The 68,910-nt window shown below is 34.3% G+C and overlaps 7 protein-coding genes and 2 long non-coding RNA genes across 14 annotated transcripts in view; 4 read left to right on the top strand and 5 right to left on the bottom strand.

The window, feature by feature from the left end:
• LOC121240408 (trans-cinnamate 4-monooxygenase) overlaps positions 1 to 802 on the bottom strand; it is a 4,073-nt gene extending 3,271 nt beyond the window's left edge. Inside the window, exon 1 of the mRNA XM_041137860.1 lies at positions 1 to 802. This exon is cut by the window's left edge and continues 139 nt beyond it. Within this exon, the coding sequence (XP_040993794.1) occupies positions 1 to 646 (646 nt within the window). The 5' untranslated portion in view covers positions 647 to 802.
• A 9,809-nt stretch (positions 803 to 10,611) lies between these two features.
• On the top strand, positions 10,612 to 11,688 carry LOC121240473. The gene is made up of 2 exons (XR_005935542.1): positions 10,612 to 11,042; positions 11,507 to 11,688. It is a non-coding gene; the product is annotated as an uncharacterized LOC121240473 (long non-coding RNA).
• A 1,835-nt stretch (positions 11,689 to 13,523) lies between these two features.
• Positions 13,524 to 21,297, top strand: LOC121240404 (DEAD-box ATP-dependent RNA helicase 52A-like). Of its 3 annotated transcripts, XM_041137853.1 has the most exons (15): positions 13,524 to 13,851; positions 14,349 to 14,441; positions 14,529 to 14,693; positions 14,846 to 14,941; positions 15,758 to 15,832; positions 16,156 to 16,317; positions 16,424 to 16,504; positions 16,787 to 16,885; positions 17,334 to 17,429; positions 18,012 to 18,143; positions 18,964 to 19,038; positions 19,890 to 19,979; positions 20,074 to 20,148; positions 20,315 to 20,569; positions 20,953 to 21,297. In XM_041137853.1, the coding sequence occupies exons 1-14, from the start codon at positions 13,639 to 13,641 to the stop codon at positions 20,489 to 20,491; spliced, it is 1,629 nt and encodes a 542-aa protein (XP_040993787.1). In that variant the 5' UTR covers positions 13,524 to 13,638; the 3' UTR covers positions 20,492 to 20,569; positions 20,953 to 21,297. The 3 variants fall into 3 exon arrangements, with proteins under 3 accessions (XP_040993787.1, XP_040993788.1, XP_040993789.1); XM_041137854.1 differs by lacking the exon at positions 18,012 to 18,143; XM_041137855.1 differs by lacking the exon at positions 20,953 to 21,297 and having other exon boundaries at positions 20,288 to 20,428.
• A 1,431-nt stretch (positions 21,298 to 22,728) lies between these two features.
• Positions 22,729 to 23,580, top strand: LOC121240474. The gene is made up of 2 exons (XR_005935543.1): positions 22,729 to 23,027; positions 23,060 to 23,580. It is a non-coding gene; the product is annotated as an uncharacterized LOC121240474 (long non-coding RNA).
• Positions 23,581 to 25,882: 2,302 nt separating this feature from the next.
• On the top strand, positions 25,883 to 27,714 carry LOC121240442 (methylesterase 17-like). The gene is made up of 4 exons (XM_041137897.1): positions 25,883 to 26,319; positions 26,456 to 26,596; positions 27,049 to 27,177; positions 27,366 to 27,714. Exons 1-4 carry the CDS (start codon positions 26,083 to 26,085, stop codon positions 27,654 to 27,656), a joined length of 798 nt encoding a protein of 265 aa, XP_040993831.1. The 5' UTR covers positions 25,883 to 26,082; the 3' UTR covers positions 27,657 to 27,714.
• A 268-nt stretch (positions 27,715 to 27,982) lies between these two features.
• On the bottom strand, positions 27,983 to 32,212 carry LOC121240440 (eukaryotic translation initiation factor 2 subunit beta-like). The gene is made up of 10 exons (XM_041137896.1): positions 32,052 to 32,212; positions 31,872 to 31,921; positions 31,451 to 31,559; positions 31,280 to 31,335; positions 31,110 to 31,164; positions 30,900 to 30,991; positions 29,697 to 29,842; positions 29,001 to 29,143; positions 28,588 to 28,673; positions 27,983 to 28,258 (listed from the first exon to the last, which is right to left on the bottom strand). Exons 2-10 carry the CDS (start codon positions 31,914 to 31,916, stop codon positions 28,181 to 28,183), a joined length of 810 nt encoding a protein of 269 aa, XP_040993830.1. The 5' UTR covers positions 31,917 to 31,921; positions 32,052 to 32,212; the 3' UTR covers positions 27,983 to 28,180.
• A 12,314-nt stretch (positions 32,213 to 44,526) lies between these two features.
• On the bottom strand, positions 44,527 to 46,570 carry LOC121240443 (pathogenesis-related genes transcriptional activator PTI6-like). The gene has a single exon (XM_041137898.1). It carries the CDS (start codon positions 45,741 to 45,743, stop codon positions 44,964 to 44,966), a length of 780 nt encoding a protein of 259 aa, XP_040993832.1. The 5' UTR covers positions 45,744 to 46,570; the 3' UTR covers positions 44,527 to 44,963.
• Positions 46,571 to 51,401: 4,831 nt separating this feature from the next.
• On the bottom strand, positions 51,402 to 54,817 carry LOC121240464 (ubiquitin-conjugating enzyme E2-17 kDa). The gene is made up of 5 exons (XM_041137930.1): positions 54,620 to 54,817; positions 54,426 to 54,498; positions 53,965 to 54,092; positions 52,179 to 52,283; positions 51,402 to 51,793 (listed from the first exon to the last, which is right to left on the bottom strand). Exons 2-5 carry the CDS (start codon positions 54,493 to 54,495, stop codon positions 51,650 to 51,652), a joined length of 447 nt encoding a protein of 148 aa, XP_040993864.1. The 5' UTR covers positions 54,496 to 54,498; positions 54,620 to 54,817; the 3' UTR covers positions 51,402 to 51,649.
• A 2,890-nt stretch (positions 54,818 to 57,707) lies between these two features.
• LOC121240396 (probable inactive receptor kinase At5g58300) lies at positions 57,708 to 62,373 on the bottom strand. 4 transcript variants are annotated; one of them, XM_041137838.1, is made up of 4 exons: positions 61,811 to 62,373; positions 60,953 to 61,112; positions 59,079 to 60,440; positions 57,708 to 58,707 (listed from the first exon to the last, which is right to left on the bottom strand). In XM_041137838.1, the coding sequence occupies exons 2-4, from the start codon at positions 61,002 to 61,004 to the stop codon at positions 58,079 to 58,081; spliced, it is 2,043 nt and encodes a 680-aa protein (XP_040993772.1). In that variant the 5' UTR covers positions 61,005 to 61,112; positions 61,811 to 62,373; the 3' UTR covers positions 57,708 to 58,078. The 4 variants fall into 4 exon arrangements, with proteins under 4 accessions (XP_040993772.1, XP_040993773.1, XP_040993771.1 ...); XM_041137839.1 differs by lacking the exon at positions 60,953 to 61,112 and having other exon boundaries at positions 61,811 to 62,371; XM_041137837.1 differs by lacking the exons at positions 60,953 to 61,112; positions 61,811 to 62,373 and adding an exon at positions 60,666 to 60,899.
• Between the last annotated feature and the right edge of the window lie 6,537 nt (positions 62,374 to 68,910).

The following is a 68,910-nucleotide window of genomic DNA, read 5'->3' as shown; positions in this document are numbered from 1 at the left end:
ATCTACTCCTCTCTCCGTTCAAAGCTCTGAGTTTCACGAACAAGGGGTCGTCCACGCTCTCAAACCGTCTGTGGAACATGATCCTGTACATGTTGTTGTACATCATCAGCTGCAACCGCCTCCTTATGACGATCCCAGTCGTCGAAGCTTCTGGAGTCTTCTTCAGCTCCTCCACCACGCTCGCCGCCTCGTCTTCCCACCCGAACCTGTGCTGCTGGACCACCTTGTTGGTGAAGAAAGGGACGGTCATGATCCGCCTCATCTTCCTCCAATGCTCGCCGTAAACCGTGAACACCATGTCCTGGCCCTTCCCGGTGAATATGTCGAACACCACGTTCCGGGTCCTGGACCCGAACTCCACCCCCTGGGTGTGCAGGACCTCTTTGGCCAGGTCCGGTGACGACACCACCACGAGGTTACGCTGGCCCATCCGGAGCAAGAATATGTCCCCGAATTTCTTGGCCATGTCGGTAAGGTTCCTATGGTTCAAGTCATCGCCGACTTGGAGCCAGTTTCCGAAAACCGGCACCGGTATGGGACCCGGAGGCAGCTTAAAACGCTTTCCACGGAGTTTAGAAATGGTTATAGCCACAACCGCGGCTAGAAACAGGGCTAACAGGGTCTTCTCCAAGAGGAAGAGATCCATTTTCGTGATGAAGAAAGAAGGGAAGTTAGAGGGCAGATAGCAGGAGTGTTGGGGTGGAGATGGTGCTGAGGCTGAAGTGTAGGTGGTTGAAGGGTGTGATTTATAAGCAGGCGAGGCGAGCAGCTCTTCTATGGAACAGGGTTTAAATTTCTGGTGAGCATGTGCGAGAAGGGGAGTGTACTAAGGATGATTGGAGTTAACGGCGTGAGTCAGATGTAACGTCGGCTCGAAACTGGTATAACTACAAACGCAGAAGGCACTTTGCGTAGTAGGTGAGTGTAGGTTGGTGAGCTGAGAAAATGTCAAATCGACCTGCTTCTCCATACATATCATATTGAGGTCAATAATTTTATTTGAATTCGTCTTTCCATCACAAAAGATCTACGAGTATTATTTAATATAAAAATTAAATTTTAAAAATTAAATCTTAAAAATTAAATTATGTTATGCAGATAGTATTTGATGTAAAAGTCTTGAGCGTTCTATTCAAATAAACAAACTCGTTCGTCCCTTCCAGCCACAGGATACATACTTAATGAGTTGAATAATGAAAAGAGTTATGTAAAATTTATCTAAATTAAATTTAAAATATAATTAGATATTAAGATAAGTTTAATACTTTTTATATTGTAGATTCTTCGTGTAAAGAGGTTTTATGTGGCCTCCTCAACCCACACATGTTATTTTTGTGGAGTTCGTGACACCGGGATGATGACTACACGGATCACGCACCCCAACGACCAGTGCTCAAAGTGTGTACAATATATATTAAATGTACAGTAATATTTGCAGCGGAGAAAATAAAAGGATCTTTCTTTATTAAGTATCAGAATTGTTCAAAAAGTAATAAAATAACTTTACAAATATTTTACAGTCTTCCGTCAGATAATTTAAAGAAAGCAAATAACATAAGGGAAACAAGTCTCAAAACGCTGAACAACATAACAGCGACTTAAGCTTCTGGCGGAGTCAGTCATTCAGGTTTATACTCGGGCTCTACGTCAAACTCTACGGCACCATAAAACGGAACCGTAGGGTAAACACCACTATGAGATTATGACATCTCAACAAGTAATTAACCAAAACAACATCCAAGAGATTTAAAACATATTTATACAAACACGTGTTCACATGCGGACAAAATAACAACTTACATTCATTTTCTCCAAAAATATCATTTTTATACTTACACCAAAAATTTCATTTTTGTTCCAATCATATTTATTATGAATTTACACATGCACCACGGTCTCCCTTATGGACCGTCCGCACACCCTGGCTCTATTCGTCACATCACGAGTAACGTTCGTGCATGAGACTTCGTAACGAGCGATGTCCAGTTTCGCGCCCAGCGCGTACATGGCCAAGCATCCTCTAACCTCACCAGCCAAAGGTCACGGAATCAGTACGAGAGCGTTACAGTCTCGTCCGTTCCCGTCATCGCCCTGCGACAACTCAGAGGACGTCACGTCAGTCTGTTACTCTCCCGAGTGATCAGAGGAGCTCCAACGAGATAATGGCTCATCTCGGCTTGGGGTCGTGATACACACGCACCCACGCCATTAATAACAATAGTCTCAATTTCAATAGACCACATGACATCACAGTATAATTTATTATAAACGATAAATATGCATTGCAACAGTTATTGGAATAAATATTAAATATTTCATATACAAAAAAATAAACCTCCATTTACAATTATACAGTTTCACAATACACGCATAATCCCGTTCATTAATCCGGCCCAAGGCCCAAATCCAACAACTCTAATTAAAACAAGCCCAACACTTCAACGGCTCAAAGCCCAATTTCCAACAAAACCAACAGTTCAATAATTTACAATGAACAACAGTTATAAAGTCAATTTAAATCACTGGAATTTTCGATAGAAAATTACATACACACGATGAAGGGTATTTCTGAAAGATCACTCAAAGACGATGCTCAAGGCGGCAGCTCAACGGAACAGTGCCCAAAAATTAGATTTTTATTACACAGCAACAACAACCCAACAGATAATTTTTTTTTCTCTCAATTAAACAAAACCAAGTACAACAGAAATTCAAAGCTCTCGGATTAAAACACACAAACTCATGAATCACCCGAATCACCCAAACTCACAATTTCAGATGTGAAATTCTCGGATTCAATTACCCAAACTCATGAATCACCCGATTTGCAGCTCTTGGATTCAATCCAAACAACATTCGGGTTCAAACAAAACTCACAAATCAATTCACAATTTAGAAAGAGGTGAAATGGCTTGAAAGAGGATGAGGATTTTCTAAAATAATCTGAGGAAATCCGTGGACTATATATAGACTAGCAATGGCGGTTTTGAAGAGCTATGTGTCGCACAGGTAGAGAAAAATGAAAATGGCATCAAGCAGTGGAGGACTGAGATGAAATCGGGCGGACGTGTGGAGCGGCGGTGACGACAGCTCATTCGGAGTCCATGCCTAACGCCACCGAGATGCTATGGAAGAGTGAGGTGGTGGCGTGGGGATCGGCAGCTCGACAGTAAGGTTTCGGAGTCACTACTGAAAGACACAGAGTGAAAGTCGCAAGGTGGAGGTGGCGGCTCGCGGCTGGCTTGCGGATTGAAGTCCCGAAGTGGCGTCAGCAGCAGCTACGTGGAGTGTAAGCTGCAGGAAGAAGAAGGAAGAAGAAGAAGGAGGAGGAAGTCGAGCGGCGCAAGGGAGAAATGATGGAACCCTAGCCCCCAGATCAAAACGGCGTCGTTTCGAAAAGTAAGAGCTGGGTCTCACGGGCCGCACGGCTAGGCCGCGTTTCACACAAAGCCAGGGCCCCTGGGCCCTGGGCCCTTGCTGGGCTGGGCTGGAACTTGGGTCACCAACACACACACACACCCACAGCCCACAGAAAAAATACACATACACACACAGCCCAAATAATAATACAATAAAAATTACAAAAATTACTAACAAATATAAAATAATAAATAAAGAAATTAAAATCCCAACATACCTATTTAATTAAAATAATAAATTAACCCAATATTATAATTTAAATAACTTAAAACCCTTAAAAATAGGGATCTCACATTTTGAGTTGAGATAAGTTTAATAATTTGAAAATTAGGTATGCTTGGTTTGGGTAGTGAGAATACCTAAGATTAAAATTAGACTGAACTCAATTGAGTCTTACAATCAAATACAGTTTAAGTGTTTCATCTCATCTCATCTCATTTCATTACATTTCATTTAATCACATCATTCCAACCTTTTCAAGTTCTTATATAAAATATAATAAACAATTCAATTTTTTCAAGTTTAAAAATAATAATAATATTAAAAAATAATATTCTAATAATATTTTATATAATTTTTATCTTAACTCATCTCATTACTTTATTAATTACTGAAAATACATCCTCGTCTTTCCACGACAGTCGAACCAATCGTTCGTTGATCTGCTCAGCCAAACCAACCAAAGTTCGTGTGTATGGCAAACTCTCGACGTCGAAGAAAAATTCACACCGATTGATGTTGACAATTCGTATAGTCGTGTCTGTACGTACTCAAACAATTGCATGAACAAATATAAATAGATTATTTGTATAAATCTCAAATAAATAAATTTTATATAAATTTTGGTAAAAAAATAGATCTCATTTAAAAAAATATATAAAAAAAACTTATTATATTAGTAAGCTCTACTTTTTTTATAAATAATTTGCATGATGAGATTTATCTATTTGACTTGCACTTAACATTACTTTTATATATATATATATATATATATATATATACACGTAATGTCATATGGAAATGTCACTTTATTAAGAAGAAAACCCTAATATTAATAGGAAATTCTTCAGATTTTTGAACCTCAAGTGATGGATCAATCAAATATTCTCTATTCTAAGTTCTGATCGTATAATATATCCAAGTTCAAATACCCACAAAGCTGTATCTTTTGTTGTTTCTTCTTTCTTCAGGTGCAAGTTTCCTTTCTAAGATCAGTACTAATTTCCAAAATAAACAGTCAAACATGTACTGGTCAACTTGCTTGCTAGATCTACGTGCGAGCACTAGCTAGCCACTAATTAAATGCCACTTATCGTATAGATAACGTTCCTTGCATAAATTTTACTTGTTTATTGGTTTTTCAGTTTGAGAAGTGAAAACTACGCCTTGATAATGATAGATATATACGTAGTATTTAAATATTGATGTTGTTTAATATATTGTATATTAAATTATAAAATCATTTTAATTGTAAAGTACTAAATCTATCATATCTCTGTCAATTTTTAAATTTATTTTTATCAATTTTTTTAAAAGTCGTATCACTTCTGATTTTATCATTAGCTTGTATGTTATACGTAACAACGATAGAATCGTCCTTATCTAGGGATTGTTGCGTTTGATGCAGTCTTGTTATTACTTGTTCACATATATAAGAAAAATGATTTATACAAAACTCTAAATAGATAAATCTTGTAAGAACTTTTGAATCCATAATTTTATAAAAGATTTATTTTAAATTTATTTATTTAAAACTTATTAATAACATTAGTCTATATATAATGACTCATTAATGTTACCTTTTTCTGCAACTTGGCCACGAGGGGCACACTGCCACCTAAGCTTCCTGTAGGATTTTTATTTTTATTATTATTTTTCCCGTCTCAAGTATTTCAAGATTTCTACTCTAATTTCTAAATTAAAGAGTAGAATAAAATGAAAGAATTAAAGAAACCAGAAAATCATTGAGGAAGGTACGCACTCCACTCGATCCGTAATATATATATATATATATATATATATATATATATATATATATCCTCCTAATATGAGGAGCAGGTGGAGGGGCAAAAGTCTTCGTCGAGATTGATCTAGATTCTTTTAAAGAGAAATAGATGAATAAATTGAGTTGTATTATATTAATTGTTATTTGTGTAAATTTATATATATATATTATAAAATTCAATTTATATATTTATCTCTCGTTGTTTAAATTCAAACAAAATTCTTTTCCACCTCTAAAGATCGAACAATTTTTTTTTTTTTTTCCTCGCAAGATCACGGCACTCCAACTAGCTAACTCATGGGATGCTTTGACTATTTTTCTTAAGTTTTGTGTATTCTTTTTGGAAAAAATAAGTATATATAAAATTTATATAAAAAATTATTATTTTAATAGTAGATCATACTTTTTTTTAAAAAGTAGTACACGAGATTTAGATTTTATTTGATTTCACAAATTATCTCATTTCATCTTAATATCTAAATGCTATTCAAATACAAATATTTTTCAATTTCAAATTTTTCATTTAATCATTATAGCATTTTCAAACTTCAAAAAAAAAATCAACTTTTTCAAATATCAAAACAAAACTATTAAAAAAATCTTTCTCTAAAAATATTTTTTAATATATTTATTCAATTTTTTTCTCTCATGTTCTAAAATCTCATAAAGCATATTAATTCAAATAATTTTACTACTAGTTACAAACTATTTTATTATTAATGACATATATTTTTTATCTCATTTCCGTAACTAAATAATGTCTTACATACCTTAAAATTATATCAAACATTATTATTTATATAAATAATATTAAATAAATTTTTTAGTAATACTAAATGTAATCGTAGAGTATATAAATGTCACACAATCCTTTTAAAAAAGAGTATGATCTACTATTAGAAAATTAAATAGATTTCATATTTACTTACTTATTTCAAAAAAATTACGCAGTATTTATATATTTTACGACTACAAATATTATTTCTCAAATTTGTTTTATCATCAGATACTGTAGTACCTATTTTCAAAAGAATAATAATATCCACTATATTTTTATTTTATTTTTATTTTATTAATTAAGATGTGACATATTTATTATTATTAGATAATAAAAAAATATTTAATAAATAATTATTAAATAGTAATAAATGTGTTACGTTTTATTTAAAGAGATAAAAATAAAATAGTAAGGCGGTGTATAGAGTTTTTATTCTCAAAGTACCTGACCAGGACAACATAAAAATAAAATAAAAGTCAACTTTCTCGAACGTGGTGCAGTAATTAACACGTCTAATGACTCTAAATTCCGCATTCGTAATATTTTGAATAGATAATATTTAAAAATAAAAAGGTTGCATCATTCAAAAAAAAAAAATAATAATAGGGAAAAGTCAGATTTAGATATTCTCAAATTCTGCACTCGGCAGGATGGCTTGAGCTTTATAAAGGAATGGGTAGCTTAGCTTCAGCTCGGCGGCTGAAAATGCCGTTATGTCTGACGGCGTCGTTAGAGTCTTCTGGAGTTAGCTCTCTCACATGCTACCTACCCCCGGCCCCAATAATCCTAATATCAGTCGTCCTACGTGTTGGTTCCACCTTACACAGTTGGACCATCGACCACCGTATGATATATTAATTTGCCTAATAATTTTCATGGGCCCCACACTAAATATTAAAAAAATTGAGTTTTAAAATTAGGCAGTATTTTTTTTTTCAAAAATAATATTTATAATTATAGTGAATAAGTGTCGCACATTTTTTTTTTAAAGTGAGATTGATTATTAAAAGAATAATTTCAAAAGAAGTGTGTAGGGTAAATTTTATATATTATAAGACTGTATCTAACATTATTTATTTTTTTAGATGTATATATAATAAATATTGCTTTCGGTGAATAAATAAATATTACTTTTCATCCTCAATTTTATTATTTCTTAAGCGTAATGGGATGTATTTTAAGTGATTATGTACTTAAATAATTGATATATGAAACCACTTAATGTGTGTTGCATCAACAAATTTGATTGAAAATTATAAATATTGCATTCGGTAAATAAATTTGATTGAAATTCTGATTATTTACTTAAATAACAAATATTGCATTCAGTCAATAAATAAATAAATAATATTTTTCATCTTCAATTTTATTATTTCTTAAGCGTAATGTGATTATTTACTTAAGTGATTATTTTCTTATAATGTGTGTTGCATCAACAAATTTGATTGAAAATTATAAAATATAGAATGAACACTACCATTATTTTTCAATTTTATATTTTACATCCTAATAATTAAAATCGACCCATTATACTATTCAAGTATCATTTTCCAAATCTTAATTGGAATATTATTATTTGATGATCAAAACTAGTTATAGAGTACAAAATATCAATTTTAATAATTTCAAATTAAAATAAAAAGAATAGTAATGCTTACATCTCGCTAAGGTTTTATATCCAATAAAACCTTTAAAGTCAAATCTTAAATAGGGGAACCATGTCATCCAAAATCAATGTCGTCACTAAAATATCTGAATTTGTTGCCATTGAAAATTTATTTATCGTCTATCATTATTTACTATCTCACACCTTATATTTTATAAAAAATAATCATATATCCTATGAAAAATACTCTCACATCCTATAAAAAAAAAAATCTAAGTGTAGGGTATAAGAATAAATAATGATTAATACATAGTAAATCCCCTGAAATAAGGTAATTTCTTAAAAAAAATTTTGAGAAGTGGTACAAATACAAAGAGATTTCACAAAATAAATTCTAACATTGAGTCACTTTATATGATCTATTAGACCCGCTTTTATAAGAAAAATGACTTTAAAATCTAACGAACTATATTAAGCCATGTTAATTTTAAAGATTAATTTTATGTAATCTTTTTATGATTAAAATATTTCTAAAAATAATAATAATAATAATTGTGGGACATAAAAGATGGTCTCGTTTAATTATATAGATGAAACGAGATAAAAGTTAAAAATTGAATAAAATATTGTTAAAATATATTGTTTTAATATTTTTTTATTTTATAATGTGAAAAAATTAAATTATTTATTATATTTTTTATAAAATTTGATAAAATTATAAAGATTATATAAAATGAGATGATTTAATTTGTAAAATTAAGAATGGGAATAAAATGGAAAGGGAAAGACGAGTTCAAAAGGCTAACCTTACCTACTACCATGAAAAGGGACGTGGAACAAATGGCACCACCACTTACCTACCTCCCCTCAAACAAAGCCACCACAAATAGCCTGATTTTTAACGTTAAAAGCTAACTCCACCTCCCTCCAACTCTTTTCGTCCACATTTCTCCACGTCATCATTGTGTCAGTTGTTCTCTTCTATTTATCGATTTAGCGGTGCTACTCTAGCCTAGTAGCCTTAATAGTATCGTTCTGTATTTTCGCTAGTTATAAAATTTTTATTTTTTTATTTATATTTTTTTAATATATTTAAATATTTTTAAAAAATAAAAAAAATACATCAATACATTTTAAATCAATTTCTTCATTATTTGATAAAAAAAAATATCAAACGCTTAAACCAAACAGTATAATTTGAGCGGCATAATAAACTTTTTCTTTCAATATATTTTGTTTTCATTCATGATTTCTTTTTCTATATTGGACATTAGTAAACCTTAATTAAAACAATTATTTGGGATTATATCAATTTCTTTGAAATCACACGTTGTCTTTTAAATTGAATAATGTTAAATACAAGTTCTAAATAAATAAGTCTCGCATAGGCTATTTGTAAAAATGCAGGTCTCATTAAAAAAATATATAAATTATTTTTAATATGTTTTTATGGTGATGTCTACTCTTTTACAAAGAAATTATGCGAAATTTATCTATTTAGAATTTATACAAATCATTTTTCTTTTAAATTATCAATCATTTTGTACTTTTTGATAATTAAATATTATTAACTAAGAAAATATTAATAATCAATATTTCGCACTAAAATAGAGTATCCTTTGTCTGGTTATTTTTTACGATAAGGAATAACCATTTTATGGAAATAAATATTCTTCAACATGAGGAATAGTTATTACTTCTGCAATAAAATGAATGATTATTCTAAAGAAAAATTACTATAATTACAAAGAAATTATATAAAATTAAACTTACAAATTAATATATCTTTATATATTACGTAACACGTTAGTTTTACTTTATAATAAAAGTAATTTTACAATCTAACGTACTACATAAAATCATGTCAATTTATAAATTTATTTTTATCGAATCTCTTTATAATTAAAGCATTTCTAATTATAAAGATTTTGTATAGAACTTTTAAAAAACGATTTTATCATATATTTTTTTCAATAGAACTTTGTTATTCATTACACTACACACTATACTTTTATATATATATATATATATATATATATATATATATTTTTGGTTTTATTCCTCATAAATTAATTGAATTATTCTATTCATTATGCTTACACCATATATTTGATAAAAAAAATATAAATTAAAAAATCATGTGTGGCATATGATACAGAGATGACGAGTTTAATTTTTCTTGAATAATGATAGGATTACTACCTTATTATTATCCACTTACTACTATTTTTGTATTTGATTTTTTTTATTTAATGATTAAGGAAGTGAATATTAATAAAGTAATATATTTTTTTAATTTTTTTTAGTGATTAAGGCTGTACAAAAAATACTTAAGAAAATAATAAAAAAAACTTGAAAAGCACTTAAATATAAGACTGTTCATCCGGGCCCGATTTTTTTCTAGCCCGGTTCGGAACCTGGATAACCGGGTCTCGGGTACGGGTTCCGGCCCGGGACATACCCTGGCTGGTACCCGCATGATTAAAACCGGTTTCATCCGGCCCGGGTACCAAATTTTAAATCCGGAACCCGGATTTAAACCCGGTACCTGGATTGTTTTTTAAACCCACGTATCACCCGATGCAAAAGCAAATTCATCACCTTCAGGTCTCGATCTCTCTCTCTCTCTGCAACTTGCGCCACTCTCACTCTCACGCCGAAACCCTAGCCTCCTCTACCTTCATCACCTTCGTTGGTCTATCGTCTCCATCTCTCTCTCTCTCTCTCTCACGTCGTTGTCTTCATCACCTTCGTCGCTCCGTTGTCTCCATGTCTCTCTCTTTTTCTCGAGTCGTCAGGGTCCTATTCCGCCACCAGGTGAGGAAAATTTCGGTATTTTCTGTCATGAGTTTGAGTTTTGGACTGCTAAGTGCTGAAACCCTAGCCTTCCTCTACCGAGTGCCGAAACCCTAATACTCTTAGATCTACTCCTAGATCTAAGATGTAGCTTTGAGTTGTTTTTGCTTTTTTGTTCTAGATCTACTCTTATATCTGATCCCATAATTTGCATTATATTTTCTATTTATTTATTGATATTAGAATCCTTGCTCTGATATCTGGGTTTTTTTTTTTTTTTTTGGGGGGGTTGTTTTTTGGGTTGTTAATCCCCCAGTGACCACGATCTGTCTTGCCGTCGGGCTTTCAGCAAAGATTTTCCCGATTTGCAAGGTGCTCTGTCTGGGTTGCTGCGTAAAGCATTGTCTTCATCCTCGTACTGTCGTCTTCATCCTTAGGTATGTTTTATTCTCTCTGTTTGTTTTGTTCTCTCTTTGTTGATTTTGAGTTTGTTTTTATGAGAATGTTTGAATGTTTGAGGAGTATTTTTATGGGTTAGATCTGTTTGAATGTTTGAGGAATATCTGTTTAGATCTGTTTGAATGTTTAAGGAATATCTGTTTAGATCTGTTTGAATGTTTGAGGAGTATTTTTATGAGTTAGATCTATTCTTGTGAGCTTTGCTTGATGACATTAGTTCTGAATTCTTTCTGGTTATGCGACATTAGCTCTTTGGTTTTTATTATCCTTAATGTAATGCAGAATCCTTCTAGTTTGTCTCCTGTAGCTGCTGTTGAATTTCAAGATCAACTTAGAAAAGTACTTTGAATTTGCATTTAGTATTGTTACAGATGGCATTACAAGTGGAATTTGTCTTAATCCTTGTATATAATCATTGTTCAAAACTTTGTGTGTTTTGCAGGATCTCTCAGTCCTATTACTTGAAGTTGCTATTTGGTGTGGAGATTAAATCATTGATGGATATGTTACTGATTTTGCAATTCATATATTGTAATTTTGTATATTGTAATGTAATGTATAAATAACAAATAATGAAATATGTAATAGATTGCATTGTGATGCATGCATGGATGAATTTATGCATTTGGTATTTAGAACACATTATGCGTTACAACTTAACTTTTTTAAAAAAAATTTTAAAAAAATAAAGGCTTTTGTATAAAAAATAATTTTGGTTTGAAATTTTGTGTTTTGCTAATTGAGCTTAATTTGAACTTTTAGAACACAAATATTAAGCGGTTCATGAACTTGACTTCTTAAAAAAAAAACAGTTAATAAAATAAAGGCTTTTCGAAGAAAAAAAAAATCAAAATCCAAGTATAATTCGGAACCCGAAATTTCGAGCTTTAAAAATCCAGATCCATCCGGGTTCCGACCCGAGTCTGATCCTGATCAATCTAGCCCGGATTGAAATCCGGATGAACATCCTTACTAATTAATAGATGGGTACTAATCCTATCACTACATTTTTCTTTGGGTCGAATTTACCGAGACACTGTACTGACCGCCTGCACAGGGCCAGGGGCCAACCCAAACTGAGGTCTGGAAATAATATAATGATTTTGCTCCTCAATCTCGTAGCCGTGGATTCTAAAAACATAAAACAAAAAAATATTAGAATTATAAAAGAATTATAAAAAAAAAAAAAATTACTTAGGTGCCCAAGTAAAGCTAACAAAAATAAGAAAAAATCCCAAAAATATTTAGGCATGCTGTGTTCTTGACTTTGCAGTAACAGCCTAAAAAGATATGGGAAAGAAAAAAGATGAAAAAAAAAAAAAAACTATTGATTTTCCTTTTAATATCTTTGGACTTTTCTATTATTTCTTTACTTGCTTAATTCTTATATTTAATTTTAATTATTATTCCAGAATTGGTACAACTCGTTTTGTTGTAGTCTTGGTAATTAATATTATTTTGATTATCATATAATAACTAAAAAAGATTTTTTTCACATTATTTTTGAGTTATGAAGATTAGCCATAATTAAAATCCATACTCGGAGTCGTGATTGTGAATATGATAATTAATTATTTACATTCGCTACAAGAGCGTCCAGGGTAATTAACATAATTTATTTTTCATTATTTTTGGATATATCGTTTTTGAGGTTGTCTCGATATATTTTGGATGCACCATATGAGTTAAATCATAAATTTTAAAATATTTTATTACCCTTGAAAAATAATAGACCTATCATTTTTCAAATATAATGCAAGAAACTTGCACAGTCTATAAATACAAATATCTTTTCTCTTACTCCAATATTAACAATATATTTGAATAATGACTTCATCCTTTGAAATTGACGTCCCTTTTCAATGGGACATCCTTTCCCTGTCCATGAAGGTGAAACCTACACTTTGATTCCATGTAGCAACCAAGGTAGGGAGCTATCTTTCTCGTTGCATATTTGGTAACAACCAAAACAAGCACAAACATAATAACGTAGCCATTACAAACAAATCACTATTCATGATAGTTGCATACGCATTCATTTCCATCTCCTCTTTTTTCGACTCAATTATAAACAGTCTGATAGTAGTGCAGAATATCATTCAAATTTTTCCTAATTGATAAATGTTATTTGTATATGAATTTTATTATTCTAATCATACTAATTTAAATGAAATTCTAAGTTGCTTTTATTTAATTTATTAATATCGGAAACTACTTAAAATGTAACGCTTCAATCGCGAGACTTTGAGATGATAAATATATTATATAGTAATATTACCTTTTTAAATCTTTTAACGGAATTCGTTTGCTGGATCAGAAAAAAAGAAGTAGTTAGCCTGTTTTGGGCCACATAGTCGGGCCTTTGCTTAAAGCCAGTTAAGACCAAAACGAATCTGAAGTCCGTCATGGCCCAAGTTCAGAGACAAAGTTCAAATCGGTATATCTCTTGTATTGTTGCTGAGACGTAACTCTCGTGGACATAACCTCACTACCGTAACCTGAAGTCTTCACTCTACCGTCCCCCTCTCTCTCTCTCTCTCTGTGAGAAACCTTCCGTACAGGCAGAGAAGAACGATGTCGTATGTGCCTCCGCACCTCAGGAACTCGGGCTCGACCCCCAGTACCACTGGAACTTCGTCTCTTACCCTAGACGCTGACCGGAGCAAGCTCTCCAAGTCCTCCACTGACTTTCGTCAAAGTTCACGTTCTCTCCGTCTCGCCGTGCCCGAACCCGTTTTCCCTCACTGGAATCCCTCCGAACGTGTTCTACGCATGAAGCCGGAACAGGTTCTCTGTTTTTCTTGCTTCATTTTCCCCGACCTTTTTGGAATTTGGTGCTTCTTCCGTAGGTTTTATAGTGAATTGCTGTTTCTGAGTCTATCTTTTAGCTGGAAACGCTTCGAATCGGCGCTAATTTGTTTAGTGTTTCCCTTTGTAATTCGTTTGGTTTTTTTTTGCAACACTTTTGGCACTTTTTTGGTTGAAGTATAGACAATGTGCATGTTATCAATATACTTTATCATTCTAAAGCGTCGAATTTTAGGTTCATCATTATTAAATATCATATGTCTAATGGCTTCGAAATATAATTGATAAACTGTTTGAAATTTCTTATATTCAACTGATTCGTATTTATTTATATGAATAAATGTATTTTTTCCATTTTTGTGCTGGACATTGCAAGTAATACGATGATACTTCTTTCTTTCTAATCTTTCTTGGTTTTTGAAATGTTCACAAAAGGCTCAAGTTGATTGCTGAAACTGTTTTTATTACATATACAGGTCGAAAACGTCCGTTTGCGGCTCAACGTTGATGTAACTGTCGCTTTGGACTCCTCTCCCGCTCCTGCACCCGTTGAGTCTTTTACGGATATGGTAATATTTGTGTTTTATATCTCATTCCAACCGGTCTAGTTTCTGCACGTGGAGTTTAAGAAACTATATGTGTTTCTATATTTTCAGTGTTTGGATCCTAGCATTATGAAGGATATAGCATTTCATGAATACACCACGCCTACTTCGATTCAGGCTCAGGCCATGCCAGTCGCTCTCAGTGGAAGGGATTTGTTGGGTTGTGCTGAAACAGGAAGTGGCAAAACAGCTGCATTTGCCATTCCGATGATACAGGTCTTAGGTCATGATATTTGATATGCTAATATGATAAATTCCTCATTTATTTTTTGGTCAGGGATTTGGACATTTAGCCTGCTAAGTGGTTGTCTTCTACTTCATGCCTTGTTTTGCAGTTCATTTTTTAATGAATTTTCAATTTAATGCAGCATTGCCTGGCTCAATCTCCGGTTCGCCGTGGTGATGGACCTTTAGCATTGGTACTGGCTCCTACTAGAGAGCTTGCCCAGCAAATAGAAAAAGAGGTGAGATCGCTGTTCTACTACAGAAGATTGATGACAAGGATAAATCTCTGATTATTCCTCCTCTGAGTTTTGCAATTGCTTCTTCTTCTTTTTTTTTTTTTTTCTTTTTTAAATTTCTTAGGTGCATGTCGCTCTTCGTTTTTATCTCTGCTTAAGTAAACCCCTAAGGGTTGGCTCAAGTGGTAAGGGCCTTGGTCTTAGTGGTATGATCCTTCTAGGTCTAAGGTTTGAATTCTCTTGGGTGCTACCAACTTCTAGGGGTATTCGGACTGGAGGAATGTTTTCCTGAATTATTCGAGGTGCACTTGTGGGAAACTCCTTGTCAAGAGTTTGTGCACTGCAGAATTAGTTGGGACTTTGTTCTATGACCCTGGTACCAATAAACAAAAAATCTTTGCTTAAGTAGTCCATAGAAATTTGATGGTTATTGGAGAATTTCTGGGAATTTTAAATTATTTAGTGACAAAGGAACTTTGGATGATACTGCACACTAGTTGGTTGAGTAAAACTTCCCAGATGATTCGTCATGTTTCTAATTATTTCCAAGCATATATGGCATATTGCACCATATTTAATTTACTCTGTTTCTTTGTTTTGAGCCCACTTTTTATTATAGAATAAGAACTGTTTGTACCAATTATTTATATTGTCCAGCATCAAACGTGGGATTATCTTTTTCTATATATCAGCATCAGTGCTACTTTTGAGATTTCTTATTTGATGCTGGAATGCTTTTAGCACACTTTCTACTCCTGCCTTTGTTTGTAGTGTCAATGTGTCATCCTGTTGAGCATCCTTTAATATGATTCTTTACAGGTTAAAGCTTTTAGTAGATCTCTTGACTCACTCAAAACTGCAATAGTTGTGGGAGGAACACACATTAAAGAGCAGGTGACTAACTTTGGCAAAATAATTGTGCTTTCTGCTCTTTAAATTCCTAGCTTTAGTGAGTGACCGGAGATAGTTTTTTTGGTGTTATTGTTCTCAACTCATCTAGTTCCAATAAAAAATAATAAATCAGAACATTTAATGCTTTTGTGTTTGCTAACCATTTTTCTCCTTGTGACCTTGTTCAATGGTAGAATGTATCTCTTAACTTTATCCATTTTCTCATTAGATCTGTTTCATTATGTTCTCCTATATGATCATTGGAAAGTACAGGTTGCATTAGCTTACTTTGAATTTTTGTTGGGTTGGCTGTGTTCCTGGAACAGAGGTCTGAGCTAAAGGCAGGAGTGGATATTGTGGTTGCTACTCCTGGAAGGTTTATTGATCATTTACAGCAAGGGAACACTTCCATCTCTAGAGTTTCATTTGTGGTTTTGGATGAAGCTGATAGAATGCTTGATATGGGGTTTGAGCCACAAATTAGGGAGGTATGTAGTGCCTTAGTTCATTGCAAATGCTCTTTTTTTTAAATCCCAAATTTTCGCAAAATATTGTCAAAGAAGACATTTTTACTCCATGTTGTTACTGTTTCAGGTGATGTGTAACCTTCCAGAAAAGCATCAAACTCTGCTGTTTAGTGCAACCATGCCTACAGAGATTGAAGCATTAGCGCAGGTTAGGTCCCCTACTAGTTTTCTACTATTATTGCAGGCATTATGCCTATGATCAGACCCTACTCAGTCACCACTTCAGAACATAAATATGAATGGCATGTTGAAATGATGCTGGTTGAATTTGTATTTTTCCATATCATAGGTCCCAATTTCAATTCTTAAACTTACTCAGGGAACAATAGTTTCTTTTGTACCTAGTTGGCTTTGTTTTTTGTTTTTTTTTGCTTTTCTTGTTTCTACGAGGAACTTTCACACAATAAACCCTTATTTTACCCAATGACAGGAGTACTTAACTAACCCTGTTCAAGTGAAGGTTGGAAAAGTAAGTAGCCCAACAGCAAATGTATCTCAAAAATTGGAGAAGGTTCCTGATAATGAGAAGGTATGATTATTTGGATGCATCAGCCAAAATGTCTTTTTTACCTTTGATGTTCCTTTTTCTTTTCCAATATTTTGGCTGAAAGGGCTCCTATTTTTTTTGTTCTTTTTTTTTTTTTTTTTTTTTTTTTTTGCGGGGGGGGGGGGGGGGGGGTTTATGAAGCTCATGCTCCCTGATAGAATGGAGATTTCCAGACTAAGTTAAGAGTTGAGATATATAGAAGAAAGTGTTGCTAACAATTTTGTTTTTGGGTTTTGTGGTGGGCAGAGGTGGAATGTCTGTGTTCTGCTTGATTTTACTTTCCATGTACCTTTTTTCTTCAACAAGTATATTTTGTATTACTCGCATTACTCTCTTATGTTTGCATCCTTGTTTTCAAACGCATCTGATACTTTCTAGGTAGAGTTTCTTGCTTGACATAATGTGATGACAAAAGTATAATATGTTGTAGATTGATAGGCTTCTAGATTTGCTTGTAGAGGAGGCAACACAAGCTGAAAGATCCGGTCATCCGCTTCCTTTAACTATTGTATTTGTGGAAAGGAAGGTATGCTGAGTTTTTTTTTTAAAACTTTATTTATGTCATTGTTAATGTCATCTTTTAGCATAAGTTACAGTATTTTGCTTTGATGTAGTTGCTTTTAGTTTTCTAGAGCAGACGATACTGCTCTTTTGATGACACATTTGTGTGCATTTTGCCTGCACCACTGATCTGTAGACATATCGAGAAGATTCACACATTTATATCTTGACAAGACTATGCTCAAACCATGCATGTGCCAACTTTTGATTGTCAATTTTGAAAATAACTAGTGTGAGTTCATATCTACTTTCTGGAGCTTGTACCTTGCATTCATGTACTGAATAACCCTTTTATGTGGGTATGTACTCAATAACTTGAAAGAGTTCAAATTGGTACTTAGGAAATTTCTAATCCAAATGATCTCCAACGTAGAAAGACTTATTTGAAGTTTGAGTTTGCATATGGCTATTCGCCTTTAAAATTTCTTTAAGAGATGAAATTTCTCACTTATAAAAAAAAAGGAAAGATGAAATATTTGTCTCATTGCTATGCAAATTGATTTTGTAAGGAAGAAGCTTTGTTATTTAAGTTTGGTTCTCCATGTAGACAAGGTGTGATGAAGTTGCTGAAGCTTTGGTAGCGGAAGGCTTACATGCAGTTGCGCTTCATGGTGGTCGCAGTCAGAGTGAAAGAGAGGCTGCTCTACGTGATTTTAGGAATGGCTCTACAAAAATATTGGTAATTTTTACTACATAGCTTGGGATAATTTCAATGGAAAGTTCAAATAGTTTAATTTTTTTTTACACTTTACAATATCGGCAAACTTCTAGGCTGCATTTGATCTCCCATCAAATTTTTATGGTTCATTCTGCTTCAAGATATGTTGAAATGAGATGGTTTTAAATCATAGTTGTATGCTGTACATCATATGATTTGGAGTCATTAGAGTTTGAACATAGGACCTATATTTGTATTTTTTTTTTTTTTTGATAAGTAACTTGATACCCTTGTAAATTACCGCTTGTCTCAAAAGTTTAAGAAATTGTGAGTAAAACTTAAATATTAGTTTAACAACATCCTTCACTGGACCACTACAACTATGCTTCCTCATGATAATGTACTTGTATCTTTGTATGCTATCCAGAGTATGATTCTACCATTTAGTTTTTTTTGGATGAGTTAATATATACCTATGATGTTTATGAATCTTGAAAAACTGGTATTTATAATTAGTAAATTCAAACAGCTAGAATTACTTGATGTTGTTGGTTCTTGGCACGTACTCTCGATGATTTTTTTACTTACCAAATAAAGAAAATTAATCTTCCATTATCAGTTTTTCTGGGAAGAGAATGACCATTGTTGTTAGCATCTTTGATATATGTCATAAGGTGTGAACAGCTCCAAGAATTGTGTAAAGTAGATGAGTGAACCTTCTATGTCGCGCGATTTTCTTGTCCCCTTCCTTTATATGTCCCACTTTTTACTTGAATACATTTAAGGCCTTCCACATCTTAAATCATTCTTTTATCTGTTGAACTCCTTGAGTTGTCTGTAGGTTGCTACCGATGTTGCATCTCGTGGTTTGGATGTCACAGGAGTTTCTCATGTTATAAATTTGGATCTCCCCAAGGTAATTTTAGCTGCAATTGAAAGTTCTTGATCATTGAGTTTTATCTGAATTCCACAAAAATGCATTGGAAATGGGGTGGGAATGTTTTACACAATCACTGATCCCAATATGAACCCGACACAAAATCAAAGGGTTAGGGTTTATTGTAATCGAGTTTGGATCAAAACAAGTTGACCTTATTAGACACGATTAAGAAATGGGTTAACTTGCAAAACCCGCATTGATCCACATAATAATTTTTTGGTTGGATATATCTTAAGAATTATGTTATGTTTACTAATTAGAGTTATGGATATCGATTATCCAATTTGTTTTTCTGTATATGTATAATTCATATAATTTATGCTTATAAAACATGAAAATTTGTTAATTAGGTTAGATCCAAGATTTGGTCAACTCAACCCGTATAAACAGGTTATGTTCGAGGGAACCTAACGTGATTTGTCCATTAAATGAGTCACGTGGGTCATGCCACTTGTGTCATTTGATATTTGGTCCTTTTGGCAGGGTTGAGGAGTTTGACCCATTTAATTAAATGACTTGTTTTTGGGTTGACCCATATAGTTGTACACTCACGGCTTGCACAACACAAACACAAATTGTCACCTGTACTTGGGTTGAAAATTTGGGAACTATCCTGAGTTTGTAGATTGTCATTCTAGCAACCCACGAAGCCATCAGTAGTGATCTTCTTGAGCATGCAAGAAGCATCTGATGTGAATCTTAACTTGTGGTCTTGGAGCCTTTCTGCTACTGATATGTTAGCATCTCATTAGCCTGGTCTTTTCAGTCATTAATTTCCTTTTGGAATAGCAAACCTGAAGCTTCAGTTATGGCTGCCTCAATTATAGACAATGGAAGATTATGTGCACCGGATTGGAAGGACAGGGCGTGCAGGATCAATGGGCCAAGCAACTTCATTCTTCACTGATCGTGACATGGTATTTCCTAATCCGCCTTTTACTTCCATTTCTGACTACTACTAGGAATGTATGTGTGACGCATATTCTTAACTAATGTGATTACATATTGTAGTTCCTTGTGGCAAACATAAAGAAAGCAATTGCAGATGTGGGATCTGGGAACCCTGTGGCTTATGCAACCGGAAAGGTGGATATTCTTATTACAACTGTCATTGCTTTTAATCTGATGCTCAAAAGTGGCAAGTATTTTTTTTTTATCAGTGCCCAAAAGTGGCCCCCATAAAGAAAGCAATACAAAAATGGTGTTATTTCATGTTTTAATGAAGCTTGGAAGTTCCGCTCTTAACTTATAGGTTGCAAGAAGGAAGGAGAGAGAAGAAGCAGCTGCACAGAAAGAAGCAAGAACTGCCCTGTCCAAACTCTCACTGATGGGACCCACTGCAATAAGCATCGAGGATAAGTATAGGTTCATGATCGCAGAGTCTAACAATAAAGGAGAGGGAGCTGCAGATAGTGCCTGGGATGATTGATGCACAGCCCTTTAGTGCCCGTTTTTCTAAAAATGATTGATAATCCAATGCTTGAGAGGTCCAAAGATTCTTACATTGGTAAGAATTTGAATGTGCATCTTTATGTGTCAAAGACTCGAAGTTGTTTTTTCTGTCTTTTGGTTTAAAACAATTTTTTAAATGTGTTTCGTGTTTGTGTATGATGGGGACTCATAGGAAACTCCTCTTTTTAGATTTGTTTTTGGGTGTTTGTAGAATGTTAAGTCCCACTGAAAGTATGTTTAGGGAAAATTTTGTATGAAAGCGATTTTCTTTTTTGGTCATAGAAAAACGAGGCTAATTAGTAAATGATTTTCTTTCCTTTTGATGTTTAGAATATGTTGGGATTGGCAGTGAAAATTATTATTTTCTATTATCAAAAATAGATATTATTTTCTGTTTAAATCCCAACTCGTACTAACGAAATGCAAATGCATCTGCAGGTTTGTTGCTTCTGAGTTGGGGGATTGAAGTGCAAAATGAGCTAAAGATTAGTTGCTTGTAAAGTGTCTGGGACTCTTTGAGAGTTTTGTTGTTTCTTACATCATGAATGTCATCTTGCATTGGTAGGAATGACGGATGACTTGAAATTTGTCTAATTGAAGTATATTCTGTGGGATACTTGGCATCATGAAGGGTGCCTTTTTACCTTCCCAATATTTTGTCCACGTGGGATTCGCATTTGAATTGATCAGATGAAACTTTTGTAGAAGATCATGTGAAATATGAAGAGTGCATCTTTTTAATGCAAAAAATAAAATAAAATTCTTGAAGTTCAGTTTCTAGAACTGCAAGATGTCAATGCAGCTGCGTGGAAAATGATATGTGCAGGTGCAAAATCTCATCCAATCTCCTCTTCTATGTGTAGAGGGGGAACCAATTTGCAATATTGTCTCAACTGATTATTTTATGGGCTTTTTAGAGGAAAAAAGAAGCATATATTATGGGCAATCCAATAATAATAATATGTTATTTTATAATGCAATTATTACTAAGTAGACATAGAATATTGATATATTATAAATTCTCATAAAAATAATATGTTATTTTATAATGCAATTATTACTAAGTAGACATAGAATATTGATATATTATAAATTCTCATAAAATTTTATAAGATTCTACCAGGATAATTATAAATCATAACAATGACCCTCATTTTACATAGAAAATTATCATATATCTTTAGGACTGGGCATCAGGACATTGCCACTCAGCCCACCCAATTCGGCCCCGCATGGTCGGGGCGAGACCACATCCATAGACGGGGGATAGGACTTGGGTTGGGCCCAAGTCGGCTTGGGAATTACCCCATTTGCCTGGCCCAGCTCACTATATAATTTATATATATGTATGTATATATATAATTAAAAACACAATTTTTCTTTAATAAAACAACATCATAACTTTCCAAGACGTCATTTTTTATTAGGTTTTGTTTTAAAATATCCCCACCCCCTTCGTTGATCTCGCTCTCTTTCTCCCTTTCTCTCTTTCCTTTATATTATCGTTGCCAGTCTCTTCCAACGTCGTTGCCAGTCTCTCAAAACCCTCTCCTTCTCACCATCGTGACTTGCTCCTACTCAATTCAAGTATCTCTCTCTTAGTAGCATGGTAACGAGCCTAGCGGTTGTCATGGGTGAATAACCTTGAGGCCAAATCTCTCCCCCGTCAGCTGAATGGGGGCACTTACCCCACGTGGGATGAGATTGGTGCCCGAGAATAGCGGGCGAGATGGGAGTGCGGGAGCCACCCCTACATATCATAACATTATTTTTTAAAGAAGTGTTACAGATATAAAAATTATATAAAAAATAAACTTAACCTAACATGCCTTAATTTGATTCGTTAAATTTATTTTATAATAAAATTAATTTATTTTATAATAAAATCGAATTGTGCCGATTTATAAATTTATTTAAATTTATAGTCACTGTGCAGGTAAAATATTTATCTTTTGTTTTGTTTCTGGTAAAAGCGCATTTCTTTGTCGTATATATACAGAGAGAGAGAGAGAGAGAGAGAGGTGTTAAAAATAAGGGTTTGAGTTCGATTGAGAAAATTCTGAAACAATGGCTGGTGGAATCGCATCGAGATCGGGAGGCATCTTGAAGTTTCTTAACCCTAAACTTCGGCTCCAGCCTACCGATATCCAGTCTGCCGCCTTGTGGGGTGTTGCCGGCGCCACCTCTGCTCTTTGGCTTGTCCAGGTACCGTATATTCCCCCCCTCTTCCTCCCTTTCTCACACTTATCTAATTTTGTCCTTCTGTGTATCTTCTCTCCCACGATTATTGTTTCCAGGCCATGAAACAAAAATATTCATCGAGGTCTGGTGATCTTGTTTAGTTCAAGATTGCGCCGATTTTACACCTTCCTTAGATTTCTATGTTATTGGATGCGATTTGTACTTTGAATCGAGCCAACAAAAGAATATCGGTACTTTTTTTTTTATAGACTTCTATTCGTATTCTCGATTTCGTTTCTTGTTTCTGGGTTTTTAAACGTTCGGTCTTTCAGGTATGATTTTTTTTATATAAGTAGTCTTTCAGGTACGATATTCTTCATTAATGCCATTCTTTGAATAATTTTAATGCTTCTATTTCAATTGGACGAACTACTTTATGAAAAATCAGCGCCAAATTTAAAATCTTAATTATTACATATAGGTTTATATGAGATATTAGTTTAATTAATGAGCTTGTTAAAGTCGTTTTCTTTCTTTAGATGGTGATGTTATAAGTGTGTTGGGATGCTATGGTGCTGCTTGTGATTGTGTAGAAATGGAAGTGTGATTTACAGTTGTATGAATGTAAAATGAATGAATATGTAAGAAGAATGGAGAAAATGGAATGGATAACTTCACGCAGGGTCTTGTTCGAGGCAGACGCTTCCTCCAGAAAATTAGTTCTCACAAAGATTTGCGATAGTACTGCCCTTGCTCCCCGTTCCCCTTTTACACCCACTAACTTGGAATATTCTTACACGTGTAAAACAATTACTGGAAGGAGCATAACAGAATTCAGAGTATTCTAGAACTAAAATGCAATACAAAATGACAACGTAAAAGACTTAAGGAATTAGACTAAACGACAGCGTTGAGAGCTGCATCCCAAACGGCAGTGTTGCTTGCACCTCTTCTGGATTGGAAACAGCACCGTTCCTCCCTGGTGGAAACGGCATCAATGCGAGATGCCTTATTACCTTGTAACCCAAACACTTCTGCACTTCGATCCTTGTCTTCGAAAGAGTTCCTGAACCTAGCTTCCATGCCCTTCAACTCGTAACCCTAGCATGGGACTGATATTTGAATTAGAGCTTGAGAGTTATGGATCTTATACTTAACTGATTTTGAATAAATATTATACGATGGGGTAACTGGTCTTTTTCCAATTTTTCTTCTCAAATCAGTCTTAGAAAAGTGTCTTTGTATTTCTGCATGATTAAATGATTCTCACAGGCATCGTTTTGATTGGGGTACAGCCTCTTTTTTTTTTTTTTTTTTTTTTGCAGATGAGATGTTGATGAGTTGAGATAAAAGTTGAAAGTTGAATAAAAAATTGTTATAATATTATTTTTTAATATTTTTATTTTTTTTTCGGATTTGAAAATTTTGAATTGTTTATTTTATTTTGTGTGGGAATTTGAAAAAGTTGTAATGATTAGATTAGTTGAGAAGTGTTGTGAAAACAAATGAGGCCGTCAATATTAGCACTATGTCACCAGGGTTTACTTCTAGATCTTTTTATGTTAGACCTTAGTGGCATGCATTTGGCAATTCTAGCCTAATGATTTTCATACATACATATATACATAAGAATGTATGTAAGAGAAACTTGGAAGCGTTGGGGTAACTACAAGTCAGTTAAGAGAGAAATTAGCTGGATCTTGTTCCTCTTATTTCTTAATCCATGTGCGAGGACACTAGTTGTTCTTGATACTTTTAATGGTAATCTTCTCCTATTCTTGTGAGATCATACCTAATCTTTATTTTCCTCTATCAACTCATATCTGCATTGGATCCTCTACAGTTCATATATGCATTGGATAATTTTTACCTTAGTTCTCTTGTTAGTTTATAATCACATTTTATTTTCAGTGGGCTTAATTTTATTGTACTTTGTTTTAATTTCATCCCAAATATGTAACAGCCGTTCAACTGGTTGAAGAAGACATTTCTGGAGAAACCTGAGGATGAAGGGCAGTGATTTTGGTGCAGAATCTTACTGGAACTTTGTATGGTAATTCTTCTGAGTTAGGCGAGCGAACGGGGTAGATTCCGTATGAATAATGTTTTAGTTTCTGTTGCTTGTTTGTAGCTTTCTCTGGGGCCTGCAGCACAGTAACTTGTTTATGACGATTTTCTTTCACATAATTTGATGAAGTTCTGTTGACAGACATGTTTGAGCTGGGCCATTATCTTTCACATCTCAATGCTTTGGTGGTCTTTATTATTTGTTGACTTCTTTTTGTTGTGAAACTCAAGTCTGAACTGGATAGTTGAGTTCAGGCAATCCCTTGTTTACCATTGAACATTTTTTTTTTCTTTATTTTCTTTGGTCGAGACCATAGCACATTTTTCCAACTCAACATCAATTCATTCAGAGCAAACTTAAGGCTGAAGATTATTCACTCGGGCCCTCACTCCCAACCGTTCCTTAGTAGAACTGCATAATTGTTGACCGAGAAATCATGAGATCCTGGCTCAGAATTTATCAATATGTACTACCCATCTACTTTCTGGTAAAACATCAGAGCTGTTTCCACCAGAGCCATGGAAGAAATCAAAATCAGCTGGCTTGCTACGATGACCCCAACCTAATCAGGAGTAGAGGGCAGTTCCAACTCAATCAAGACCACCTGTTCCTTATTTTTTTTGTAAGTAGTTCTGATTCTCACAAGGACAATAGGGGTGAATTGGATATGGTTTGAATGAAACAGGGATTTTTCACTTAGAGAAAATTATAAAAGCAAAGTGTGGGGAGGGGGGACGGTGTTCATCGGAATTTCACTTCTTGCCAAAAGAACTAGTCATTAGCTAAGTTGGTAGAAATTGGGGGAGATGATCTGAATAAACCTGGATTCCAATATTCAAAGAAATCAACATGTTACTCGGCTATAAATAATTTTGACTCATGAATACTATTGTATAAAAAGATCGTGGAGGACAAATTCACATGAATTTGTATTATACTTTAATATTTATTTTACAATAAAAGTAGTTTTATAATTTTACGTATCATATTAAATCACGTCAGCTTGTAGATTTATTGTTATAGAATATTTTTTTAACTAAAACAAAAACATTTCTTACCATGTAATTCTATTTTCATAATGAGTCAAACCACAATTGGTGTGATACACTACCAACCTTGTTGGGTCCCATACAGATCTTATCAGTACACAGAGAGAGAACTATAAGAAGAAAGACGACAAGATGAAAACGTGAATCCAATTCAGTCTCCAATTGGATGGTGGAAAGCCTTTGTTTGACACCACGGACGAACTCTTGCAATTAATAATTTAATACCTTAAATTCACTTATCATAGGAGAAAGAAAAAGAAACCCGAAAAGATGAGCGAAACAGCACCTAATCGGGGGCTGCACTTCGTTCTAGTGCACGGCCTAGGCCATGGAGCCTGGTGCTGGTACAAGGTCCGGTCTCTCATGGAGACATCGGGCAACCGGGTTACTTGCCTCGATCTTAAAGGTGCCGGTATTCATCCTTCTCATGCCAATACTGTTCTCACTCTGCACGACTATGATCAGCCGCTTGCTGATTTTTTATCCAAATTGCCCCAAGATGAAAAGGTACGTACATAGATACGCTCCTGATTTTGCAAATGAACCGTCTCTTCTTTATATCTATATATATATATATATATATATATATATATATATATAAATAGATTCATTTAATGGGGGGATGTTTGTTTATTGCCTGCAGGTGATATTGGTGGGACATAGTTCAGGAGGTTTGAGCCTGACGGACGCAATTCACAGGTTCGCTCCCAAAATTCATATGGCCATCTACGTCGCAGCCTGCATGTTACAGCATGGTCTCTCTACGGATCAAGATATCAAAGATGTGACTTTTCTTCCTTCTTCTTCTTCTTCTTTATCTTTTATGTTATTCCCTATGTCGAAGTTCCTCGTGCTTCCCCTTGTAGACATGCATATATTTGAGACATGGCGACAGGTATATGCAGCAGGGAGCATATGGCTCGATTTCCAACTCTTTGCCCCTAGTCTTGGTTGTTCTTGGAAGCTAGAAAGATTTAACGACACTAAGCATGCCACAAACAGAGGGTTTTATTGAAAAAAAGAACTAAAAATTCAATGAGAGAAATGATAAAATTCATAACTCGAGGACCCAAAAAATGTGTAAAAAACCTTTTAGTACTTAACCCTAATTTCTAGATATTGAAGAATTGGATACAATATTAAGATGGGTTAATATAGATATGCAACCTTGATATGAATAGTTCTTTAATTAGTGGTGATGATGTTCATATTCCATGAATGCACATAAATTTGCAGGGTCGTCCAGATTTACCAAATTATGTTTATGAAAAAGAATACAAGTTAGGCACCAATCAGCCTCCGACTGGTATCATAATGAAGGAGCAATTCCAACGCCAACTTATGTATAATCTGAGCCCTAAAGAGGTGAGCAGTAATTAATTTTTCTCTTTCCCTCCTACGTTGATCATTCATTGTCTTCTTCATTTTAAATTTTATCGCCTTCAATCACATGTTGATATGACACATTTTAAGTGACCGTCTATTTAAATTGTGACATATAAAACCACTTAAAATATATCACATAAACATGACAATATGACCTCCATGATCAGGACGCCATCTTAGCATCAATGCTGCTGCGGCCGGGACCAATGCAAGCAGTAGGAGGAGCTCGTTTTGTAGGTGGACCAGATGTTGATAGAGTGCCGCGCGTATACATCAAGACAATGCAGGATCGAGTTCTGAAGCCAGAACAACAAGATGCTATGATCAAAAGATGGCCTCCATCCAAAGTCTTCGCTTTGGAGAGTGATCACAGCCCCTTTTTCTCCACTCCCTCGGAGCTTGTTGCCTTTCTAGTTGAAGCAACATCTTCCATTAAATGCACTTTGGATTGTGTTTAGCATAATTTCGTAATCAAAAGATAATCAAACATCATTCAAAACAACTTGTTCCTTGTCATTCCCCAAAAGTACTTCCAAAGTACCCGCGCATCTGCTTGGAATGGAAAACCAACCCAAGTTCTCAAACCAAAGGAATTCTTTTTTCTTTCTTTTTCTTTTTGGCAGGATGATCCCTTCAGGCCCCAAATACATATCTTATTTGAACTTCGCCGCATCCCGTTTAAAGACTAAAAGTTGTGCTCAACCATCAACCATGAACTATTCTTTACAATGAAATGAGGTACGAATGTGAGAGAGAGAGAGAGAGAGAGAGAGAATTACCATGCGAAAGGGTTGAAGTCCTCATGAGGTAACTTATATCACCAAACAGTAAAAATAACTCATCTTCCCGTCCCAATTCCCATACAAAAAGATACAATTATTGACTACAACTTAAAATAAAGATTAGTAAACACAAAACTCAACACCCTGACTCACTGGTCACTCAACAAAGTCACCAACTAAAAAAAGGGCAACCGATCAGATCATGCCCCTGCTGTCCTACGGCCAACACGAGCAACAAAACCAGCTTTAATGGGAGCAACAGATCGTCCAGAACCACACTGCAAAGAAAGAAATAAAAATATCAATAACATCACAGCAAAGGATATGGACCCTTTAAAGGACAGCAGTGGCCAATAAGACAGGATAATTGAGAAAGGATAGTCCATGTTCAATCATGTATAAGACAATTTGAGAATGTAGGCAAATATTCAGATAATCACACAGGCCGCCTCATGAGTACTTTGCAGTATAATAATTAATAATTAGAAATAAGATTCTTCTTCACTCCTAGAGAATAGCCATCAGTATAATATTTTTTTTTTTTTTTTTTGGGGGGGGGGGGGGGGAAGAGAGAGAGAGAGAGAGAGAGAATTGTATAAGCAGCTACCTTCTCACATCGAAGAAAGAAGAGACGATTCTCCTTTGAAAGTATAGTGTCTGGACTTTTGCACCCAAGGCATATAACATACTCATCTGAAAAGAGGATTGGCATCAACAAGAATTCAAAACACTATAAAATATAAAAACAACAGATATTGGTTACGTAGCATAAATTAAAAGGATGGCATCTCCTGACACAGACAGCTCCTTCTCCTTCTCAAGACAAGATGAGAGTGTGTGTTCTGTTTTAATTTGTGTACTGAGTGACGGTGTGGATACATAAAGGACAGACTGTTAAATCAGATTTTTTAGATTCATTGCAGTCCATGTACATACCAACTTAGCAAGGCAGCAAGAGTAACAGTTTCCAGTTTCTACCAACTGTTTATAATGGAGAAAAAAACTACAAGAGATGCTTACTGATATATCGACGCAGGATTCCTTCGAAATTCTTGGGAGCAAATCTTCCCTTCACAACTAGTCTTTGCTGCCCATCTAGCGATCCACTTGTCCCCAGTTCAGCCAGCAAAAAAGCCATCACGTGGTCTGGCTGCCGATGCATTCTTTTTTATTTTTTGAAGGAAGACAAAAAGCCAAAGAGTTAAAAGTCAAAGATTTTAAACAAAACGCATTGGGAAACAACAACAGTTCAAAAGAAAATCTTTGTATACATACAAGTCAAAATCCAGTAAGGCAATTATTCGCACTGGAAAAATGAAAGATATTGTAGAAGAGTCAAAGCCAACAATCTCCCCATGCAGCATATTATTAGAGAAAGGTTAAGATGTGTCTGAGGACAGCATATACTGTGTTCTTGGCACAGTAAATAATAATAAAAAATTTCTAAAAAAAATAATTTTCCAGAATGTGGCCTTTATATACACCACACACACAAACATAAATATTAATCAGAAAAAAGGAAAAAGAAGATTGTTAGGAAAATACACAAGGTAAAAATGTAAATGCCATTAACAAGAAACATATCCCTTTTTTATGAGTAACAAGAAGCATATCAGTAAATTCAACAAAATGCAGAAAATATGTAACCACAAATTATTGAGTTCCTAAAATAGGGAGGAATAGTTAATACTTAGAGAAAAAGGAAATCAAACATACGTCTTGCAGAGATCCATGAAATTCACAAAAACAGTTTTCTTTGTGCCCTCACGAAGAACTTGGGGAGGCCTCATAACAGTCCTACGCCTGTCTCCTGCCAGCTCAGGATTATTCTCCCGAAGAATGTTAAACACCCTACCAAGAAGCTGAACACATTCAGAGAAAAAATCGTTCAGTAATGACACGTGATAATAAATGAACATGGACTCAACATCATCTTAAAAATACTGGAGAAAAATTATCCCATTATACATAAGCAGAGACGAATTATAGATTTGCGCAGCCTGCTCAATAGACCCCCTCATCTTCCGATAGACTAATATGATAAAGGTTATGATATGAGACATACAATTTAGATCAACTAAGGGGAGGTTTGGATAGTGAGTTGAGATGAAAGTTGAAAGATAAATAAAATATTGTTAGAATATTATTTTTTGATATTATTGTTGTTTTGAGATTTGAACAAGTTGACTTGTTTATTATATTTTGTGGGAGAATTTGAGAAAGTTGTAATGATGAGTTGAGATGAGTTGGGGGGACTTTTGTATCCAAATCATGCCTAAGTATGCAGCCATGACAAAACTAGTTGTCATAAAAAATGTAAGCACATGCTGCATTCAAGCAAATTATTGTAAGATCCAAAACTGGTGAGGCCTTGCCATTATGGAAGAGCAGAAAATTCCGCGTGGAAGAATGAAAAGAATAGCAGTAAGAGAGTTTTGGCCCCAAGAAGATAAGTTTCAAGCAACAGCAGACAGAATCCAAGTGACAGCAACCAAAAGACAAGAGCAAGCTACTTTGGCGAAATGCAAGAACACGCCACGACAGAACTTAGGCACTAACAAGTTACACCAGTACCAATGACATGAGTGGGATCTAAATTATTCATAAACAAATGTCACATTCATTCTGATGTGCCACCAAAAAAACTGTAAAGATACTGAGCTCCCTTGTACTTTCTTTCTAGGTAACACAAGCTAAACACTTTGACATAAAACCCAGGGATAAACCTTAAAAAAAAAAAAAAAAAAAAAAAAAATGAATGATTCATAGTCATCTCACGAGAACACATGCTCCTATAAGAGGCATCTTTAAACTTAATCAATAAAAAATACACTGGTGAATAAATGTAAAACTTAGAAACTTATAAGGACAAATGCACTTCAAACGAAAGCTCATGTAACATCAAAATAAAAAATATACCTCCTCATATTCATAATCACGATCACTTCCTTCCCAAGGATAACGTGGCTGTAGCACAGTTCCTTCTCCTTCTTCATCCTCACCAGCATGATCTAGAAGGGAAAGGAAATAAAATATATATAGTTCTAATATATATAGTTCTAATAAAATATATATAGTTTTAATACATTAGCATAAGATTATTCAAAGATTGCAAATGCAAAAAATTACCGTCCACATCTTCCCCTGCATCTCCACTCTCATCATTGAACGAACTGGTTTCAACCTACAATCAGACCAAGAGTCGAGATTTACTTTGTGACAACATTTAAAACACGCCCACAAGTATGTATTCACCCAAACGGATACATAGGTTCAATGTAGATATCATGAACACTTACTGCCTTCTTCTTTTTCTTTTTCAAACCAGAGAAAGTACTTTCGAGCCCATCAGAAACTGCAAGCGAGGAAAAGATTAAGCCTCTAGCTAGATTATGCACATAGCGGCATACTTTACCTATATTAAACTAAGGAACAGCACAGAAAAAACAGGATTCATTCAATTTAGATACCTGACAAGTTTTCTGTCTGCTCAGCCAAATTCTCAACAGAATCATCAGCAGGATCCTGAATTATGACCTTCTTCTTCTTCTTCTTTTTAGTAGGATCAAACGGGGTAATCTGCAATACATGGATTCAATCAAGGAAAAAAATAAAACTCAAAACTGTAGTCATGGAGAAACAACTTAGCAGTGAAGTAATTCGCGTCAGTAAACTACCAACCAAACTCGGGACTGTTTTCTTAGGAGGGTTGTAACAGGCACACAATCTTGGGGGTTTCTCCAACATGTCAATAAATGCCACAAGAGGGTTGCCTAAATAAAGTTTATAAAATATGCCTAGGTACATCTAAATCAGTTAAACAGGTTTGTTTCACCAATAGTATCGATCTGCGTTTTAGCAGATTAGTTCGAAAGAAATTCAATAACTCACATCCGCCACTTCCTCCTTCACATCATTGGGAAAATCGTCTGCCATGATTGCTACAAAGCAAGTAAAACTAAATTAGCGGATTAGACACCAATCGTTCCTATGTTGAAAATATCACCAATATCACACCCAGAAAAACACCTAATAATTAGGAAAAAAAAAAAAGTTGTCGTGAGAGGAAACCTTAAGAGAGAAAAGGCAGCGTGGGAGAGAGTTTCCTGCACTCGAACGGAAAACGAACACACTTTTGGCTGAAACTGTTGTAAGTGCTGTTCAGAGCAAATCGCGCTCCTCGTCTGCGTTACTATCTGCAAGAAATCCCGATGCCCTTAAAAGCCCTCGCGATTCTTCGCTATTTATTCCTCAAAAACCTTTCCGGCTTCTTCTCGGAAAACATCTAGTCGGTTCAGCCTAGGCCCACATTTTCGGAATCTGAATTTGGAAATTGGGCTCAAACCCATTTTTTGAAACCCAAATTTTCCCGGGCTTCCCATATGGGTTTTGGACCTGATACCTCAGAAAGCCCTTCTTACTTGATATTGTGTTGGGCGGCCCAGACTAGTCTTATTATATACTACACCTCGTACTATTCATATCTTATAATGTTGATGTCACATGTCTATCAGCCCATTACCCTTGAATTAGCTAAATGCAGTACTGCAACTGGTTGGCTATGTAATGGAATAAAAGAGGGAGCAGCCGAAGGGGCGCCTATTTGCATCTGAAAAGCGGTACGGTCTGACCCTCCCTTGCTGCATCAGTAAGATGAGCAAGCAAAAGCTAATCATGTAATGCTATTTTTATATATATATGTATGCAGGCTAGGCCTTTTTTCGTATCAAGAAAGCCGTTAGAGGTTGCTATGGACGCCTTTGATTGGATGGAGATAGATGTATATAGAAAGTTTGCAGTGAGGGATCTTTATAGGTAGCCAGTCTTTACTTGACTCTGCCAAAACAATGCCCAAAGACTCCATGCCTTTCTTGGTTGGACCAACCCATTGACACAGATGTTCAATCCTGTTGAGGATACTTAGCCTTACTCTAAGGCTTAGTATATGCTTACCATATGTGACATATTTGACCCTTAATTCTAGGCTTAATTCTAGGAATATTTCATTGTATCAATTTACTCCTACTTACCATATATGTTGTAATCAGTCTTTATGCTTTGTATACTGTAAATGGTTATAAATAGAATATACTCACCACTTCACAAGTGTGGTGGTTTTCATCAAACCCTCTCATGGTATCACGAGCCTCTCTGGTTTAACAGCCATCGTTCCTTTTTTTTTTTTTTTTTTTTCCATGGCTTCCAATTCCTCTTCCAATCTTCTTCCTTTCAATACCTTAATTCACATGATCACCATCAAGCTTTCTTCCTCAAACTACCTTTTATGGAAAAGCCAACTCCTTCCTCTTCTTGAGAGTCAAGAATTGTTGGGCCATGTCGATGGAACCTTTGTGCCGCCACCCCGTTTTGAACCTGCCAACTCTAACACGCCTAACAACAAACACTTGGCGTGGAAAATTGCAGACCAACGTTTACTCAGCCTCTTACTTTCCTCCCTCACCGAGGAAGCCATGGCTAAGGTTGTTGGCCTCTCTACTGCACGTGATGTCTGGCTCACTTTGGAGAACACTTTCAGCCATCGCTCGAAGGCCCGCGAATTACGTCTCAAGGACGATTTACAGTTGATGAAACGCGGCTCCAAACTAGTTGCAGAATACGCCCGTGCCTTCAAGGCCCTGTGTGACCAGCTTCATGCAATCGGACGGCCCGTCGACGACACCGACAAAGTCCACTGGTTCCTCCGCGGTCTCGGCTCCGATTTCTCCATCTTCTCTACCGCGCAGATGGCTCTCACCTCGCTCCCCTGTTTTGCAGATCTGGTCTCTAAAGCTGAAAGCTTTGAGATATTCCAATGATCCCTTGAGCCCTTTGCCACAACTACTGCGGCGTTCACCGCCACCAACCGTGGCCGCGCAAATCACCATGGTCTCCCCTCTTCCAATCGAAGCAACCAACGGGGTCGTTCCAGAAACCCCGGCAGCAACTCTTCCAACCGTGGGCGCTTCACCTCTGGACAGGGACGTCGCCCCCCTCGCTGTCAAATTTGCCGCACAGAGGGTCACTATGCTGATCGATGCAATCAACGGTATGCAAGAAATGATTCCTCTGCTCACCTTGCCGAAGCCTTCAGCACCTCTTGTTCTCTCTCTGGACCCGAAGCATCTGACTGGTATTTGGACACTGGGGCTTCGGCCCATATGACCACTGATCCATCTACTTTGGATCAGTACACTACTTACACGGGTAAGGACTCTGTTATTGTTGGAAACGGTGTATCTCTACCCATTACCCACACTGGTACTCTTTCTCATGTTCCAAATATTCATTTATTAGATGTATTAGCTGTCCCTCATCTTACTAAAAATCTTCTTTCAATTAGTAAATTAACGTATGATTTTCCTCTCTCCGTTACATTTACTAATAATTTTTTTACTGTCCGAAATCGCCAAACAGGAAGGGTGGTGGCGACCGGTAAAAGAGATGCAGGTCTATATGTGCTGGAGCGCGGAAATTCTGCCTTTATTTCTGTCCTTAAAAATAAATCCCTTCATGCTTCTTATGATTTATTGCATGCTCGCCTTGGACATGTGAACCATTCTACCATTTCTTTTTTAAATAAAAAAAGGGCATCTCTATCTTACGTCTTTATTGCCATCTCCCACTTTGTGTAGTACATGTCAACTTGCGAAAAATCATCGTTTGCTTTATTCTCGAAATGAATATCGATCGTCTCATGTGTTAGATCTTATTCATTGCGACATCTGGGGTCCCTCTCCTGTCAAATCCACTTTGGGTTTTGCCTATTATGTTCTTTTCATTGATGATTATTCTCGATTTACTTGGCTCTATCCTTTAAAATTTAAATCTGATTTTTTGGATATTTTCACTCAATTTCAAAAATTTGTGGAAAATCAACATTCCGCTCGTATCAAGGTCTTCCAAAGCGATGGTGGTGCCGAATTTACTAGCAACTGTTTCAAAGCTCACCTACGTAACTCTGGCATCCACCATCAACTCTCGTGTCCATATACACCTGCCCAAAATGGTCGCGCTGAAAGAAAACATCGCCATGTGACAGAGACGGGTTTGGCTCTTCTATTCCACTCTCACCTTTCCCCTCACTTCTGGGTTGACGCCTTCAGCACTGCAGCTTACATCATAAATCGGTTGCCCACACCGCTTCTTGGAGGTAAGTCACCTTTTGAACTTCTTTATGGCTCTTCTCCAAATTATGAGAATTTTCATCCCTTTGGTTGTCGTGTTTATCCTTGTTTGCGTGATTATATGCCTAGTAAACTTTCCCCTCGCAGTATTCCTTACATTTTCTTAGGTTACAATCCTTCTTATAAAGGGTTTCGTTGCCTTGATCCCACCACCACTAGGCTATATATCACACGACATGCTCAATTTGATGAAACTCACTTCCCTTCCCTTGATAGCTCCCAAGCCCAACCCCTATCCTCTCTCCATATTTCCAATTTCTTGGAACCATGTCTCCTTCATACCGACTTACCCTTATCTTCTATCGCGCCCCATTCCCAGCACGTTCCTCAATCCAGCTCTTCCCCGTGTGATCTTTGTACTGACCCTATGGATGAGTCTGTGCAGGCTGTTGATTATCTTGCAGGTTCTTCTTTGTCGCACCCGGCTTCCAGTCCGCCTTCCACTGAGACCACTACTGAGACCATTGCAGATCCTTCTACTCCGGCATTTCCATTGGCTTCTCATCCTATGCTTACACGAGCTAAAGCTGAAATTTTCAAGACTCGGCATCCGGCGAATCTTGGCATTTTGGGATCCTCTGGACTTCTTCCTGCTCTTCTTGCCTCTACTGAGCCCAAAGGATTTAAATCTGCTGCCAAAAATCCTGCCTAGCTTGCAGCCATGGATGAAGAAGTACAAGCTTTGCAACAAAATCGCACTTGGGTTTTGGTTCCTTGCCCTGCCAACACCAACATTGTTGGTTCCAAATAGGTGTTTCGGACCAAATATTTACCTGATGGATCCATCGAGCGTCTCAAAGCTCGCCTTGTTGCCAAAGGCTATACACAGGTACCTGGTCTCGACTACACTGACACTTTTAGTCCTGTTATCAAGGCTACCACTGTCCGTGTTGTGCTTTCCCTTGCTGTGACTAACAAATGGCCTCTTCGGCAACTTGACGTCAAGAACGCTTTCCTCAATGGTACTCTTACTGAACATGTTTATATGGAGCAGCCGCCTGGGTATATTGATCCTCGTTTTCCTCATCATGTCTGTCACTTGCAGAAAGCTCTCTATGGTCTAAAGCAAGCGCCTCATGCCTGGTTTCAGCGCTTCAGCTCTTTCCTCCTTACACTTGGTTTTTCTTGCAGCCGTGCTGACACTTCTCTCTTTGTTTTTCATCAGCAGTCTGGCATTATTTATTTGCTTCTTTATGTTGATGATATTATTATTACTGGCAACAACTCGTCTCTTCTTGATAGTTTTACTCGTAAGCTTCATTCTGAGTTCGCCACCAAGGATTTGGGTTCTCTCAGTTATTTTCTTGGTCTTGAAGCCTCGCCCACTCCTGATGGTCTCTTTCTCAGTTAGTTGAAATATGCACGGAATATTCTCACTTGAGCTCAGCTACTTGACAGCAAACCTGTTCACACGCCCATGGTTGCTTCTCACCACCTTTCTGCTGATGGTCCTCCTTTCTCGGATCCTACTCTCTACCGCTCTCTTGTTGGTGCCCTTCAGTACTTTACCATCACACGTCCAGATATTGCCCATGCTGTCAATTCTGTTAACCAATTTCTGCACGCCCCTACTACAGATCACTTCCTTGCTATTAAGCGTATTCTTCGCTATGTCAAGGGAACACTTTACTTTGGTCTTACTTTTCGTCCGTCTGTCGTTCCTAGTACTCTAGTAGCATACTCGGATGCCGACTGGGCAGGATGTCCAGATACTCGTCGTTCCACCTCAGGCTACTCTATTTATCTTGGCAACAATCTGGTTTCTTGGAGTTCCAAGAAGCAACCGACTGTCTCACGCTCTAGCTATGAATCTGAGTATCGTGCACTTGCAATGACTGCAGCCGAACTTCTTTGGCTTACACATCTTCTTCATGACCTCAAGATTCCACTTCCGCAGCAGCCTCTTCTCTTATGTGACAATAAAAGTGCAATCTTTTTAAGTTCCAATCCTGTTTCCCACAAGCGGGCCAAGCATGTTGAGTTAGACTACCATTTCCTTCGGGAACTTGTTGTTGCTGGCAAACTTCGCACGCAGTATGTACCATCTCACTTACAGGTTGCTGACATCTTCACCAAAAGTGTCTCTCGCTCTCTTTTTGAATTCTTCCGATCCAAGCTTCACGTCCGTCCAAATCCGACGCTCAGCTTGCAGGGGGTGTTGAGGATACTTAGCCTTACTCTAAGGCTTAGTATATGCTTACCATATGTGACATATTTGACCCTTAATTCTAGGCTTAATTCTAGGAATATTTCATTGTATCAATTTACTCCTACTTACCATATATATTGTAATCAGTCTTTATGCTTTGTATACTGTAAATGGTTATAAATTGAATATACTCACCACTTCACAAGTGTGGTGATTTTCATCAAACCCTCTCAAATCCTTTGTTCTAACCGGCTGAGCTACCTAAACCACTTTCCTAAAGTCTGTTGTCTTCATTGAATAGTGCCCTACCTTACCACTTAACTAGTAAGGGAAAAGCCCTTTACTAAGAAAATATATAGGGCTTTTATCGCTTGTTCGTCAAGCTTTCGAGTAGAACATTCAATTGCCGCCTAATCTCCCAACATGCATAAGAACCGAGAATGGATGATAGATAATCGGATGTGAATGAAATGAAGGCATAGCTTCATTTCCATTTAGTACAACATGAGTGAACTCTCTTTGTTTTGGTTTCTGTATTTTTTTTTTTATTAACTGAAGAGGAACTAATGATATTTAAATAGAATTGATGTTAGGTTAACCAATTAAGGTTGTACTTGTACACCTCAGCTCATGCATGTCCAGGATTTACGTTGATCGTGTTTACCAAGTGCATGCGTTTCTGCTCGTATCTTCAAGATCATCATAGACAGTTTTTGAGTCTCAAAGTTGAAGTGGGAACTCCTTTTAGAGCCCTCTTAATAGATTAGTCAAAACTAAATGATATTTTTTATAAATATAAGAAAAATTTAACTTTTGACTATTTCATTCACATAAATCTCCAGATTAGAATAACTATTTTTTTATTATATAAGAATAAAATAATATAAGATGAATTTAATTTTAATTATTCACATCAAATCTCCACATTAAATTATCTATTTATTCATTATATAGTAATGAATAACTAAATATAATTTTAAAAATATTTAATTTTTTTAATTTTATCATATTTTACTATTCTACCTATTATATATTAATTAATAATTTTATTCTTACTAAATTAATATATCACTAACTCAAATTAATATATTAATTATGATAAAATATGTGATAGAAAGAAATGGAAAGAAAAATAATTACTAAAATATATATTTAATATAAATACAGTAATCTTTAAATTTAAAAAAAATTAAGAAAGTCATTATAATTAATATTTAAAATTTAACTAATATATTGTAAATTTTATAATATTTAAAATTTAACTAATATATTTTAAATTTTACTTTCTAATAATTAAATAATTAATAAATTTAACTTTTAATTAATTTATTGACGATGAGCTATATTCATGATTATCTCCATTAACTCCCTGAATGAAAGGGTCAAGGACTGCGGCCTCCTCCTAGGTAGACTCTTCCTTGAAATGAGCACTTCATGTTTTGTGACATAAAGGCAAGAGATAGGTTCGGTCGTCCTTCCAACCCGCAGTGGTGCTCAGAAATAAAAAAAAAAAAAATGGTACAAAAAATGATGAATAAAATGTCATACAGGCTCGTTTTTTGCACAGAACAGACTTGGAATGTTGACATCGAATTAAGGCGAGTTTGGATTTAAATTTATTTAAATTTATTTTAATATAAAATATAATAAAAATTTTAATTTTTTTAATTTTAAAATAATAATAATAATATTAAAAAATAACATTTTAATAATATTTCATCATTTATACTCAAATCAACTCAATTTAATTCAACGTTTAAACGTAATCTTAAAATAATTCCTTCAGGTTTAAGCGGAATTGATGCACTGAGATGATCAAAACAAGTGGAACTTTGCTCCCATGCTCCCATGCTCCCACCTTTTGATTATTTCCATGACGTACAACAAATATATATATATATATATATATAAAATATATGGGATGGTTCTAGGAAACTTCGTTAGGGATCGATCTCCTCGTTTCTTCACTTGCTTCCATGCAGTTTTATGATCGACAGCTTTCACCCACGCAGTTTTGGCTGCATTCTCGTACCGTGGTCATTAGTTTGGGAATTAATGTGTCCTTTTTCTCACGTTACAATACAGTGAGCTAGCTGGCTCTATCGTCGTACGTTATGAGACAAAGTAGTATAGACTGAGAAAAATATTTCCAGGAAAGGACAAGAGATTTTCTACGCGCAGAAGTCCTTTTAATTTGTGCGAAGAATTTCTTGAGCAGCTAGGGACGACGATGCACAGTATATTTAATTTATAACTTAAAAAGAAAAGTCTTTGCTTTGCTATATAGCTCATGATTCATCCTTTGTTTCAATTTATTAAACAAACTAAAGATAATAAATATTCTCCTCTAGTAAATAAATTAAAACTGCATTTGAATATTAAGTTGAATTAAATTTTTTATGAATAATAATGAGTTGAGTTAATAGAGTGAGTTATGTGAGATTCACCTAATATATGCTTAGATATTAAGATAAGTTCATATATATTTATAAAAAGTTAAAAAAAATTGTGATCAATCCCGCTTGTAAAGAGATGTTGAGTTGAAAAATGTTGTAATTTCATATCTAAAGAGATTTTGAATTGATATGAGTTTAATAATTTGAGAATTGGATATTTAGATATTAAAGAGATCTAAATCTAAACCGAACTCAATTAAAGGAGCCAAACTCAACCAAACAATGAAAGCTCGTATATATTGTACCGGTAAAAAATATTTACTCTTTTCAATTGTGAAAGTTTGAAGAGGAAAAATATCAAATTTTATCAATTAAGGTGCGGTTTGAATAGTCAAATGAAATGGGATAGTTTTAGATGAAAGTTAAAAGTTGAATAAAATATTATTAGAATATTATTATTATTTTGATATCTGAAAAAATTGAATTATTTATTATATTTTATGTAAAAATTTAAAAAAATTGTAATAATGAGATGAGATGAAACACTTTTATTATTCAAAGGAATTGAGATGGGTTGAGTTCTTTAAGAATAATAATGAGTTGAGATGGTAGAGTGAATTTTGTGAGGCTTACTTAAAATGAGTTTATATGTATTTATGAAAAATTGAAAAAGGTTGTGGGTCTTATGTGTAAATAAGTTTTGAATTGAGATGAATTTAATGATTTAAGAGTTAGATATTTAAATGTTAGACTAAATTTAAACTTAGACTGAATCAAGTTCCAAACAGGATGTTTACATCATGTATATATGGAGATGAGGGCTGGAATGGTAGAAAGTAGATTGATAAAAAAAAATACAAAATACAAAAATAAAACCCAAAAATACAAAATCTTGAAAAATATCAAGTTTTTAACCTAAAAAAAAAAAATCCCCCCTCCATATATTATTCCAATAGCTAGTCGAGCTTGCACATTTTGGTATGCCTGTATTGAAAAGTCGTGTTTATTGTACATAGATTCCAAAGAATTGCGTGTAATTTTCCACCAATCAAAGTAGTCAAAAGTCATGACGTTGAGTGCGACATTTGCAAAATTATTGCGGAGGGATTGCAGACATCTACTAGTACTGCTATTAATTGGGAATCCCATTTCGAAGATGAACCTATATATCAAGACCTCTTAAAAGATACAATAATTTAAATAATTAAAAAGATATATTATTTTTGAAAAATATATAATAAAAACCTTTTCAGTGCAAAAATCCAACACGTCTCTCAAAATAGTTGCTTGGATTCCAAGTTTTTGCACCAAATAATTATACAGACCTCACTGATCTTAAATAGTATACACGAAAATAATTATAAAAAAAGCCAAAATAATAATATCCATATATTTTCTGGTTCAGCTGTTGTCATCAGCTAGCTGCATGCATGTATATCACTAAAGTCGATGCATGGCGGAAAACATGGCCGTGGGGCTCACCCACCAATATCCAAGCGTTTACACTGATCTCAACTGATATCACCATGGTTGATTGAGCCTTCAAATTGCAATATTCGAGTAATTATTCAAGTTCATCAATTCGACTGTAAATCGATCGATTTCATGTTTGGCTTCGTAAAAAAAGTCTTTCATTTCCTTTTTTATGTTATACAAAATGATATGATTTTATATAATATTTTAAATTTAGTTTATAATAGAATTATAATTTTATAATTTAATATATCATGTATATAAAGACACGTCAGGTTAAAGATTTATTTTTATGAAATTCCTTTATGATTAAAGTATTTTTTTTATATATTTACATTGCATTTATTGTGATGGCTCCCCGCTCCGCCCTCTCCTTGTATTCTTACTTTAAATTTTAATTTCTTCATTGCATGGATGCCCACCATGCATGCAGCTAGGGCCACCACCCTCTCCTGCCATGGCTGACGCCGTCAAGTCTTGCCACTCTTTTTAGGAACACAGTAGGGTTGCAAGATCTGCTGTTGGGATCCATGGTTTCATATATATAACGTGTGTTTGTAATATATATATATGTATAGCTTTTGAAGATGATGATCATCAGCCTGCCAGTGCGCGCTCTTTCATGTAGGGTTTTGAATTATACATTCCGTACAACAAATTAGTTTAAAGTTTGTTCTTGTTTATATAATATTTTATTTTCTTGTCACGCACGCCTTCTCGTTTTGTATATATAAGAGGATTCTAATTAGGTATATAGATAGATATATAAGAGAATCCCACTTGGTCACGCTAGACATGATACAATCAACTCATGTTAATTTAATGCCCTCGCTCATGCAAGCATATAGTGCAATTTAACAAAAAATTTTGAAAATTTCTATTAAATTATTGTACAAACTCGAGAATCTTCAGTAGAAAAAAAGATAGACACATAAAATTTATCGAACAATATTTATTATTATCCATATGAATTTTTAGAACACCATTATATCGTAAAATCTACTTTATATATATATATATATATGTAATAGTGTTTTTTGCATCAACTAGTTTAAAATGAGAAATAGGGCATGTGCAGAATAAATGGAAAAAAAACAAAAACAAAGAAAACAAAAAAGTAGTGCGTTCCACCTCTTATAATGGTTAATTTTGGTTTGGCTTTGGATTCTTGGATTAGCGGGACGACTTTTTTTCTTGTGCCTTGAACACAAAATATTTAGTCAAGCTGTCACAGCACATGTGCTGCAATGATTGGCTTTTTCCTTCTTGATCTGATCCTCTGAAAATACACCAAAGGGAAGTCATTAATGTTACATGTATTGTAATTATATAAGTTATTTATAAAAATTCGAAATATTATGAATGTGTAGTACTGTTGGTCTGCATTTTCTAAGACTTAAATTTGGATCCATAAGAACATAACGTCCTCTACCTTTACCTCTACATTTACACTCTTTTACAACTTGTTTTTAAATTAAACTAATATAATTATCCACTCTATTTAAAAAAAAAAAATCAATATTATAAAACTATTGCCATTTCATGTAAAATTATAAAATAATTATAAGTCAATATTTTTTCTAAATTGTTGTGAATAATTCCCGCTTAAATGCTATATAGTGTATAGAAAAATTCTATTTTCAAGTCGGTATGTAGAGCACACATAATAAAGTATTTATATTACATAATTTGATTTAAAAAATAAATTTTAAATTTTAAATATTATAAATCAAATCTTATCTTTTTAATTATTTATATGATGTGTTTTAGAAAAGAATAACTCAGATAAAAAATTACAAATCAGGATTCTAAGCTGCATAATTCTCGGTAAGACCTAGGGTTGATGAATAATTTGGCTAATTTTGGGTAATGCTTGCTTGCAAATCTGTTTGTTCACCAACCGGGACCCACGAAATCCCAATCAACCTCTAAGATTCTGCCATTCCAAATTTATTTGACGTCCCGAAATTTTCCATTCCTTTTGAATTTCTTCCGGTACTTTCGCGGCCGCCGGTAGTCCATTTCTTTCGTTTTATTATTATTATTATTAAATTTTCTAAACTCATTACGTGTAAACAGTTTCATCTTATCTTTTTTATTATTATAATTTTTTTAAATTATCACATAAAATATAATAAATAATTTAATTTTTTTAAATCTCATAATAATAATATTAAAAAATAATATTTTATTCAATTTTTAACTTTTATATAAAATTATATTACCTCGTCACACTATTAAAAAAGATTAAGTTTTCTCCCAAACCTCTGCTTTTCAATTTTTATGAAAAAAGATTTTGTTTTTTTGTTAAGTAATTTTTATGAAAAAAGATTAGAGGGGTTGTGGATGACATTATGCATGCAGAAGCATGAAGCAGCAAGTTGAATTATTACAAGCCAGCGGCGCCACGTCCTTGTTGCGGAAAACCTCCCAAGGGGCCCCAACCAAGTCCTTCCCACTCATGACTCGTGACTCGTGACCACTGTTTTCAATTCAACAATGTCATGGATCTTCAAATTAGCAAGGCAAACTGCCAAAGTTGTGTGTGTAAAACATGCCCAATAGTCACTCCAATTTTGTTCAGACCGAGACATCTTATCTTATCACTGAAAACAAAAAAGTTTAAAATAATTTTTGACGAATTTGAATGTTTATTATAGAGAATTAAATAATTATGAATTAAACTTTGTAGATTTAAGAGAATTCCAAATATCATGCCTTTATAAATATTAATAATTTTGGATTTTAAGATTTTGAAACGACTTTGATATTATTTTCGTAAATTGTCTTAACTCATAAATTGTGTCGATTTTCTTAAAACAAATTATAAATAACAGTAAATAGAAAAGAGTGATCCCAATCCCACACGAGACGATCCATTTATGAGAAGGAAGGTCACACGAAGGTACCCAAGCAATATTTATCAGTAAGTAAAACCAAACCAAAGCATCAAAAATTTTATATATTATATTACCTTCTTATTTTTATATTTATTATTATTAAATAATTATTTTTAAAATTTTTTTATTATTTAATAAATAATGATATACCTACAATATTTTATACAATAATAGTTTTTATAAGATATTTTATAAAAATATTATTTATTTAATACATTATTGTATAATACAAAATGTTGTAGAAAAATTATTTTTCGACAGAGATTTAAATCCGACAGAAATCCATCCTCAGCAACTGACGTCTCGATATCTTCAAGGGGGCTGTATTTTCAACACGTGTCTAACACTGACACCTCCCTACTTAATATGCCATCCAGTCGAGCACAGCCACCGAAATGTCACTATAACAGCGACCCGGCAAAGTTGGTGCAAGAAGATTCAATGTACAGAACAACGGCATGCCAACATTTTTCTTATTATTCTATTCTCCTTTAATATTATTAAATTATCCAAATCTCGTCACAACAAAAATCCCACGTAGCTTTTCAATGCTCTCTCTCTCTCTCTCCCACCAAAGTACTTTTCACTCCTCCTTCGTACTTATCTCCTTACAAATTCTCTTTTTAAAAAATATACCCAATTACAACTCGAATACCATTCACAACAAAAACTTATTAACACGAGACAAAATCGCCGTATCAAGTTCTAAACCCGAATAAACTCTACGTGCCAACAACCCGCACTTATCATAAATCCACGAGGGTACTTTCGTCATTCCGATTAGCTTTGTTGACTTGTCTGAATATTGACCAATCTAGCCCACATCAGTACTGTTCCGGCCGAAGCTGCTGGTCTTGGAATACTAAAGTATCCATCAGTTTTTAGCAAATTCCGTCCACCAAGAACTCGTTGACGTCAAACTCACTGAAGTCTTCTTCCTCCGGCTGCCCAAAGTGCTTTCCGGATAGCACTAAGTCGGGAAAGCTTAACGGTACGTCGATATCGAACCCGAAGACATCGACGTTGTCGTAACAGAAACGCTCCAACGGCGTGGGTTCGTCGTAACGGAGGACCGAAGTCGGTGAGGAGGCAGCCGCGTCAGAGAAGCTCGAACTCTCCTTGGGGCTGTCAACGTCAACCGAAGTTTCCGTACTTACGTCGGGGTTAGGGAAGTTCGTGACGGCATTAGGACCCTTGAGCTCCATAGCGGCTTTGTCGTAGACTGAGGCAGCCTCTTCGGCTGTGTCGAAGGTCCCGAGCCACACCCGTTTGCGGCGCACCGGGTCTCTGATCTCCGCAGCCCAGCGACCCCAAGGTCTCTGCCGAACACCTCTGAACTTTTTCCGGTGAGTGGTGTCGGATTTCGTTGATCTCAACGTTCTCTTTCTGGCAGGCTCTTGTTTCTGCGGCTTGAAGGTCGTTAGTGATGGTTGCTCGAAGCGGACCTCTTGGACGTGTCTTTTAACTCTTCGTACCATCCTCTGTTCTTCATCGTCGCTGGAGGAGTCCGTGGCGTCGGCGTCGGTATGTATGATCCTCAGGAGCTTAAGCGTTGGTTGAGAAGTCATGGAGTGATAGAATTTATTGTTAGTATCAGCACGAAGTTGTTTGAGAAGATCACGATAATAGATCCGACAAGCAGGCGTAGGACTAAAACGCATGCGACCCAGTAAATTAATTAGGTGGGTGGTCTTTTTCTTTTCCTTTTCCGATCACACACAGTGATCGAAGTAAAGAAAAGCGCTTTATGGGGGTGATCGTATCTTCAAACAAAATCGGTAGTGGTGGTAGGGAGGATAAGTTTAGGTAGGACAAAGAGGCAATAGAGTGGAAAAAAGGCGATAGCTTTAATTCGCAAATTAGGGAAAAGAGGGAGGAGATTCTATGCCTCCAGCACAAATGGAAGTGAGAAAAATGGGGAAAAAAAAAAAAAAAGACAGTGGAATTATGGTGCAGCAGAGAAAGGTCTTTATAACTACTCTTATGGAGTGGGAGAAACTCTACCTTATCGAGATATTCAGCACGGAGAGCGTATGGCTTTTGAGTACGCTTGTAATAAGAGAGAGTGAGAGAGAGAGAGACAGTGAGACAGAGGCAGATGGACAAGCAGATCTTTTAGAGCGAGAAGAATTTGATCCGAAACTCTGACCCTTTCCAGTTTCCACCACCAAAAGGTAAAAAGAAAGGAGACCTCCTACAAAGGAGTGTCGGGACTTTTGGCGGGAAAAATAAAGAAAAACTCCGAGAAGATTAAGAAAGATCCTTGCAGAGTGTGCGAGTATTGATGGGTGGGGGATTGGTGTGGTGGCAGAGAGAGGGAGACAGTGAAGGGACGACTCGGCAGAGAATCAGAGAAAGAAGAAAAAGAAGACGCGAGGAAACGAAGTGAAATTTGTGGGTGAAGTGGGTATATATAAGATGCACGGACTCTGTCTTTTTTCCTGTTTTGTAAGCAAACATGAAATTCTAATAATAAAGATACACTCCACAGTACAGACAACCAAAATACGAACAATCTGGTACTAAAATTAACTATTTTATATGATTTGATAAATTTATTTTATAATAAAAATAATTTTATAATATAATAAATTACATCAAATTATATCAATTTATAAGATTATTTTTATATAATCATTTTGTAACTAGAGTATTTCTCTTATTAGAATCGGTGCACTAGCCCCAAAATTTTATATTAAATTAACTTTATTTGATTTTTTTTTTTTTTGTTTTTAATCCCAAAATGAAATTCCTGATTCCGCCTGGAAAAGGTAGAGTTGGACGTGATGCACCCGTTTGGAAGAATGGAAAATCAACGAAGGAGGCGAAGGCAAACAATGAACAGAAAATGCATATTTCAGGGAATAAACTACGAAGAAATACTATATGAAATTCCAGATAAAGAAACGGAGTAGCCATGCTGTAAAAACTTAAAGAACATCATAAATTTAAAATATATAATAAATAATTTTCTTATTATATTTACCTTAAAAATAATTATATCTCAAAAGAAAAAGAAGGACCAGGAGAAATTATTTCCTGAGAGTAAATGCTATATAACATTTTTATTGCTTTTCGTGGGGCTGCGTGTGAGAGTCATGAGTCATTGAGTCATGTTGGGAGTGGAAAAATGGGAAGTTATTTTTCCAGCAGCCATCGTTGACGTGTCAAAAATAGGAGCAATCTCCACTACCCCACTCTACACTCTTGACTCTACTCCTCCTTTAGTGCAAAATGACTAATAAATATTGTTTTTTTTTTTTTTCAATAAATATGCTTGATAAAGTTTGGTTACACATCAACGACTGTTCATATTATATATTATATATTTATAATTTTTTATATGATGTAGAATAATTTTTATAAAATGTGAAGATATTTTTTATAGAGTGTGAGATGATAAATAGTAGTGGATGAGAAGAATTTTTTTTATTTATAAACCATCTTATTATTTTTATCATTTAATAGCGATAAATGAAAATGATATATATCATTATTCATATTATTAAAAAATATATTTTTATTATTTTTGTGAATCTTAAATTTATCTAATTTTTTAAAATAAATATACGAGAAGTGCACAAAAATTGCAAATATTATTGCAAATTGCATAAAAATTAACATCTTGCAGCTTTCTTTAAGATTATACCCTATTATTTATTTTTTATTCGTTTTAACTGATATAACTACTTCAAAAAAAAAAAAAAACTGTTATAACTAAAAGATTCTGCAAAAAGTTAATTTTGTTAAGTTGAGATTGTAATTGTTTTAATTTTAAGAGTTAAAAATATAAAGTAAAATATTCCTAATAATTTAAAGGAATAGAGGTTTACTTTTTTTTTTTTTTTCCAAAAATTAAATAAATTCGAGTTTTGACAGCTGAAAAGTTTGAGGAGACATGGTCCTAATGTCTGCTGGAGACGTCGATTATTTTCAGTTTGAAACTTTGAATAGCTGTGCTGTGTACTGTACGAGAAGGACTTTTATCTAAAATTAATGCCACCATGTTCCTGCATTTACGCTCAGAATTGAGCGCCTTTGACTAAATTCCAGTTAATAAACCCACAAAGTTGGTATTATAATTTGGAATAATATTATATATAATCACGAAGTTTATAAATTTTGTATAATTATTTTTAAAAAAAGTGAAATTTATTATTAAAAAATTAATTTTTTTATGTGAGTCTTATATTTTATTTATTTTTTTTACAATAATTACACAATTTACGATTGTAAATATTTTTTATCTTTCATGTTTCCTGTCCTATTATTTTTTATTTTAATTTATAAGACGTACAGAACCAAGATATATAAATAATACACAGCTTGATTACTCTATAAATCGATGAACTAAATGCATAAGATGAGATCAGTCTCGTATATATGACTGAAATACAGTTTTAGAGCAAGTGTTGCGTATTTATTTAAAAAAAAAAATACGGATTCATCGTGACAAAATTATTTTTTCATGTAAATATTATATTTTTCCTATTTTTTAAAGGAAATATATTAAACTTGTATCTTATAAGACTGTATAAATTATTTTCCAGGACTAGATGATATCATGAGTTAACTTTAATTGGGATGTGAAGTTATACCCTCTTGGCCTCTTGTGAAAAAGCTAACAGATATCTTAATGAAAGTAAAACACGACCAATCATTTCCTTAATTTTTACTGTAGAAAAATCATTTTCATCAATCCTACATTATACATTTATTTTTATTTTTAATTTTTTTATATTTTTTCTTTTAATAAGTACGTGGTATACGGATAATGGTAAAATAACGATTTAATAAGTTTAGCAAGAATATAAAAAATAATAATAATAATAAAAAAAAAAGGGGGTATGTTGTGCAGTTGAGGCAGCTGAACAGCAAAGCTAAAAAACCACTGTCCATAGATCCGAACAAGCTTGCAGAAGATTTCTTGAAACTATTCTACCGCTCTTTGCAGACTCCAAATTCATCATGATAAAAACTAGATTTAGAAAGGGTGAAAACACATGATGATATTCATGGAGTTTAGTGGGAGTGAAGAGAAAATCTCAAGCCCTTCTTTTGCACAAAAAGATTCACATACTTTGTTGCTTCATATTCATTCTTAATGAATTTCATAGCTGTTTAGATCGTGAGATGAGATGAGATAATTTTATATAAAAATTAAATAAAATATTATTAAAATATTTTTTTTAATAATAATATTATTTGTAGATTTTAAAAAATTGAATTATTTATTATATTTTATATAAAATTTTAGAAAAATTGTAATAAATTTATGATGAGATGAAATGTATTGATAGTATTTCACAATCCGAACAACTATTTATACAAATTTTATATAAATAAAAAATAAAAAATATATACTGACGTGATTTAATACAATATGATAGATTATTTTACAATATATAACAAATTCCGTTAACACACGTCAATATCACTAGATGTGATATTACTTCCTTCGTCCTGATCCTACTTTTTCAGCATTATTTTATCTTATAGTTGGCTACTTTTTCTTCTTTCTTTCCTAGCATTCCCCGGACTCCCTCAGATGCGTTAAGAGCTAGTAGTCCTGACGTTTCTTAAGAGTTTGGACTGGTCAATCGGAGGGGAAAAAAAGAAAAAAAGTATAAATTTTATTAAAATATCAGGAATATATAAAAACAGGATTATGATCCCTTAAAATCTTATTAAAATTTAAGATCATACAGAAAAACATATAAATTATATTTTAAAATATTTAATTTGACTGTATAAATTAATTATCTATTTATTTCTTCTTGGAAAGGTCTATCTTTTAGTTTGGGTCATAATATCTAGAAAATATTAACCCATAAGAGAATATAGAAAGCTTAGAAAATGAGAAAGGGCCTACGCACGTGGTAATGGGTATGAATAATCAAAACCCACGAAAACGTTGAAAAAAAGGTGAGGGAGTCGGTTGGTTTTGGCTTGGAGGTGACGCAAAGGTAAACATAAAACATAGCCTCAGGAGTCGGGAATAATCAGCATGTGAGCAATTATGTCATCCATGCATTAGAGTTAGAGAGAGTGATTCCCTTCCTTCCCTGATTAATATTGCTTGTGATCTAAGACTGATAAAAAGTTCATGGAATAAAAACATCTCATTTAATTCCAATTATTTAAATTATTTCCATTTTTATCATACATACCTGGCCATAATAATAATAATAATAAAGATAAATGTTGGTATCATAACAACTTATTTTGTCGAATTAAAAAATGATAGTTGCAGTCGTGAATGCATAAGTGTTGCGCAATTACTTTGAAAAAAATAAATAAATATGAGATTCATATGAAAAAAAGTTTATTTTTTAAGAGTGAATCATACTCTTTTTCAAGCGATTATACGATATTTGCGCACTCCACGATTGCATGTATTACTAATTTATAACTTCTTCCAGCTAAATTTTTTGATATAAATGATTTTTTAACCCGTCATTTGAATAAAGATTCTAAATTTCAATCCTGATCTCGTATATCATGTGAAATGTCAGGACAACACCTGGGCAATTTCTTTGCTCCTTTGTTGACAAGGGACTCCTAGTTTTATGGGACTGTTGCAGATATAAAACATGCTTACAGATTACAGTGACCAATCAAATACTTGGGACCCCCTTTTAAATATGCTTTAGTTGGACAATCTCACTCATACACTGTTTTCTGGGATGTTGATCACATGTGCAGATCAATTTCCAGGTCCCATGTCAAAGCACATAATAACGTTCACACGGGGAGTTCATTAATCCATGTTTTGAGTAATTCTTTGACATAGTTTCTCAATTCCCTGTGTCATTGCTTTTCACATGAAAAACCCCATTGCAGATTGGTCGGGAATAGTAGCCAAATTCAAACTACTTCCTACTAAAAAGCAGCAACTGAAAAGCATGGAATGTTATTGCAGCCGATGGCCTCTTTCAACACAACTTATAAAAGAGTACAAAAGATGAACACATATAGAGCATTTAACATCATCAATATCGTCTATACATTACCACCTGTCTTCTATTGTAAATTCATTGAGATTGTAATAAGAACTCTAAAGAGGTCCAAACCAGGAACTACAATGGCGCAGGCCACACCACCCCAAGGTACCTCTACAAAATTTCTTGATAGTTTTAATGGGCTATCTGGACACCAATTCTAGGTGGAGAGAGAGAAGTTCCAACTTGTTTTGGTCTTTAAATAAAATCTCATGCGACTGAGCATGGGATGTTTCCATAAGTTCCTCCATAATGTCCTCACCCAATTGAGTCCCTACTACAAAGCAAAAATTTCAACTTTTTGTCATAGGAATCGTGTACCCACAAAACATTATTTCTTAATCAATCATACGAGTTGTAGATCAACAAGCAAAACATTCACTTGACAACATGATAACATTACATTACAGTTTTCCAATCTCCAATGTCTTCAAATAATATTCACAAGACGATAATGTTCCTGGCCAACATTGAGTCCTCGAACAAAAGAAATAGGAGATTCATTCTTAATGAAACCCATGGATTCACAGCTGCTTCTAGATGCAAAGGGTTTTCAGCTCTCGCCATCATCCCATGGCATACTTCTGTGTCCAGCTGCGTGCAGTGGCTTCATACTTAGCCCGGTCAGTCTTGTACATGTGAGCTATTTCTGGTACAAGTGGATCATCAGGGTTGGGGTCCGTCAACAAAGAGCATATGGACAACAGCACCTAAAACAAAGGATGTTAGGTTGCAGCCCCCCATAGAGAATTAGGTAGATGTAAGTTTGGGTCTAATGGACACAAGCTCCATATCCAAACCCAACCTAGGTAATTGTAAAGACGAGAAACAATCTAGGACATGGGATAAACAACGATGTTTCATTATCATAACTCTCCCCTGAGAGGTATGAATGGTATTTTTTTCTGATGTATAAATCCCACACAATTGATGTGTTAATCTGGCAGGCATGTTGAGATATCATAGCCAGTGAATTTGATCATGCAAATTGATGTCAAGTGATTTGTTATTGCAGAAAAGACCTTATGCAACACAAGTAGACCAACTATGGCTGTAGACCAAAAAATTAAAAAGGTGGGAATATTTCAATGAAACCTTAGAAATTGTTAGCGCTGGGCTCCACTGTTCTTTAAGTATATCCAGACATATGCTTCCATTGCTGTTGATATTTGGGTGGAACACCTTAGTCCTAAATGCAACCTGAAAATATAGCAAAAGGTTACTAAGATTCTTGATTTCTAAAATAACAAATACAAGATAAACAAAATATTCAGACACATCAATAAAAACCACCACAACCTTCACACTATAAAAAATAAACAAAAATAAGTAAAGAGATCAGAGTGTCAAACCTATGATTCCCTGTAGAAAGCATAATAGGATGTGCACTTCACATTCAAAATGCAGAGTTAAAAACACATTCCCTTAGTGAAACACTACACTACCCACCATTTACATCAACATTCCTATTAACCCCTCAGCATCAATCTCAGAAGTGACAACATTGGAATATCATTTTCTTTCTAAGTGTGGGGACTTGAGTATCTTATGTTTATTTTGTACCATAAAAAATAGCAACGAATAATTAAATACAAGCACCGAACATTTCTTATACATATGATTCCGCAATTTTTCAAATTCATTTTACAAACAGATAGCACACATGTACCATTTCATGGAAAATATCACATTCAAAATTTGTGCAGAAGATTCAACAGCTTTGCACAAGACAGATTATGTATTTGATAAGGCAAAACTAATAACATTCTGATCAAAATCAGCAAAATTTTAGTGGTCTCCCAACAAGATTGTGCTCACTGAAGCTTCCTGGAATTAACGATAAACCCACATTTCAGTTTTGACATATTGACACATTTTTTATAGGCTAAATTTCAATTTCAAAACCACAGGATCTTTTAAAGTATTAACAGACCTTTGGCTATAACACTTAACAAATTAAAAAACAAAAGATTTACAAAACACCAAGGAACAAGGCTACAAAGTATATAGGCATAAAAATGAAGTCTTTGAATGATTTGGCTATGTTCCAAGAACGACAAAACCACTAATAAGGAGCAATGCTACAATACATTTGCTGAAAAAGACAATGAACATTGATGACATTGCTACAACAAATCATACATGCGAAAATGACAAATTTATAATCTGTATTTTCACTTTAGCCAACCCCAAGGGGTTTAAGGTAGCTTTCTTTGATTTACACTCTTTCATTTATGTTCTACAACATAGGAATAATGATGCATATATAGTATATGAAACTAAACAAAAACCACCTAGCAAATTTCCAAGCAGTAATGTCAAGGTTAGATTCTAAACCTTGCATCTTCATCAACCTAATTTTCCTGCTCCACCCAGAGATATATGAAATTCGAGTACTCCCACTCAAGTGGATCCCGATTTCTAAAAAACCCACGAATAATACAATAACCAGGATTACACTTAGTAAAGAATTTGATCATTTACTTTTCCCACTTTTATGATTTATTAAACTTCAATAGTATCTGTCTTAAAACCAATCAGAAGTAATATCAAGCTGTAAGAAATGGCTTCCACAGACACTTGGGGAAGGAAAAAATACTTCTCAAAAGAAGTTAACTATAAACTTCTGTTTCGCCAGAGGAAGACAATTCATTAATCATCAAACCAGCTAAACAAAAACTCAAGGAAAAGAACTTTTCCGCAAAGACCGCGCAATAAACTCGAATAAGCTTAACAAAAAGCACAGGATCGTGTCCTCCTTAATATCCATAATTCAATTTGAAGCCACAATGACATATGTCATATGCTGAAATGGACATAGAATAAGGGCAAACGAATGCAATGAACCATCGGGAAAACTTTAAATGTAGAAAAAGATTACCTTTGGGGGCTTAAATGGATAATCAGGGGGGAAATGAATAGAAACTAGAAATACACCTCCTGCATAAGGGCTATCAGCAGGTCCCATGATGGTAGCTTGCCAATGGAACATGTCCTCAGCCACAGGACCTACACAAAAAATTAAAATCTAAAAACCATGCTCCAAGTAAATCACACAAGCTGCAATTTCTCGGCAACAAATCTACCATTTTTACGAGGTGAGGAACTCCTAAACCAAGAGATGAATCAAAGGGAAATTTAGCCAAAGCACAAATACAGTATTGTATCTACACCCACGATTAATACCCAAAACATCAGAGAACTTTAGCAGCCAACCCAGCCGAAAAATTACAGAGCAACCAGACAAGCTAAAGATAAAGTTTATGGCTTTCGTTTCGGAGTCAAAGAGTTCAACAAACAAAATCGATTCAGAACAGAAGAGAGGCAAAGGTGTATATATACCAGCGCTGCAAGAGGTAGGAGGATCTTTCTGCAAATCCTTGAGCTCCTTCAAGATCCGTTTCGATGCCATACTCTAAAAAACACCCACAAACAAAGCAAGGAAACCAAATCAGCAACAGATCGGAAGCACCCAGAACACAAAGTTTTGATTTTGATTCACAGATAAGTCGAACAAAATCCCATACATCTCTTACCTGAAAAGGGAAAGCACCAAAGGTTTGAACTTTCTCAAGGATATTGACAAAATAAATCAATTATTTGCAGATGGTATAAGGGAGCAGCAAGATTCGAAAGGGAAGATGGTGATTAGTCTTATAGAGCCACGGACACAGAGCGAAAAGAGCTGGTTCTAGAATTTTCTGTCTTTTAAAAAGAAAATTGAAAAGAATAATTAATTGGCGTAGGATCAACGCCGTTATTACTTAGAATAATGCTAGAGTGCTGGACTTTTTTATGTGTATTTTTTAGTTTTTTTTTTATATAGATTATTTTAACAATTTTAAATATTAAAAAAACAAATTTATAACATCATTAAAAATATTTTTTAATAAAATAAAAAATTATAAATAATAATCATATTTTTTAATAATATTATAAATTTATATTATTTTTTAAAAATATTTAAAAATGTTAAAAAACTTATATAAAGAACAATTTTAAAAAAATACATAAAAATATATATGTTAGAGTCAGCGAGAACTCCCAATGATAGCTCCGAACGGTGGGTCTAGCATTGTCCTGTTGCTTATTACCAATTTACCCCGCTTTATTTATTTATTTTAATTGCAAAATCACTAGAGGACAACAATTTTTCCGGTCCAAAGACACTTGCTCTCCGCCGCCCTTTTTTCAATCCCATCCCCATGGTTTTTAGCTTTTCCCGGATGCCTCCCCTTATTTCTTTCCTATTCCATTTCCGCCCATCTGTTGTGCATATATATGCTTTATGCATCCATATTTTTGGCAAGTTGTGAATCTTTTCATCCAAGTGTTTTGTCTTAACCGATGAGGCCTGGAATCAGGCAAATTGGGAAATTTTGCTTGCAATGATTTTTTTTTTTAAAATTCTTTTCATCAAGTACTATTTATCATTTAATATGTTATAAAAAAATTATAGGTATAGGATATGATGTGTGAATATAAATGGTGGCTGATGCAGCGTTCCTTTTTTTTTTATTTTAATAAAAATGTTGGTTAAATGTGTAGAAACTTTTTAGAGAGACGAATATTTGGGTTTCATGAAAGTGGTAGTTCTATAGAAAATATTTTTTGGTTAAAAATGTTTGTAGATATATTTTTATTAGAGTTCTAAACAAATGACGTAATATACTAACAATATGTTTAAATTTTTGCCATTTTTTTTAATTTTATAAAGTTTATTGCAATTTTTTCTTACAGAAATCGAGATAAAATGTCTTGATGATATTATTTTTAGAACAAGTTTTGACAATATTTTCAAAGACTTCTCTTCACAAACGTAACCTAACCATCGGAAAAGAAGTAGTGCAGAATCTGCAGATTGCCATGGCCTGTGTGGCAAAGGTGCCTTACACTGCCTGTGCTACTTGCGATCTGGGAGGGACCAGACTTCTGAGATGTTTGAAGAAATCTAGGCATCCAGCAATCAGACAGAGACAAGTGGGGTTGTCTCTTGAACAGACCAAATCCAAGGATTCCAATGTGCAGACTTCCTGGTTGTATTTGGAGAGGGCTTTCATAAGAATTTTTCTTAACTATATTTCAGATAATTTAGAAGAAATATCTTTCAATTTAATAGTCTTTATAAATTATATACCGGGTTCTTCTATTATATCAGTTTGCATTTAAAACCCACCTCAATTCATTTCATCTCATCCTTACAACTTTCTCAAATTTTCATACAAAATATAATAAACAATTCAACTTTTTCAAATCTCAAAATAATTTTATCAAATTTCTACATAAAATATAATAAATAATTCAAATTTTATTCTATTATTTACAAACCATCTCAACCCATCTCAACTCATCTCTGAATCCAAACCACTTCTTAATAGTTTGTTAACCGTTAACTGCCCTGTAACTCTATTGGTTTTTTTTTTTTTTTTGTAACTTTTCTTTTTATGGTTTTGAATTTTTGAGATTCTTTTGAAATTATATTTGATTTTATCGCAAAATACTCTGTCTAATGGAAAAATTCCGAAAATTATTTTATAAATTAGCGTAGTTTTATATTAGATTATAAATATTTTTTTATTTTAATTTAAATTTAACATACCACATGAGTTTATAAATTTTATTGTTTTAATTTTCTTTGTACATCTAGTATCTAACTTTTTTTTTTTTTTTGATAAACAAGAACCATTCATTGAAATCAATTAGAATCCTTACAAATGGAAATCTTATCGAGCCAAATAGCTTGACTTACGAAGAAGAACAATAATCCCACCACATCACTGCATCATCAACTTCTCATGCATGTCTTGCCAACCTATGGGCAGCCATATTATCTAAACGGTTTACATGCACCACTTTAGCTTCCTGAAAACCCAGCAATAATCTTTGGATATCTTGGAGAATAAACTCAAAATTAGTTAAGAACTTAGAAGCATCATTCAAAGCATGAACAAGTAAGAGGCAATTGGTTTCCAGCAAAACTTTTGAAACTTCCCATTGAACACATAAATGTAATCCCCTTAACAAAGTTGTAGTTTCAATGAACTCTGCAGATGATACTTCCTTTTCAGATTTACTACAAGTCATTAGAACATCCCCATTATGATCTCTCAGAATGACCCCTACCCCAACAAAATTTCTATCACAAAAAATAGCTCCATCAACATTTAATTTCAGAAAACCAATAGGAGGAGCGTTCCAAGAGACAACACTATTTATCTTTGCATTGGAGACATAAAAAACTTGCACCTGCCTGTACTCATGTTGTAAGGAGAGAGCATTATTGATTACTACATTAAAATGTAAAGAGACATGTTCATAAATAAATAAATTTCGTCTATACTAAATCTTCCAAGCGATTGCAATAAACTTGGACAGCAACTCCGCAGCTCCTCTGTCGCAAGTTAAATTTGCCAAATCTCAAAAGGACATTTCGGAGGCTACCGTACCCAACAGAGGGCAATATTCCACCCAAACTTTTCTCACATCTGAACAATAAAACAGTGCATGAGCCCCATCTTCACTAACTCGAGCACACACTCCACACTTGTCATCTTCCAACACGTCTTCGCTTCAAATACTGATAATTGATAATTGTTTGATACGAGGTAATAATATCCTATTAGCCAATTAAAAGTTGACACGTGATATACCACTACCACGTGTCAATCTTGTTGTTAATTTTCTAACAGCAAATTAACAAATGTACTGAATTACAAATTCTCTAAAACTTAAAATATAAATTTTATAAAAATTTAAAATTAAAATGTCGAATTACGTAATAATTCAGTACTGATTTTCGTACCCCCCCCCCCCCAAAAAAAAAAAAAAAAAAAAAAAGGCCACAAATGGAAACATACACGTACTACCGACTACCGAGAGTCAGACATGGAGGCCGAGGAGGTTTTTATTTTACTTGGGAAAACCTCACTGCGTTCAAATAAAATGTCTCAACGTTGCTGCTTCCTGCAAGCAAACTGGAGCCAAGGTTTAGGCAATCATGGAGTCGGCACATTTGAGCCCTTGGATTTGTTTTCTTCAGAAGATGGCCGGTTCTCCGAGTCCGATAGCCGGATTTCTTCAATCATTCTAACAACTTCATCCATGCTGGGTCGCAAGTCAGGCACCTTTGCCACACAGGCCATGGCAATCTGCAACATCTGCACCATTTCTTCTTCGATGTTTTGAAACCTCATCAACTCAACGTCAAAGACCTCCGCTGTCCATTCCTCCCTAACAACAGACTGGACCCACCTCGGAAGATCAACCAAGTCGTCACGCCCTGGCGATTGCAGTGGAGCTTTTCCGGTCAGCATCTCAAGGAGGAGAACACCGAAGCCGTACACGTCTGATTTATGGGTGTGCTTTCGGGATTCGATCACCTCTGGAGCACGATAGCCGGTACCCCGGGAAGGAGTGGCGGGAACATTCATAAGAGGGGTTAAACCGTAATCGGAAATGCGTCCTTCGAAGTCTTGGTTGAGGAGGACATTTGTGGACTTGATATTTCCATGAGAGAACTTCGGACCACCTGCAGAATGGAGGTGGGCAATTCCCCTTGCAATTCCAAGGGAGATCTTCACTCTGGCATCCCAGTCCAATGGAGTTCGTCCAGCGTCCCTGTTTCCTGTCATCAAATTTATGTCCCAAGGAAACCTGGCTATCAGTCTAACAGACAACAACCTCACCATATATTCATGATTTTCTACTCTCACAATGCTATTGTTTCCTGTAAGTGAACTTTATCGACCATAATGTTCTTTATTTTAGTTACATGTTTCCAACGGGAGTTGTAACTTGCGATCAAAGAGAAGTAACACTATAGAGGAAGAACTAGCCCAACTGCACAGGAAAGAAGATTCTTTTGGAAATGCAGCAGTTATAATTCCATGATTTCACAAATGGCATATTAAAAATCATTAATCATAATATTTGGAACAAGATAGAGTCTTAAAAACACCCCAAAGCTGAAAGAAATAAAGAGGGGGATATCCATACCGTGCACTAGTGTATATAAACTGCCACCAGGGACATGGTCATAGACAAGGAGCTTCTCATCTTTCGAGTAGTAATAAGCTCGGAGTGGCAGAATATTTGGGTGCTGTCCAACCCTACCCACTATTTCCAGTTGCTGTTCAAACTCCCTCTTCCCTACCACCACTTCCTTCAACCTTTTCACTACTACCGTTGTTGCCTCCTCCAAAACAGCCTTATATGCTGTGCCGTAACTACCTTTTCCCAGCACTTCAGCTGAAGCCCTCAATAGATCTTCAAGATCAAAATTATAAGAACAACCTTCAAAGAAAACAAGCTTGTTTTTTTCAGGTTCCTGTATCCCACTGCCAAACTCTTCTTTGGGCTTCTCACTCCTCCCACCACTTGAAACTTTTCCTTTTGATACACCAGTACCTTCACTACCTTTTTTCTTCAGACAGCAGAGAACAATAATTAGAGCTGACAGAAACAGCAACACAAATCCTCCGACTGCAATTGCAATTATGGCTCCCATTGACAGTTTCCTTTTGGAACTTTGATTTGAATGAACCAATGGTATTGAAGACAAAGTAGGAGCTGGAGAAGGTGCTGGGAAGATGGAGCAAGCTATTAGAGGTAGTCCGCATAAGTGAGAGTTTCCTAAGAAGGATGAATTTGGAAATTTTTGAAGGGAAGATGGAACAGAGCCATTAAGATGGTTGAAGCTTATGTTCAAATGCTTGAGTTTAGGGAGATCAAGTTCTGGTATGGATCCTGAAAGGCTATTGTTTTGGAGGATCAAACCAGTAAGTTGCGTTAAATTTTGTATTGTTTGTGGAATGCTTCCAGAAAAGGAATTAAATGACAGATCCAGTACATTGAGTTGAAGGGAAAAGGAGGTAGGAATGTCATCTGAGAAATTATTATGTTGCAGGTAGAGGTACTGCAGTGAAGGGAGGGAGGTAATCTCAGAGGAAAGATTACCGGTGAGAAGGTTAGATCGAAGACTCAGAATCTTGAGAGCATCAAGCTTACCAAGGGTATTTGGTGGGATATGGCCCACAAGTCCAACCCCAGGAAGCCGGAGGGCACGAATACGGGTGCCATCTGGCGTGCAAGTGACACCAAACCAAGATTTGCAGACAGAGGTGGTAGGGTTCCAGTTGAGGTTGCGTCGATGGGGAACAGCAGCAGCAAAGTCAAGAAGTGCTTGCGTATCTGAGTTCAGGTCAGCAATGGCCGGGGGTAGAAGAGTGATAAGGATGAAAAGATAAGTAAGTGCTGAAGTACAGCACATCCTCATAGGCAGTTTTTTGGCAAAGGATTGCTGAAAGGGATGATTAATACAAATACGTAACTTGGGCAGACCTTGATGATTCCCTGGTTCTGCAAAAGAGCAACAGAACAAGATTAGGCAACCAGCCAAAAAACAAAAAGGGAGAAACCTTGTTCCCACCCAAGCATGAAACTTTTGCTGATAGTACTGCAAAGTTCACAATTGAAAGGGTAAACTGAGCATATATCATGCATTCATGGAATTGCAGAAAACAAAAGGAAAGGGGAGGGGGAGGAAATAACTACTGCAACCTCTAATAAAGATGACCTACTCACTCTCTATTTGCGAAATGCAAATCTGCCGAGAAGGATAAAAGAAGAATCCCACTTCAATCTTATTATATTCCTGAAAACTTTTTGGCTCCGCCTGTGTCTTTTTCATAACACCCAGATATGCTTAGAGATCAGAGAAAATCTATTTTACATAAAGACCTTGATATGGTTCTGTGTCATTTAAGAGCCAGGAGAACTGAGCCTAGAGGTTAACAGTAGCTCTAATCCACAAAAGAAAGGCAGACTCGATTTTTTTATTCAATGTTAAAATAATGACAACCATAACTTGCCTTTGAACAATGGGCACTTAAGTGAGGTACATACGACCATTGAAGAGCTCATGGAGCTTGGAACAATCCTACTAGAAAAATTATCAATTCGGAATCTTCTCAAATTTCCCACAAGGAAATGTGGGAAATTTTATTACCATAGCAATCCGTTTCTTCTTTTCTCTACATCCAACACCCAAAACGAAAGTTTAAAAGCAATTACAAAAAGTAACCAACACCAAAAAGCAGCAGGAAAAGACATTTTAGTGATTAAAGCAAACGAACCTTTTCCCATAGGATTCCAATATCAGTCTAAAATAATGGGGAAAAAAAGAGTTATTCTAAATTACCATCTCACCGCAGACTAGGATGAGAAACAAAGAGATGACAAGGCACAAAAAACAAGTGTTTGTCCAGTGTATAGTACAAACAGCAAATTCATATTCTACATTTTCAAACTTGACCAAACAAATTTATCAGAAAGTTGGGGAAAATGTTTTGAAGCAATTCTAGATTATGGATAGTTGGATTCGTTCAACAACCTTGGTTTCGTCAAAGAAAACTAGTTTGTCAAACTTACAGACAAAAACCAACCTACTTGAAACATAATGCAATAAGAAACACAGGTGTTCTCAAACTACATTCGACTAAAATCAACAATGTGAACCAAGAAGAGGCTTCAGAGAAGACGATCGCACGAGATAATAAAAGCGCTCGCCGAATGAGAGCATCGACATGTGCAGATGAAGGAATATCCAGATAACGTGAGGGATTCACAACCATTATCCAGATCTAGAAAAAGCTAATCGGGGCGGAAATGCATGCAGCAATTATCATTGACTAGCCAACAAAACTGGCCAAAGCCAAAAAGAAGCGAACCTGAAAACTGGCGTAGAAGCAGAGAAGTTGACTAGCTTTTCATCCCATGAAGGTTTCGAGAGTTGCAGAACTCAGAAGCTGCTGTTGGAGGTCCAAAGAGACCCAACACTGATGGCGGCATTTGGGCAAGAGTCGATCGGTGTTTCCGTTTCAGCTTCAGCGTCAGTCTCAGCTATCAGATCCAATTAGCCGGAACACTCATTTGGGTTGCCTCAGCCACACACAAAGTAACTCAAACAGCTCATGGAAGTTCAGGATTTGGTCCGATACCCGCGTAAGCATTCTGAATTTCTGCAGCAACCGTTTCGAAAGGAAGAAAAAATTCTTTTTCAAAGTAAATATTCCGAGTACTTTTTTGTCGGAGAGAAAGGAGATAAATGCATAAAAGGAGGAAAAGGTAAAGAAATGACGAAGAGTAAAGACGAATAAAGGAGGATAGAGAGAGAAAAAGAGATGGAGGGAGGGATCCTGGCAGGCTGCAGAGGAGAGAGCAACAACAAAGGCACTAATTGTATGATATTTGAGCTTGAGCTTAACGCAGATGGACAAAACAGTAGGCTGTTGCGGTTTCGACGTTCTCATTTCGTCCTCGGACACTATATCATTACGATTATCGATTACTTTACATTCGAGTGTATTAAGTATCGAGTACTACGCAATACTAATATTTTAAAATGAGGAAGGTTATACATCAATTACTATTCAATCTCATATTCAATACTTATAATTTTTTTATAGGATGTGAATATATTTTTTATAAATATGAGAGTATTTTTCACAAGTTGTGTGAGTGTTTTTCATAAAGTGTGAGATGTGAAATAGTAAATAGTAGCTGATAGAAAAATTTTTCTTTTATAAATTATTTTTCATAAAATTAGATATAATATTAAACATTTATCATTTTACTCTTAATTATACTCAAGAAAGTTTAGCTTAATACATCCCGAATTGTAAATCAAAATTTCATATCATTTTTTTTTTTTTTTGTAAAACAACAATATAAATGAAAGTGAAAGCATATATAAAGATAAAATGCCGATTATATATATAATTTTAATTTAGTTTAAAACAATTTATGTAAATGTCATACGGATTAAGACACAATATAGTACATGAAATTGACATGATATGGAGGGAGGTAGCTTGAACTACATATAATTGATCCTTCAAGAGAAAACTAAATTCAAACATTTACATCAGTAAACTTTACAACACTCCACCTCACCAAGATAATGATTTGATTGATTTCTTCCTTTTTTTGGGTGAGGTTGGTGAGTGGTGAGAGGGTCCAATAAACAGGAGGCCAACCAACAGCAAATGCAATCATTTTTTCAAGAGCTTTCGAAGACCAATAGGAAGAATTTTGAAAGGGAGTAGGCAAATAATCCACACAGAAATGAGTGTTTTTGATCAATCATAATCGAGAGAGCGAGAGAAAAAAAGAGATAATCGAGGTAAATCAAATCAAATTATATCACATAAATAGTATGTAATGTAAAAACATTCAAATAGGACTACTCTTCCTGTATATCATATCAAAATAAATATTTTTGAAAGTAATTATATTTGATATTATTAAAAAAATTATAAGCACAACTATAATTATTACAAGAACACTTTGCATTTATCCCTTTTAAAACTTGGATCTTGAATTTAAAAAAAAAGGTTGAGAAGATCTTTCTCCTATCTCATCTAAAATGTCATCGACATTTCATCATTCTTGGATGGTAACCCAAGAGATGGTTTGTTGATAACTTGATAAATTCATAATACTAACACAAAAGTTTAAATCTCAAATTGTATTTTGATCTTCAACAATTTGATCGGATATTTTGATATTTTGATCTTCTACTTTTCGTATCATGTTTATAATTTATATGTTAGTGATCATGACTCATGATTGTTGATGCAATTTTCTAACATGGTCGGAGCTCAATAATACAATCAAATGGCCTATGATGATGGTTTAGACGTTGATATAGTGCTCGGATGCTCATCCATGAAATAAATAATAAATAAAGCACATAAAATATAAACAAAGAGAGACAAAAATTCAGGTGGTGAAATCCATTATGTTTAGTGATTATACAATTTCTTATGATCTTACACAACTTTCAATACAATGGAGAAAATATGATTGTAAAGAAGTTGAAGATGTTGTCTCTGTAGAGATTTGGAAAGAAAGAGTCATAAGATAATGTAAATATGTGGTTCCTTGGAGAATTGTTGATAACCACCTCTTCACTCTCCTTCGTTCGATTTAGATATCAAATCATATCTCTTGAAGAGAGGTGTAGAAGTTCTCTCTTTGACTTAGGAGGACGTTCCACCACTTTGATTGAGCGAATGTGATTTCCCAAAATAGGATAGCTATAGCGAATGGAGGTCAACAATATGCTGCTATCAGAGATGCAATTGAGGACGATATAGGGTTCCAAACCTCTCGCCATGAACCACTCGGGTGAGCTATCAAGGGATAGGAGTACTGCCCACCCCCTTTCAACCGTACAACCTTTCTCCTCGCTCTACCCACTTTGTTCAGTGCCCAAACATGGATATGACTACCTACACCTTTCTTCTCCACCTTTAGCCCATCTTCATAGCCTGAAACCTTGGAGTAGTGGTCCACTCCTTTTATAGTGGTCTTATTTCTTTTTTTAGAGTAGCTGAGTCATACTTGTTTTATGTCATTTTCATCTTTTTTGTATGTTATTCAATCTTTTTTATCTTTATCTCTTCCTTATCTTATCTCTTTTTTTCATTCTTGATAATGTGTTAGACTTCAGTTCATTTTATATCAAATAGAAAGAAATGTAACAAAATTTTTTCAGCAGATCAAAAGGAACTAATAATTACTTGTATAGCTTGTTAAAGTAATTTTAATAATCAAGGTTATAAATTTTGAACTCTTGAACTTTCCCTTCAAGTTCAATAACCTATATGAATCTATCAATTACAAAACTAAGAATGCATGGATTAATAATAGAAGTAAACATGGGTTGGATACTGATCTTAACAAATTTTATTACAAAGTTCAGATCTAATCCTAAATTATGGAAGAGAAGAGGGGTGATTTGAGGTGGATGAACAAAAACAAAGCTCACTAGTCACAAATTCTTTCAAAATTACATAACCCTGAGTTTGCAACAAACCTTAATTCAACTACTCATCTTTTTTAATTACCCAACTACCACATGCATGGTCTGAATGCTCTTGTACCCAAGCCAACTGAAAAACTTCATAGAAAACTGCCTCCAATTGCAAATCATCGATCGAGATCAAGAGATCGGACCATTGTCTTAATTTCATTTAATTTTGTATCTTTTAAAATAGTTAGGCCTAAGGGCCATAGAGTCGTGCATTCTCCTCCATGACGTTCTTGAGATTATTACAATATATTTGTAATTTTTCTATTATGTTTGTTTATTTCCTAAATGATAATATGGAGGTAGTGTAAGTAAAAATCTTTAATCAATGAATATTATCGACAAATAGAAGTACCACCTTTTGTTCATTAACATTTCTGAAAATATTTTTTCATAGATAGATTAGTAGTTAAACCAATTCTCATTTTTAGGATTCATTCATTTGATCACCTTATGCTAAAGTCATTTTTACAATAAAGATAGAATCAGACTATATCGTAATCATGTTGTTATTGATATTTCTCATTATCTTGACTATTTTTAAAAAATTAGAAGCAGATAAATAAGGAAGCAAGAGAAATGATATTTATAGTTCTATGATGTGTAAGTCTCGCGTACTTGCTTTAAAAAAAATATGTAAATCTGAGACTCACATAAAAAATTATATTTTTAATGATCGACCTCACTTTTTTTCAAAGAAAGTGCACAATACTTGCACACTCTAAGACTATATCTAGTAGCATTATTCATCCTTGAAAACAAAAAACCGAAAAGAAAAAAAGAAAAGAAAAGAAAATGAATACCCTTCAAACCAAATGAGGGAGGAAAAAAAACCATTCTACCTTGAAACACAATCTTATATAATGTAATTAATCACATGTACTGCAACTTCATCAAAATAAGGGTTTTTGGATTTCATCCTTGAGGAGTAAACCTCGAATACACGATCTCACCTATCAGAATCATATATCAATTAAAATCGAACTCAAAGTATCTTAATCTAAGAACTATTAATCTCGAACCCATATTTTGATTATAATTAGGCTGATGAGCTACAACCATATTAATATTCATGTTAAAAGTTAAAACCCTGCAATCAAGCTAGCTTAAGATAGAACTGCCATATCCCAACCATGATCGGGAAGTTCTATCCATCATCATGATGTCCCAACTTTCGTGAAGAAATTTCATGATGACCATTGATCATCATGTAGGACGTCTAAAGTTAGCTATGGCTTAAGCCACCGCCAGATCTCCTAAGTATTAATGCTTCATGCACGTACAATAATTAAAGAGAAATACTATTATGCCGTTTTAGTTATACTGCTCGTTTTAATCCATTGATGTCATGTAGTGTCACATGATTTATTAAAAAAATATAAATACAAACATAAAAAGGTAAAAAGAAACTAGAATTTCAGTCTTTATCTTTTTCGTATTTTTGAACGCCGTTTTATTTTAAATATATATATATATATATATATTTTAATAAGATACATGCCACCAACACCATGTGGTGCCTCGTCAATAGGGCAAAGTAAGCAATATAACTTAGATGACATAGTAGCAATAGTCATAATTAAATTGCAAAAGCCAGACAAAATGGCACAACACTTGCATGCAAAGATTGCACCTAATTATTAGTTTCATAAATTGACATGATTTTTACACCCCTATGTTGTACGTGTTTGGATGTAGGATTTAGGGAAGAGAATTTGGATTTGGGTTTTTATAATCCAAATCTACTGTTTGGATCATATATTAAAATTTCGAATATTTCTATTTGCATCAAAATTAAATAAGCTAGATTTTACTCTTTTTAGAATCTAAAATTTAAAATCACGATTGATTTGAAATCTAAATCCAAATCTAAGTTTTTCTATCCAAACATGATAATTTTGGTTATCCACTTAAAAGTTACGAAGAAATCTATTGATATTAATGCAACACACTGAAGAAATCACTGCTTGTTACTAAGATTTGCAAGTAAAATAGTGTTATATATATATATATATATATGTATTTACAATTTTACGTACAATACTCATTTTATCAATTTTCTTTTTAAATTCAAATTTTGAATTTCAGATTTTAATAACTGACATGTCAGTACGTATTATTTTGTAAGTACAAATAGTATTTTCATTGCAAGTAAAGACAATATGTCGGCCATATAGAAATATATTTATACTTGAAAAATGCTATCTATACTTATAATTTTACTTATGTAATCACACGTACTGATGTGCTAGCTATTGAAAATGGTAAAATTTTAAAATTGAAAATCTAAATTAAAAAAGAAAACACTGATAAAATAAGGCTGCTAATTATCATGTATAATATTGTGTATAAAATTGTAAATACGTGTAGCATTACTCTCTATATATATTTTGCATTTATAACGAGGCTTGCTAAAATATGACATGTATTTTCAAAAACTTGTTCTACCCATTGTATAAAAACTTGATCAAATTATTAATTTTTAAAGAGAGTATGATGAAAATTGTGCCAATAATTAAAAGAAAGAATAAAGGAAGCTACGATAAAGCACAACGGGGTTAGACAAGGGCATGCATGTGAGTCGAATATTTGTTCTTTGTTCCTTCATCCATCATGAGATCAGACAAATGTTCCTTTCTTCTTCTTCTTCTCCTCCTCCTCCTCTTTAAATATTGGTCCTACAGAGAATCTTAATTTCTTCTACCTTTGCATGCAGCGAAGCAGAATGTATAGAAGAGATCAATGAGATCATCAAAGACGATCGAGTATCGATAAACATCTCATAGAATGTAGGTTAGAGTTCGAAGTCTCACTTGTACAATAATTTCATAAAAAGTTATTATATTTACCAAAAAAATCCTATAAAAATGAAGGACTCTTCTACGGAAACCGAAAGGTCTATCGTCCGAATTGTGCTTTTTTGCATTTTTTTTAATTATCTAAAATTTTTTAAAAGTAAATTCATAAATTGATATAGTTTCATATAATACATTAGATCTATTTTACAATAAAAATATTATAATAATATTATATATCATATTAAATCATATCAGTTTGTGAGTTTATTTTTATGAAATTTTTTTATGATTAAAATATTTTTTATAATTTTATTAAAGTAATCTCAAATTCAAGGTAGTTCCATTATTATTAGTATTACATGCGTATAAGATGGAAGACTAATCAAATAGCCTCGGGTACTCTCAATGGAATATTTGCAATCCTTTAAAAAAGGAAGGAGAGAATAATTTATTTCGATTTTGAAGTCAATGCAATTCTTTATGATGTTAAGTCACGTAAAAGTTTTTGAATAAAACTACTTTGCCTCCTATCTTGACCGCTAGTTAAATTTTTTTTTATTTTTTTATTTAGTAATTAAAGAAATAATTTTAAATGTATTGATATATTTTTTTTATTTTTTAAAAATATGTAAATGAATTAACAAAATATAAAAAATAAAAAATAAAATAAAAATAAAAAACTATTAAACGGTACGTCTAATAATAAGAGTGAAGCGACATAATAGTCTCACTCAAAATTTTTAATTAGCGAATGAATGTTAATACCCAAGACCGACTGAAGCGGTCAAACTTGGTATTTGAATAGGATGAAAGAAGAGTAAAGCTGAATTTGTAAATTGAATGCATTAATTTAAAAAAAAAACGAGTATATTATTTTAAAAAATAATTTTTTTTATTTAGATATCAAACTTATTCTTTTTTTTTTTTTCAAAGAGAGGGCATCCTAATACTACATATATAATTTTTTTAAAGCTTTTATTTAATTTATTTCTACAGTTCTACTTATAAGCCGGTTTGTAAGACATGCAAGACTTATTAGATTGCATTTAGATATTAAACTGAGTTGAATTGAGATGATAAAATATTATTAAAATATTATTTTTTAATATTATTATTATTTTAAAATTTAAAAAAGTTGATATGTTGGTAACCAAAC

Source organism: Juglans microcarpa x Juglans regia, chromosome 7S (genome assembly GCF_004785595.1).
Source record: "Juglans microcarpa x Juglans regia isolate MS1-56 chromosome 7S, Jm3101_v1.0, whole genome shotgun sequence".
NCBI classification, from domain to species: domain Eukaryota; kingdom Viridiplantae; phylum Streptophyta; class Magnoliopsida; order Fagales; family Juglandaceae; genus Juglans; species Juglans microcarpa x Juglans regia.
This window is presented reverse-complemented; position numbering and strand designations above follow the sequence as displayed.

Coding starts and splice junctions, on each gene's coding strand:
- LOC121240404 (XM_041137853.1), top strand. CDS start 13,639: ATGTCGTATGTGCCTCCGCACCTCAGGAACTCGGGCTCGACCCCCAGT. Junction 19,039..19,889: donor TAAATTTGGATCTCCCCAAG/GTAATTTTAGCT, acceptor CCTCAATTATAG/ACAATGGAAGATTATGTGCA. Junction 19,980..20,073: donor TCTTCACTGATCGTGACATG/GTATTTCCTAAT, acceptor TACATATTGTAG/TTCCTTGTGGCAAACATAAA.
- LOC121240442 (XM_041137897.1), top strand. CDS start 26,083: ATGAGCGAAACAGCACCTAATCGGGGGCTGCACTTCGTTCTAGTGCAC. Junction 26,320..26,455: donor AATTGCCCCAAGATGAAAAG/GTACGTACATAG, acceptor TATTGCCTGCAG/GTGATATTGGTGGGACATAG. Junction 26,597..27,048: donor CGGATCAAGATATCAAAGAT/GTGACTTTTCTT, acceptor ATAAATTTGCAG/GGTCGTCCAGATTTACCAAA.
- LOC121240440 (XM_041137896.1), bottom strand. CDS start 31,916: ATGGCAGACGATTTTCCCAATGATGTGAAGGAGGAAGTGGCGGAT. Junction 31,165..31,279: donor AAAAGAAAAAGAAGAAGGCA/GTAAGTGTTCAT, acceptor GTCTGATTGTAG/GTTGAAACCAGTTCGTTCAA. Junction 28,674..29,000: donor AATCCTGCGTCGATATATCA/GTAAGCATCTCT, acceptor TCCTCTTTTCAG/ATGAGTATGTTATATGCCTT.
- LOC121240443 (XM_041137898.1), bottom strand. CDS start 45,743: ATGCGTTTTAGTCCTACGCCTGCTTGTCGGATCTATTATCGTGATCTT.
- LOC121240464 (XM_041137930.1), bottom strand. CDS start 54,495: ATGGCATCGAAACGGATCTTGAAGGAGCTCAAGGATTTGCAGAAAGAT. Junction 54,093..54,425: donor TCCTACCTCTTGCAGCGCTG/GTATATATACAC, acceptor TTTTTTGTGTAG/GTCCTGTGGCTGAGGACATG. Junction 51,794..52,178: donor CAGCGCTAACAATTTCTAAG/GTTTCATTGAAA, acceptor CCTTTGTTTTAG/GTGCTGTTGTCCATATGCTC.
- LOC121240396 (XM_041137837.1), bottom strand. CDS start 60,771: ATGAAAAAGACACAGGCGGAGCCAAAAAGTTTTCAGGAATATAATAAG. Junction 60,441..60,665: donor TTGCATTTCGCAAATAGAGA/GTGAGTAGGTCA, acceptor GCTCTTTTGCAG/AACCAGGGAATCATCAAGGT. Junction 58,708..59,078: donor TTTATATACACTAGTGCACG/GTATGGATATCC, acceptor ATTTGATGACAG/GAAACAGGGACGCTGGACGA.